Genomic DNA, 72,089 nt, shown 5'->3' with positions numbered 1-72,089 from the left:
GGATGGTTGGGATTAAATCCCCAAGAAAAACCCTAATTCCCCCATTTCCCACTTTCCCTCTCTCTCCTCCCTTTCCCTTCAGCTTAGCCAACGTCTCCCTCCTCCTTCATTGATTCTCTTCTTCAATTCAGCCTAGTGGCGCCGCCGCAGTCTAGCCACCACCACCGCACCAACAGTCTTCCCTCTCACCGGCGACCACCTCCTCACCGAACCTAACCACGGCGTAGCTCCCTTCCTTCCCCTTTCACTCTCCTTCTCACACGGGTTCCCTTCTTCGGCACAATCAGCGCCTTCGTCGCAGCCATTGGCGCCACCGCACCGAACCCCTCACACTGGCGACCCTCCGCTCTCTGCTAAACCCAACCACTCATCTCCCCGATTTGCCGCTCACGCAGCCCACTCTCTCACACAGTTTCCCCACATTGCGGCCCAGATCTGCCACCTACAGCCGTGTGCCTCCGCCCACGTGCATGCCGGACCTTCGTCCCTCAGCCATACCTTCCTTCTTAAGCCACACCAAGCTCTCCTTCCCTCTCACGCTCTCTCTCCCTCTTGGGTCTCCACTGTGCATGGCTAGATTTGCAGCCTTGCGCTAGCCTCCAACCACCGAGTTGCCACCCACGCCGTGACTCCACACTCCGTCGGTAAGCATCTACCGTTTTTCCTCTCCCACAAATCTCCTTTCCCGTAGCCTTAGGAAGTCTTTCGACCCAGTGCTGTCGTGAGCCTCCACCATCAGTGGTCGTACAACCACCCTTGGCCTTCCCCTTCCCACTTCAGTCATCTTTTTCCTTCAAAACAGCCCAACTTGTGAGCTAAGGCCCACGTTTGGCCACTGCCCACATTTACAAGAAGCGATTTTCTCTATGACGTTTGAAGGTATTGATTATGCAGATTTTTAAAAATTATCGTACTTTATAAAGATATGGAAAGCGAGTAGTTCAGAAAATGATTATTATCGGGTTTGAGGTTATAGGGTTGGCTGATTTTAGGAAACGATTCTTATCAAATTTAAGAATTATAGATGGTGCAGATTTAGGAAATAATTTTTTTCGATTCTTAGGATATAGGTTCATCAGGGTGTTGGAAATGGTAGTATATGTGATGGTGTAGAATGTGATCAAGTTAGGCTAAGAATAGGATTGGGTGACTTTAGTGGCAAATGATATTGAGTTTACTACCACTAGGATGAACTCTAGTTAGAACTGGGGTCGTGAGTAGATTAGTATTTGTTGTCGAGTAGAAGTTATAGGTGCTCTTTAATGGTCAGTTGGGTTGGTTTCGAGCCTTTCAAAGTACGTTGCTTAACTTAGATGGGACGCATGTGCTTTGATTAGATAGGTACCTCTTGGATAAAGTTTGGGTGTGAGGACACCTTTGCCTTAGAGTTGATCGGTAGTATATATGTTGGCTTATGTAGAATTTAACGGAATAATTCAAACCTTCTTCGCCGCGAATGCTTGAAGTGCGATCACTCGCAGAATCCACTCTTGAGTGTTATCAACATCAATCTTCCCAAATACTTGGAGCTCCCTACACTCACTCATACTTGTTACACTCTCGAAAGGGTCCTTCCATGAATTCTTTGCACAATGGTCATTATGGCATGAATTTACTTGTTTTTAACGCACGGTCAATTTCTTAAATATTTGAAATTCTTTGCATAAGCCTAGGTCGTCCTTGAATTTCTTTTGGGAAATGACATGAAGGAAAACCACTATTTTTGTAAAATTTTGTTTGAGAGTTGGACTTTTAGGAAAATTTTATTATTTTATTTCTGTCTATTCACTTTTCTACTTATCTTGTTAATTCAACCTCTTTGTCCAAATTGATGAAATCTTTTGGGAGCAGTGTTTTGACAAAAGTTCTGAAACTATTTTAACGAATTGTTGAAATTTTGTATTCTTTATATATTTTCAATGGAAGTACCAACCTTGAACCCAACTACTTCATTGTGATCCTTTTCCCCATACCCATTGCAAACCATTTTGTTCCTTAGTCACCTGGCGAAGCAAACCTTTTATCGACAAATTTTGACTTCATTCGTTGGATCGATTTTCTTTCACCGTTGGGAAACCTCAAAGTAAAACCTGACCTTCACTTCATCACGTTAGAGTTCTAATCTCTTTATTTTGACTACTCAACCTTATGAACTACTTGGGCTTGACTTAGTTTATGAGTTTCTAAGTTCTTAGATCACTTCAAGGAAACAGTTGGAAATGATGCTCTAGGTAGACTCTTTTGGGGTTTGAATCTTCACCGATTGATATGTTGATATTTTTTTCGGCATTTGGAATGCTTAGGTCGATTGGTAGTAGAATGCTATATTCCATCACTTGTGCACTTTCGTGGAGTTTTGGTTTTGACTAAGGATGCAAGCGGTTGACTCGTAATGTTTGTGAGTGTGTATGAATTTCATAGAGTAGGGGTCTTTATCTCCTTTATGCGTGGAAGAAGTTGCTTGGGAAGGTGTTGAAGAGGATTCAATACAATAGTATTAAATTCAATAGATCTTAGCCTTAGGCTTTTTGGTGAGGTGATCTAAGTGCACAGCCAAAGCGTGACACTTAGTGAGATGATGGTTGGCAGTAATTTTGCGATTATTTTCAGGAATTAGTTGTGACTTGAGGTCACATAGGGATTTAAAATTTGAGGCTATAATTTCCTTGGGAGGTTGAACGTTCAATTTGGAAATTTGGACATTGATGTTAACTTGAAAAGAGACTAATAGGTCACCAAAGTGTGGTGTGTTGTACAATAAAAGGTTGGAAGTTGAAACTTAGGCATAAACAGTGGATAGCATAACCTAATTTATGAGGTATTGAAGCATTAGGATTCATGGGAGTAGTAGAACAGTTTCTCGTTGAGTGGAGATGTTCAACTGAATGGCTTGCCATGAGATTTTAGACGTGATGTACGATAGGAAGGGGAGACAAAGATTATTATCATGATGAGCCCTTTGGAAGTAGCTCTAGCTAGCTAAGCAATTTCGAGGATGAATTTTCTTTCAAGGGGGGAGGATTTGAGACTCCAAAAATTAGGGTGTTTTAGTTTATTTATTAGTATTATTATTGTTTATTTTATTCTATTTTATTTTACTTTATTTTTCAGGATTAATCTCCACCGTTAGATTAATCTAAGGATCTTTAGATGGATGGTTGGGATTAAATCCCCAAGAGAAACCCTAATTCCCCAATTTCCCACTTTCCCTCTCTCTCGTCCCTCTCCCTTCAGCTTATTCGACACCTCCCTCATCCTTCACAGATTCTTTTCTTCTCTTAAGCCCAGCAGCGTCGCCTCAATCTAGCCACCACCACTACACCAGCAGTCTTCCCTCTCACCAGTGACCACCTCCTCGCCGAACCTAACCACGACACAGCTCCCTCCTTTCCTCTTTCCCAATCCTTCTCGTACGGGTTCCCTTCTTTAGCACAAGTAGCGCCTTTGTCGCAACCATTGGCACCACCTCGGCGAGCCAAAGCTGCCTCGAGTTGTTTATTTTAGTTTTAGTTTTAGCTTTGTTTATTTGCTAACGGTTTGGTGTTCGTCCATGTAGCGATGCGAGCACTTGTCTAATCGCAGGACTCCATAGATCGACGCACACTCGATCATCCAGTTTTCTGATCCGTGTCGTAGGTAACTCTCCAATGCGACCCTTAAGTTCAAGATGTGAATTTATCACTAACTTTGTTTGCAGGCTGGTTGTGTTAAGAAGGGATTTGGGCCGGATGAAATGTTGGGCTTGATATCGTGGTCATGGTTGGGAATTTGGCCGTGGGCCGGTTGGAGGATGGGATTACGCGTGTAGCTTGGTTTGTGAAATTGTGAATATTGTGACTATTGTGATGTTGTATTTTGTCTGATGTGTGTTATGCCTTGTCATCCAATATTTTAACGCCCGTCTTTGTGGTGAGACTTTTTATAAAATGATTTTAGAAAGGACGACAGGAATTACTGTTCGTTTTAAAACTTTTTGGTTCCATACCCAGGGTGCAAGGCTCTACATTATAAAATAAAATGTGTTTTTAGTATAAAAGAGGTTTACAGTGAAAAACATCAATCTTACAATAAAGTAAAAAGGCCTCTCATGCAATTAAAATCTCATGCCTAGACTTCCGTGCTCTTTTCCATGGGCCGTGTCCATCCTGACTTGTACTGCTCATTCAGTTCCTGTGGGGAGAGGGGCATACATAAAAACCAAAATGAGTCGATGATTCGTAATCATTACTTCATACAGTTAAAATATAATAACATAGGTTTTCATTTATGCATTCATCATTCTATTCCTACTATACGTACATGCATATATGCGTTTGTTTGAAAACATTACTGGATGAGGTTTTTTTTTAAAAGGGCGCTTTCTTTTCGTAAAACGTGTCCCCCGTCAGTGCCTTCATTTCTTAAGAATTTGATGCATTCATGCATTCTTTCTTATCACTTTCATTGACTAGTACACACTGTTACGCCTCGTGTGTTGGGGTTAGAATTATCCTTTGGACCCGGACTCCGCCCATGGCTATGAGTTGGGAATCCCTTTTCAGTCAGGGGGCAGCACTAGATGCACTACCAGTACTACTTATCCAGCATTGCAATCTGACCAGTCCTTTGGTACCCTTTTTATTCATTCATGTGCTGTTACATATTTTCATACATTAAACGTTAAGTCCTTTCAGTCATTTCTTTTCAGTTCATTTTAGCTCTATCTTTCATTTAACAGTTCATTTATAGAAATCGTCATTTAAAAGGATGGGCTTAAACATTGTCTTTCATGGCATCCATAAAATTTCGGTTCATGGCATGCTTAAAACATCATTTCATAGGGACCTTTTAAAACACCATACTTTCTTCGCGTCTTTCAAAGCATCAGTTAAAGCATCAGGCATCAGTCTCAACATTTCTTTTCGTGGAAAATACCTACAATAGATACAGCGTATAGTCTTCCATTCACATGCGTTCAATTAATAATTTTGGATCCGTAAAAAGGGGTTGCCAAGGAGGGCCGTGCATATGTATACCTTTGAACACTTATACTTAGTCTAGAATGAAAACGAAACGATTTTCCATTACGACGCGTTACAAAACAATACGAAAGACTATGAATGTAATACTTACCTGGACTCCATGCTACTTTCATATCATATAAGTCCATTCATGTGTGTGTCAGATAGCAACTTACATGCATACACATAACCTTGATGTCATTCTTTATCTAATGCATAAACAACTAAATTTAGAAGACATAAACTACAATTCACTGGGAACACTCTCCTTCTATCCCGTGCTCTTACGTGCCTTTTACTATGTTAAAACCTTCGGGATCCACTTACGGTCACTACATCTTCCAAACTCAAGGTCTTACCTCGAGTGCCTATCCACTAAAGTGAACCCATTATTCACCTTAGGATTAAGATACTAAGTCCTTCATCTTACTCTTCCTATTGACCACATTCCGACGCATGATTCTGACCAACAGAGTCACGCATCCCAATCCTAGACAATACACCCTCACTACCTTCATGCATCTGAGCTCACACGAAATCATCATTCTCATCCATACATGCCACACGTCTCTAAGCCGACTCTGAGGCTTAAGCATCGTGTGCTTATGCTTAAGACAGATTACCCATTACATATGGTGAATCCGTCTAGCACATGTGTCTCACCAGATTACACATGTACCTTACCCCTTCATCACCTAAGACCAACATATAACATGTTGATCACATGCTCATAAGGACAAGCGCCATACTCCGATACCAATCTTCTCTTAACCTGGCTAGCATGACTCTTCACGCTACCCATCCCTTTTTACAGTTGATCCCAATACTCAACACGATAAGACTTCATTCACTACTATGCCTTACATCATGTCATATAGCTCGAGACTACTCCCAAGATACACTGTGACCATGTCACGTCACCTGACATCCTGCTACGTCATTTCTTTGCCAACTCCTAACACATCGTGAGTACGGTCCCTTACGTACTTCTGTCACATCGTGACATCTCATCACATTCCTGCTGCACCATTCCTACATTAACTCCTCACCCATCATAAGCACGACTGCCAGTAACCATGTCACTTCGTGACATTTCCCAGTCATGCTTTCGTTGCGCACCCTTACGCTTGTTCTGCCACTTCACACATACTCTTAGCCATAAGTCAATCACGGTGATACTTGTAACCTCAGACTACAAGCCACATCACAGCTACTTTGGGACACTGTTCCATAGTTTCCGACACTACTCACCACACTCTACGCCCATCAACCACACAAAACCATCTTTATTTTTGCAACACACCACACGGTGTATTACTGCACCTCATGGAGTACGCTCCACATGTACTCCCTCCATACACGCTAAGACCCATCACCACTACGGCATACCCGCCTTATGGTGCATCACTCCACCACATAGAGTACACTCCATTTGTACTCCCTTCATACATGTTACACCTCACAGAGTACACTCCACGTGTACTCTTCCCATTCCACCTTATGCCAAGAGGATATATTTTACATATAATCTTCTTATCCCACAGTACGCCACAAGAGTACACTTTATGTGTACTCTCTTCCCAATCCACACAACTCCACATCATCACTACTGCACTTACTTCACAACCACACTTCACAGCACAGTCCACAACACAATACATCATACAACATAGATACGCCCAATATTTAACTACATGGCACATCACAATTACTAACAGCATAGTCCACAATCTAACCAACCATCTAACATAAATAACAAGGAATAGAGGGTTATACCATCGTCGGGGTTGACCCGTGCGTTCTTCGCCGACAGTCACGGTTGAGGTTCGGTAAGCATAACGAGGTTCACAGTTGAATTTGCTTACGTCAGAAAGAATGAGCGGGTTGTTACAAATATACTACCTGTCATGCATCTGCATTTTTACCATAATTATTATTTGTATGATTATTTAACTGTGTTGTGTTTTGCCATGTTGTGTGAGCGAAAAACTGGGTTTTCGTGTACTAGTGATATCATGTGGGTGCATGCATATCACAACTCCAAGTTGAGATGGGGCATTATCTCGGTCGAGCTCCTCTGGTCACTCGGGAGTATAATAAACTGAGAGACGTCCATGGGGTTGTCGCTTGGCGACAATGGGCTTGAACAAGATGGTAACGCTCTCGTATCGATTCCATGGCCTCTCTGCTGGCGGGGGCTAAAGGATGCCTAGTCATGTACGTACCGAACACGAAGCTTGACATCGCTCGTTACAAATTCACATGCACAGTCATTACCCATGGTGTGACGAAGGGAGCCAGAGTGTGCGTATGGTCTATAGGGGAGACCATGGTGCATGCATTATAAACGGTTGTGTTTTGGGCTAAAGGGGTTTTTGGTGTGTGTTGTTCTGTTCAAATGTATTATTTTGGAAAAGGGTGGAAGAAATGTTTTTGTGGTCTTTTGTTTGTATGGTTGTCTTACTTTGTTGGTTGTATGAATGCATGCTTTAAACTCTTGGTTGTTGCATGTTGATTACTTACTCAGATTGCGAAATCTCACTATGGTAATCCTACCTATGGTTCCTTTTTATGGGACAATAGATTTTGATGTAGAGGATGGGTATGAGTTAGAGGGACCGACCCCACCAAAGGAGTGAGGACTTAGGGACTTCTTCCTTGAGTTGTTGTTGTGTTGTTGCCTTCTTTCATCTAGTCAGATGACTGTATTAGTTTATGGATTAGTTTTGTTAGAAATTGTGATTTGAAATTCTGGTACCTTTAGCAGTTCAGACTACCCATTTTTACTTCTTTGTTGCGTCTATAACTGTACACTTTTGAGTTGCATGCTTGCACACACTTGCTTTCACGTTACGCTTAGGGTGTGTGATCCATGTGGTCCGCGCCTCGGCATCGCGACTCCCTCCAAATCACACGTGGGGGGTCGAGGGTGCATTAGTTAGGAGGTGCAAAGCACTGTAAAACTACTTTTTGTGAATGTAGACAATGGTTTCTATTATGTCATGGACGTTGATGATGAATCCATATTGTGGAATGTGTTTTGGGTGAATGCCTGTAGTAGAGCTGTATATGAGTCTTTTAGGGATGTTATAACTTTCAACATGACATAGTTGACGAAAGCATACAAAATCTCATTTGCTCCTTTTATGAGAGTTAATCATCATAATCAATAGATTCTGTTTGTGTGATATCCCGTAAAATAAGGATAAGGGTAGTGGTATATGTGACCCCATATTGTTTGGAAATGAAAAGTTCTTGCTCTTTATAATAGCTCTAATAGGGTTCCAATTGTGTGATTGATTAATCCTTTTGGAATATAGGTCATGTGGTTTGGGACTTTCAGTAGGACGTTACGAATGGTATTAGATCCAAGTTAAGGGGGCGATTGTGATACTGTAACACCCCGCTCCCCATGTTTAATAATAAAATCATTTTTAGAAATTCTCGGGAAAGCCGGATGTATACTACCAAACTTGTGTTTTAATAAATAGAGTTGTTTATTATTAAAATACCGAAATAATAAATGAGAGTGCGCATAACTATTTATTAAAATTTCTTAAAGTTCGTGTCATAACAAAATCATAACTTAAAAGTATTGTGACCTGAGTGGTTTAAAAATATAAAAACAAACTAAAATGAGTCAATGACTCAGTAGGAAACCCACAATAATGTAAACATACTTAACATAAGGATTTTCATAAAATATTTCATGTTGAGAACTTAAAATCATGACTGATTATGCTTATGTTTATGCTATGCACGACTGATTTATCTAAATTAACTGATTGATCTGATTTATCTGACTTACCTGACTAGCCAACACACTTAACCCTGTGTACGAGATTGTGCATCGGCCCCATGTTCTGCGGTTGCAAGGGGAGCCACTGATAGTATTCTTGCATACTATGGTGGACTACGCTTGAGTCTGTGACTTGCAAATCTACCTTGATATTGCATTGGTACATTGCATCTGAATGACCATCTGATTAAACTAATTTTATTTTATTTTGCACTTGATCTAAAGAAAGTTTACGTGTCTTATGCAACTAAGATGCATGAAATTCATAATACATACTATAATATGCGGAATGAAACATGATGAATGACGTGCTTGCAAATATTATGACATGCGTGGTACATAAACACTGACTTCCAAAGAACTAGCTTTAATAATAATAATAATAATAATAATAATATATAACTAGCTAATGTATTCTAATCCTAATTTATGATTAAGCTACATACTTTGTAGTGTTGCTTTCTAAAATTTTTGAAACAAAATCGATCTCGGTGCTGGACTTGAAGGTTTATGATTTTTTTTTCGAATAACACACGGAATGAAGATATTTATAAAGAAATTTGGTAGAGGGTGGCGAGTTCGACTAGTTTGAGTTGAACTCGGTTAATACATGTAGTGACACTAATCTGCTGAACACTCAGTTGTGATTATCTAAGAACAGAGTTTGAATTTAAAAACACAATCTAGTAGTTCATTCAATATAGGATTGGTAGTGACTAAGATTGCGTAGAGGACTTCAATTAGTTATGATTTTAAATTGAAATAAACTTCTAACGACTGATATTTAAATTCTAAAAAGACTCTAACTCCTTCAATAAATAACAAAAGGGATTTAACCTATTTATTGAGGCTAAGTAAAGCTTCTAATCGACCTCAATAATTTATTGCTCGTAGGCTTATCCAATATTTTCCATTAATATAATTTAGGCCAAATAAAAATTATCAATATTCCGACTTTAAAATTATTGGGCTGGGTCGTTACAAACTCTCCTCCTTATAAAAATTCTGTCATCAGAATTTGCTAGACCTCAATATAACTTATATACTTATCCGCCACATGCTTTTCATTTCTCTTTACTCCTCAATCATTCAGTCGAACCTAATATTCTAAAAAATTTCGATCATCTCATATTTTGATCTAATGCCTCACTAATCCTTTAGGCGTACACATTAGCTCACTATATGTTAACCATCATAGACTCCAAATTCAATTCAAGCCTAAGAAAATATCAACCTTAACAATTGGATTGATTTAAAAGTCTAATAATAAATTCACCAAACAATCATCTTAACTCTACATACAATAATAATAATAAAATTCTCTACCAAAAATAATAACGTTAATAAATCGTAACCTAAAACTTTCTAAAGTTCGGGTCCTAAATCTTACAACTCATACTTGGCGATAGAATCGTGTTACCTATATAATATAAGATATCTCCTACCAATCATCAGGAAATACCATCCACCATACATAAATCTGTGTAATAACTCTAAAACCTACTAAATTCATTCCTAATTTCCTCAAATAAAATCCCAAAAAATATAAGACTAATTTCTCGTGAACAAGATGCACCATCAATCTTAAAAACAAAAAAACGATTCCTAACCTCACCTTTAAAAACTTTCTTATCTTATATGCTAAAACTCTTTCACATAGTAGGTGTATTTTGACATGCATGTATCTAAAATTTACCATTCTTAATTTTCATTAACACAATAAATATAAAAGTTCAAAATACTTACTACAGAGCAGGACATGACTTGATGAGACCATGGCCTAGATCTTTTTTTTCACTTCCTTTTTCCTTGTAAATTTTGTTTTTTTTTTGTTTTTTTTTTTTTTTGCAGAAACTTTTCTTATCTTTTGTTTTGAAAAGTCTAAAGAATCTTTCGACCTAGGCTTTGATACCAACTATAAGACCCTGCTCTCTAGGTTTAAAAATAAAATCAGTTTAGAAATTCTCGGGGAAGCCATAGTGCTACTCTTGAACTTGACTTAAGAATTCTCTTCTCAAAGTACCACCAGATACAAAGATTCCTTATAATAAATAGAGTTTTTTTGCATTAAAATAATAAAATCATAAATGAGAGTGCATAAAAGTATTTATTAAAATTTCTCAAAGTCAGTTCCTTAACAAAATCATAACTTAAAAATCTTTGTACATGATCTAAGTCAGTATCACGCCTCCCTAAACTAATTCTCGTCCTACAACTCTACCTTAAAAAATATTATGACTTGAGGTGGTTTAAAAACATAAAAACAAACTAAAATAAGTCGATGACTCAATAAGAAACCTATCATAACATAAACATACTTTACATTAGGTTTTTCATAAAATATTTCATGCTGAGAATATAAAATCATGACTGATTATACTGATACTTATGCTATGTATGACTGATTTATCTGAATTAACTGACTAATCTGATTTATCTGACTGGTCAAAACACTTAACCTTGTGTGCGAGTTTGTGTATTGGCCCCACAACTTGTGGACTTTGGTGGTATACTATGATGGACTATGCTTAAGTTTGTAGCTTGCACATCCACCCTGAAACTGCGTTAGTTCTATACGTCTAAATGGTTATTTGATTAAATTGATCTGATTTTATTTTGCACTTGATCTTAATAAAGCTTACAAATCTTATGCAACTAAGATGCATGAGATTTATAATACATACTATAATATGCGGAATGAAGCATGATGAATGAAGTGCTTGCAAATATCATGACATGCGTAGTACAAAAACATTGACTTCCAAAGAACTAGCTTTAATAATAATATATATAACTAGCTAATGTATGCTAATCCTAATTTATAAGCTACTTACCTTGTAGTGTTGTTTCCTAAAATTTTTGACACAAAATCGATCATGGTACTGGACTGGGAGGTTTATAGTTTTTTTCCAAATAACACGCAGAATGGAGATGTTTATAGAGAGATTTGGGAGAGGGTGACAAGTCCAACCAGTTTGAGTTGGACTTGGTTTACATGTAGTGACACTAATCTGTTGAACACTCAATTGTGATCATCTAAGAAGAGAGTTTGAATTTAAAACATGATCTAGTAGTACATTCAATATAAGATTGACGGTGAATAAGACTACGTAGGAGATTTCAAACTTCAATCAGTAATGATTTTAAATTGAAATAAATTTCTAATACCGATCTTTAAAGTCTAAAAGGAGTCTAACTCCATCAATAAATAATAAATGAGATTTAACCCAGTTATTAAGCCTAATTAAAACACCTAATCAACCTCAATAATTTATCACTCGTGGGATTATCCAATATAGCCCATCAAATATACTTTAGGCCCAATAAGAATTATCAATATTCCAACCTTAGAATCATTGGGTTGAGTCGTTACAGATATCATATATGATAAGGATAAGGATAGGTGCATGGTATATACGATCCCTCATTGCTTAGAAAAGAGAAGTTCTTACTCTTTATAATGGTTTTAACAGAGCTCAAATTGTATCAATGACTAGTTCTTTTGGAGTAAAGACTATGTGGTTTAGGCCTTCCATTGTAGCTTTATAGTTTGGGTATAGCTTGATCTTCAGGAAGGATACAAACACGCTCATATGATTCTTTGAGTCGTGGCCTAAGAGCATGAATGGTCACATACCTGAAGCCATAATAACAAACCAAGATAAAATGAATGCGAAAATGCGATTACAAATGTGTTTCTAAAATCTCAGCACTATTTTGCTTGTTGCATATAGTGAGAAAAATTTCAAAAAACATATGGAGCATATAGTCAATATGATGACATCAAAAATGAACTGCACATGTATATTTTCATGACAATTAATATTTTTTGAATTTTGCATTCTCACCTTGTGGCATATCATGGGAAGACTCAAGCACTCAAAAATCTACAACATCATAAACCCGAATCATTCAAACTCATCATCTCAAAATCATAGTGTAAAGATATTCCATGAAAATAATGAAGAATATGTATATTAGTTTCATGAAATAAATCAGAAAAAGTTACAAAATATGCAAGGCTAAATCTCACAACATATCCACCACATTTTTAGTGCAATATTAGAAGGTATCCTACCTGATAGTATTAAAAATATTAAGGTGGATATCAAGGTGTCCACCCATTGCTCTCTTTGAAGTTACTTGCTTTCTTTGACGACTCCGGCTCTAAAGAAACTCCAATACTCACGATCTTAAAAGTAAGGTTTTGACTTTTACCTCCATTATATAGGGCGGGATCGTTAGGTATTCTTCTGACTACTAATGTGCCTGAATAGGAGCCCTTTAGTCTTAGCCGTCCATTTGCAAGATGAAGATAGATAGACTGACGGGACAAGGCATGCACATTCTTGAGACTTGTCTTTTGTCCAATCTGTAGTTCCTCCTCAAATATGAGTCTCCCACAGGTCATTGGACCATATCTCTAGGTTCAGACGATATGGCCTGCAGAGTCTTAGTTTTCCTTTTGCAGAGTACTTTCTCCAAATGTGACTTTTCAAGTGGAGTATGGGCCTCTGTGTACGACACTGATACCTTCTGAGCATTTTCATGTTATCGCATAAAGCTCATACATTGCATGGGTGTTGTCTTTGACCGTTGCTCACCTTAGGCTCATACCTCTCCCTTCGCCCAAGCTACCAGCCTCTTCAACTCCTCGTTCTCTCCTTATGCACTAGTCTTTCTTGCCTTTGTAAGGTTAGCATATTTTCTCGCTTGACCAGTCCCGGGTGACAAATCCTATGTTTCACCCTATGTTGAGGTGTATCAGCCTGACCTTCCACATTTTGTTGCCTGCCCAGTTGGACTAGTTGCACTTTGTAGACCTTGCCTCCTTATTTTTTACCATTTATGAGGGGACATAATCTTTGCCTTCCACTGGCCAAGGAAATGCTTTCTGTCTTCTTACGATGGCACAGTCCTCATAGTTGAGTTGATTAATATTCATGTATGTTTGATTATAAAAATACGCAATGATTTTTCCTATCTCCTGTTATTGCAAAATGTGATCTTTAAGATTTATTGAAGTGCTACTTCATATTTGTGGACTAAAAATCTATGTTTTGTCATCAGTTGATACCATAATGAAGTAGTTTAACCAATTGCATCAAGCCTAGTTTGAAACTGCGTGCATTAGTTGGCATTAGATCAGCTTGGTTCGTTCTTGGGTATATATTTATATATACATAATTTGTAAAATAAAAATATATATTTATATATAAAAATATATAAAAATATTTATGTTAATATATATTTATATATTTATATATACATATATAAATATATATTTATGTTTATATATATTTGAAGTGCAGTGATTTAGTATTAAATTTGAAAAATATAACTTTAAAGAATATTGACAATTGGAATTTAAAAACTATAGAAATATTAAATAATATTGTTTCTTGCATATATTAAAAGTAAAATACAAAATATGATAGAATTTCATAAATAACACTTAGATGATAGCGTTGTTTGCGAAATTTGTACTCCATATCTCCTCAGTCATGGTATCAACCTTGTCGTTAATGATACCTACATGATAGGCTATTTCGGCGACAGACGCCTTTATAGCCCCGAGCGATCGATATGCCCAGTCAGCTGTGAGATCACTGCATCAACCCAAGCAGACCGCGTATCTCCCACAGATGTACTCACCGACTGCTGACTACTACTCCCCACACCTGGCTCAGGCCGCGTTGGAGGAACTAGATCCTCTACAGGGGGTGGCTGATGTCCCTTCACCTGTCCAATGCTACGTCGATGTGTGGTCATGTCGAGGGGGTTCATTTAATCTTTTACCTGTTCCTCCGGCTGGGTTGGCACTCTCCGAGCAAGTAATATCCGACTGATCAAGACACCGAATGGGAGATTGTCTGTGGAGACGGTGCTCACCTCGTAACGATCCACTCAAAGATGTGCAGTGGCAAATCAATGGGATCTCCACGTGCCACTCATATAAAAAATTGTGCCTAAAGCCGACTACATGTGGTTTTATGTGCCACAAGATCCGCGTTTGTTACAATAATATGGTGCAACATGAGGAAGAAAGGTAGCTGATGGTTTTGGTTGAAGGCATTCTTCCTCTCAATCTGCATGCAGTCTTTCCCATTGAGGATGTAGAAATCCTCATCTCGGTCATCGTCCCAAGCCTCGAGGCCAGTATTCTTAGCCTCTGACCGGTCTGCATCTCTGGCTGATGCTAGCTCAAATGGGCCAGTAGATGATGCAGAAGTGGCTACACCCTCAGTGTCATGTGCAGATGTAGATGTGCGAACCATGCCTAGAGAGTCAACCGTAGTTGATGTCTCAACTCCTCTATGAATCCTGAAGTGCTCTGCGATGAAATCGGATGAAATCTCAATGGAAACACTGCGTACAATCATGGTGTGAGAGGATGCGTCCTGAGGCATGTCACACATCCCCATATAGAACTCTTGAACCATTGAGGGGTATACCTTCCCCTCAATGTGCAGATGTTTCCCCAGCCTCTACTGATGAAGACATCTTTGAGATTTGTCTGCTCCTAATAAAGTTTGTCGAACTCATTGATAAGGACCTCTCACTCCACCATAACAGTACGAGCCCCGATACAAGCAGTGTCCTGAGTGGCTCCTTCCCTCCTCCATTTCTTGGTATGCAAAGGCTGAGCCAAATCTTGAAAATTGAAAATGAAAAAAAAATTATTTACATTGATGCATTTTTCGTGTTAATTTTAAGTTGCTTTACATTAACTTTCGAACATAGTAAAAGAAATGGTCGAACGTTCAGATATTACGTTCGAACGTGTATCCTTTACTTTCACACATAAAACACATACCTGCGAATGTATAATAAACACATTCGAACGTAAGAAGTAAATAAATTTAAATGACGTATGTTCGGACGTTTATGTTATATGTTCAAACGTAAGAGTTTTACGTGCGAACGTAAAGGATACACGTCCGAACATTAAAGCATAAATAAATTTAAAAAGTAGTATGTTCGGACATTATAATTAAACATTTAGAAGTAATTGTTATGAAAAGTATAGTCTGAATGTAAAAAAAATATACGTTCGAACGTATAAGACATAATGGCTATGTAATTGAAACGTCGTATGTTTGAACGTCTTGGTGAAACGTTCAAACGTTATGACACAGAATGGCTGAGTCGACTTAGCCATTATTGAAATCTCGAAAATCAAGTTACAAGATTCTAATGCCGAAATGCCATCATAGAAATAAAGTATACACTTCAAGAAATTTTTCTACGGTGACTATTTGGCGAATGGCAACCTGTGGTGGTCGAAAAATAGAATTAAAAATCTGGCTACCACTTGGCCCGTTTTAAACAAAACTGAATCTAAATCTCAAATAAAATACATGTTAGAGGTTAAAAGATGGATGCCTACCTTTTAATGATGGTTGTGGCGGGATTTGATGGTGGCGGCGACGGCGACGGCGACGGAGGAGTGGCGCCGTGCAAACAGAAATGAGTACAAAATGGTCAAAATGACATTTCGCTGTTCGGTTTTGGGCTTATATACACGAAACGTTTGAATGTAATTCTTAGTACGTTCGAACGTTTGTCGATTAATTTTTCAAAATATCGACTATAATATATGTTATATATACTATAATGTATACTATAACATATAACATACTATATATAATATAATATTATAATATATATAGTATATTATAGTAGCACCACCCACGTTGAACACTTATTGTATATCATATATTATTGTTACAAGTCGGCTAACTGGCCAATTAAAAAGTTGGTGGGATCCTTACCTTTCAAATGTCGCATCTCCTTCTCAATATTACTCACCCTGGCATCCACCTCTCATAATCCTGAAAATAAACATTTTTCTCTAACATATTCACAAGAGATTGGAGATGATGCCCAAATATACACCTTGAGTGTCGAAGAATTTAAAAGTAAAATATCTCGAACAAGATTATATGAAAGAAGAAAATAGGCACAAAAGATTAATATTTTTCTTAACTTTTCAAAAATAAAAAGAGATTATATTGAAGAGAAATATTATGAGTATCTAGAAAAAAAAAATATATATATAACTATTACATTAATAAATACTAACTATTGAATAAAGTGCTAGTAACTTTCGAACATACATTTTTTACGTTCGAGCGTTAATAATATATTCCTGCTTGATTTCACCATATCTGTGATGATCTCTCCACGTTCGAATATTTCAAGTTAACGTTCAAACGTGAATGGAGATATATGAAAGGAAATCGATTTACATTCGAACGTACAATTATAATACGTTCGAACACGAGAAGAAAAATGCAAGAAATGTCCTGCTCGATTTCAGCACCTTTATATGATCTGAAACGTTTGGATGTTAAAATTTTACTTTTGAACGTTAGTCGATGAAATTTATAAACGTTCGAATGTTAAATTTCCTAACGTTCAAACATGAAAATAAAAGTGTGGAAAATTTTCCGCCAGAGTTCGGGCTCTGTTATAACTCAATACATTCGAACGTGAATAACCAACGTCCGAACGTTATCTGCAGAAAATTTACCTGAATTTTTTAACATTCAAATATCATCGAAAATTTGGGCGGGATATGTTAACGTTCGAACATACAATTTCAACGTTTGAACATTACATCTAAAGATTTAGATTTTGAATGAATACATGCACGAGAGGCAGCAGACTCATTTCTATTGCTTCTCCCGTGCGCGCACATATGCCTAGAGGGAGAGAGAGACGGTGAGAGTAAGAACGTTGTGGGTTAGAGAGAGAGAGAGGGTTAGAGTGAGAGTGGGTTGAGTGAGAGTGAGTTGAGTAAGAGAAGGTCGTCGATTAGAGAGAGAGACTTAGAGTGAGAGAGTGTTAGAGTTAGAGAGAGTTGAGTGAGAGATGGTTAATTAATATTTTGAAACTCTATTTCCATTGATTTTGGTAAGGAAAAATTATTTTTCTTTTGTATATTTTTACAATTTTATGATATATTTTTTTTTATATATATATGCTTCTAATAAGTTAGTGTTGTATTTTTTTGAAGGATTGGTTATTTTGGCAAGTTGGAAGCTTTTGATTTGTAATAAGTTAGTGTTGTTGTGATTTTATGCTAACTCTTGAAATATTGTGATTATTGTTTGTGAATTTTGTAAATAGTTTGTGAGTTTATGGTGGTCATTGATGAATTAATATATGTAGAAATATTATTGTAGGAATATTGTGAATATGTTGTGATATGGATTTGAAATATTGTGATTATTATTTTTTGAATTTGTAAGTGCTAGGTATATTTCTAAAGTTTAACAATATGTTTATACATGTTCTTGTGATTTTATACTTACTCTTGAAATATTGTGAATATTATTTGGGAATAGTTTGTGAATTTATGGTGTTCATTGATGAATTAATATGTGTAGAAATATTGTTGTGGAATATTGTGAATATGTTGTTATATGAATTTGAATTATTGTGATTATTGTTTTTTGAATTTATGAATGCTAGGTATATTTCTAAAGTTTAACAATATGTTTATACATGTTCTTGTGATTCTATGCTTACTCTTGAAATATTGTGAATATTGTTTGTGAATAGATTGTTAGTTTATATTGTTCATTGATGAATTAATATGTGTAAAAATATTGTTGTGAGAATATTGTGAATATGTTGTGATATGTATTTGAAATGTTGTGATTATTGTTTGTGAATTTTTATTGAATATGTTTATATGGTTAGAAATATATTGTGTGTAGTTTGTGAATTTATGTAAATTTTTAATATAATATTTTTTGGTTTTTTTGAATTTTTTCTTTAACAAGAAAATTATAACTTAAGGAACTTAATTTAAGTAAAGATTAAAAACATTTAATATGAAAATTAATATTTAATATTTAATAAATAAATATAATATATTTATACTAATTTAGTTAGAATATGATTATTATTCAAAGTACAAGTATAGTATAAAACTTAATTTAAAAAAAAAGATAAAAAAAAGTATATAACTTAACTATATATAAAGTATAATATACATATAATAACTATAATTAATAATTACTTATTAAAAATTCTTACCATTGTGGGGTTTCAAACCATTATATTATTAATTATAATATATAAATAAAGAAAGTAAAATACTCTTCAAGAAAAATGTCTTGAACCTACCAAATAAGTAGAGAGTTGAAATAAATAAATATACTTATTTAAAATAAACTACAGAGTAAATAAATAAGGATCAAATAAATGCTTATACAGAAATTATATACTTATTGTCTATATAAATATAAAATCACTCACTCAATTAAGTATAACAATTAAAATTATAATTTAGAAATGATAATAATTAAAATTATATAATAACCTTTAATTATGTACATAATAACAATTAAAATTACCTAGATATCAATTAACAATGTTCTAAGATATATAATAACAATTAAAATTATAATTTAGGAATAATAAAAGTAAATGGTTGACTAAATTTTAGTCTAATTGCTTAACTGTCATAGTCTTTCCGACCTTGAGAGATGTCAAGGCCGGAGAGTCTATGACAGTTAAATAATTAGACTAAAATTTAACTGTCATTTCTTTAAGATCATTCTCGCTCGTTATCTACTCATGATAGGAAACTTGTGAACATATTCTTCCATCTCTCTAGTTTAACAATATAATATACAAGATGTCAATATTGTTTGTAATATTTTTTTTATAGATATGGTGTGACATTGGATAAATAACCTTAAACCCGTTTGAGAATTAGTGTACATGTATATGTCCAGTAATTCCTAAATTGTCTAGTGTGGACAGTTTGGGATTATATTATTTGTATTGCACATTTTTGTTACTCCCACTCTCCACATTCAATATGAAGTTTCGGTGTCTTCCTCTACTGTTCTTTGGGTATACTGTTCGTAGGGTTACAATCCCTCTATTTGAACATGTATACTTGGAGAACTATGGGGAGGTGATGCCGAAATTTCTACTAACGTGGAAAGTAATAGAGTGACGAGATTTGTGCAATATAGATAATATAATCTCGAATAGGATATGATCAACTACTTTATGAAAAGAGCAATGAGAACTGGAGCACGACATGCAAGTGAATTTTCATGTACGTGTTATTAATAGATAGATGTTTTTAGAAATAGACAAAAGTTGAATGTGCCTGAGCGATAGACTTGGAAAGGATTATATACCCTATGCGCGTGGAGTAAGAACTTTCATTGATTTAACATGGGCCTCTGATAATAGTCGTGGTTATATTAAGTGTCCATGTCGAGAGTGTAAAAATTTATGTGCGATAGGGTTGGATGAAGTTGAAAGTCATATATTTGTAAACGGTATGGATATGGGGTATACCTAATGAGTACTACATGGTGAGTAGTATGAACAGTCATCATATGTATTGGTTGATCACCCAAATTATTTGCGGCATATGGATGATGTATATGAGCAGGAGGAGATGGAGGAGATGAAGTTGAAAGTCAAATTATTTGGGTGACATTGGAGCTGTGATGTCTATGGATGAGGTTGACGACAATGCCTTAAGTGGCCAAGGACTGATTGTGAGAATTTCGCTTCAATGTGGGAAGATGCAAAGCGTGAACTTTATCCATGTTGTACGAAAAATTCCAAAATATAGTTTATTGTATAGTTGCTTAACACTAAGTCTTTGTGTGGGATGTCGACGAAAGCAATAAGCATGATATTGACTTATTTAACGAGGTGCTCTCCGAAGGGCCTGCATTGTCGAAGAACTTTTATGAAGCGAAACAGTTGAGAAAAAGATTAGGATTTGAGTACAAGTCCATACATACATCCAAGAATGATTGTGTTTTGTTCTAGAAGGAGAACGGGGAGAAACAAGCATATCCTGTATAAGGAGAGTCAAGGTGGAAGGCTAAGAAAAACATGTTGGTTAAGGTGTTGTGGTATTTTTCTTTGAGACCTAGGTTTCAAAGACTATATATGTGTAAGAAAACAGCTCACGTTATGATGTGACATGAGGAGAAAAAAGTTAAGGATGACGCATATATGAGGCATCCAACTGACTCACTTGCATTGCAATATTTCGATAATCAACACCCAGAGTTTGGGATAGAAGCTCAGAACGTGCGCTTGAGACTTACAACCGATGGATTCAACCATTTTGGGAATATAAGTACAAGTTATAGCACTTGGCCCGTAGTGTTGATTATGTACAATCTTCTACCATGGAGGTGCATGAAGGTGCCCAACTTTTTGTTAGCTTTACTTATCCTCGGCCTGAGATCACCTGGGATCAACATTGACATATTCATGCAGTCGTTGATTAAAGAGCTGAAAGAGTTATGGGAAACAGGCATCAGAACTTATGATGTATCCACGTCGACATCTTTTCATATGCAAGTTGCAGTAATGTGGAGGATAAGTGACTTTTCGGCATATGGGAATCTTTCTGGCTGGAGTACGAAAAGGAAGTTAGTGTGTCCGATGTGTAATAAAGAAACTACTAGTGAGTGGTTAAAATATTCTTAGAAGTTATGTTTCATGGGTCATCGACGCTATCTATCAGCAAATCATTCATGGAGAAGAGAATGTGCTAAGTTTGATGAGAGAGTAGAAGACAAAATTGCACCAAATGAGTTGTCCAGGGAAGAGATAGTGGAACAATTGGTACATGTTAGAGCAAACAATTTTGGCAAAGGTCAGGGAAAGAATAAGAGAAAACGAGGCGCAATAGAATTGAATTCGACAAAGCGTAGTATTTTTTTTTTACTTGCAGTATTGATCATCTAGCATGTTGCAACATAGTTTGGATGAAATGCACATAGAGAAGAATATCTGTGATAATATACTGAGTACATTGATGAGTATTAACAAAAAGACAAAGGACACAATCAAGACAAGGAAAGATCTTGAGAGAATGAGAATGAAACATTATCTACATTTGCGGGAGAAAGGCAATATGGTGGTCATGCCGCATGCATGTTTTACCATGACGAGGGAAGGGAGGATGGACTTCTGCAAATGGTTGCAAGGTGTGAAGTTGCCAGATTGTTATGCTTCAAATATTAGGAGATGCATGAGCCCTGATGACTAGAAAATCAATGGATTGAAAAGTCATGACTGTCACATATTTTTGCAGAAGTTATTATCTATGGGAATTCGTGGGAAGTTGACATCTAATGTACGTGTCGCCATATCCGAACTCTGTATGTTTTTTAAGGATTTGTGCGCTCGAGTGGTAAATGGAGATGTGTTGCTGAAATTAGAAGAAGACATTGCTACTATACTACGTAAATTCGAGCAGATCATTCCACCATCATTTTTTGATGTCATGATCCATTTAGCAATACATTTACCGCGAGGGGTACTATTGGGTGAACTGGTGCAGTTCCGTTGGATGTATTCAGTTGAAAGATATTTGGGTTGACTGAAGCACACTGTAGGGAATAAAGCCAGTGCTGAGGGTTCAATAGCAGAGGCCTATATACATGATGAATGGTTAACATTTTGCTCTCTATATCTTCATGGTGTTGAGACACGATTTAATCGTCAAGAGCGAAATGATGATCTTGCTACTCCGCCTCCTCGTGAGCTATTAGTGTTTTTCCAAAATTTACGACCCTTAGGTGCACAAACGAGTTATGATTTAATTGATGGAGAGTTGGGTAAAGTTCAGTGGTATGTGCTAAATATTTGCTGGAAGATTGATGACTATCTCAGGTATGTCGTTGCATGCTTTGAATAATTCTAGTTTTCTTCAAATTTAACTATAACTGTTGTGCTCAAAATATACTTCTTTTACACTTATATATAATAGTGAGTACATGAACAAACTTAGGACGAAAGACGTAGAGAATATAGAGGCAAGACACGAGGAAGAATTTCCAAAATGGTTTGAAGAACGTGTATGAACTAAAATTACATATATGTTACATTTTGAAACTTTTAACTCTGGATAACTTTTAATAAATATATACTATTTCAATTATTAGATTTTGGAACAACGTGCTCGTGATCTAGGATCAATTTCTCCTGAATTGTATGCATTGGCTCGTGGTCCCTTAAATAGAGCACTTCAATACTCTGCATGCATGGTTCGAGGTTATAGATTCCATAGTCTAGACCGTGAACGTAATAGAAAAATTCAAAACTCTGGTGTGTTGGTCGAGGGGAGTCATGGAACAGATGATATTGACTATTATGGTGTCATACATGATATTATTAGATTGAAATATTTGGGTGGGTTTGTAACATATGTCTTTAAATGTGATTAGTGGGATCTAGGCGATGGTCGGGTTTTGATACATAGGGATAATCACTTTACGAGTGTCAATACTGCATCTAAATGGTACGAAGATGATCCATTCGTATTGGCTTGTCAAGCTATCCAAGTCTATTACTTGATTGATCCAATGAAAAATGTTGATGAAGATAGTGGAGAGATAATTTGGCGAGTTGTATAAAAATTTGTTCCTCAAAATATATATGAAGCAAGAGCGAGTGCAAATTACTAGAATAGTGGAGATGAAGATGACACTCCGATTATAGAGGCATACCAGGAATATGGAGAGGGTATTAACTTGTTTGTTGACCTCGGTGCACTTGAGTTGCTCCCCTTGTGTAGAGATGATGTCCCACCCATCCATATCGACCCGTCCGTATTAAATGATCATTCAGTTCAAGTAAGTGAGGAGGAGGAAGAAGAAGAAGAGTCAGAAGATGAAAACGAATCATAATCCCGGTAGGAGGTCGATAAGGAGGAAGAAGAAGAGGTTGATGATGATGATGAAAATGTTATTGAGGGTGATTTGAAACAAGCATAGAAAATACATCCGAAGATGAAGAATAAAAGTACTAAATATTTTATTCATATAGGTGACTATAAAATATTATACTTTTCATAATTTTTTCAAATTAATTTTCTTTGATATAATTAATCATTTTCAAGGATGCCGCCAGAACAACAACGAAGAAATGTGCCTCTGCCAAGTCCAAGTCCCAACCCATTGAGGACTCCCCACTCTAGGAATTCGCTCCTGAAGATCAAGTTAACACACAAGAGAACAACAGCCAGTCGACACCTACCAATAAGGAAAACTCAAGATCACCATTCCTAATAATTCTACTGGAAGAGTTGACGATAGTGCAGCAGCGCTTTCCTCCTATATTGGCACATTAGTTTGAGCTTATGCTCCATTTTATGTGCGCTCATGGCGAGATGTTTCGAATGAGATTAAGGAGCACATTTGAAGTCATGTGCTGGTGAGTTTACTTTGAGAGTACATTTTTTTCACCTAGATTAGTATATCATATTTTTTTACCTGATTCACTTATTAAGATGAATTTGGCCTCGACTTTGGCCGTAGCGAGAATTTGAGAACTGTGAATGAGTTGATGGCTACACTATTTAGACGTCACAATGGACGATGTCATGACCATTTCAAGAAGTTTTAAGATGATCGAAGAGGCTGCGCAATCCCCTTTCTAGCAGATGAAGTTAGAAGATTGGATAAAGTGTTGTGATCTTTTTGCATATCCAGATTATCAGGTATTTTACATTTATATCTTTTAATTATTTATATTCATTTTCGTTCTATATATTATATGTATATATATTACAATTAACATTCTTAATTAATTTTGTAGCACTTGAGTTCTACAAATGCACATAATAGATCCGCTTTGAGTGTCCACCATCATGCTAGTTCAAGGTCATTCCATCGTCTTGTTGAAAAAATGGTAATTAAAAAATTATAGAATTCATTTATTTTTCTGATATTCTTTTATTTAAGTACTAACATTATCTTTTTAAAATTGCTAATGTCGCTTTGTTAGAAACATGATGATCCTGAAAACTTTTTCCTCATTCATGTTTATGTTGCTGCTCACACTAATGAGCGTAGTGAGTGGATAGATCCAGTCGCTGCAGATAATTATGTAAGTAGTGTTAATTTTGTTAAACAAATTATACAACATGTGAACAATTTATTTTTTATTTCTATTTCTTTTAATACATTACTTATTAACGATTATTACCTTTCAAATTACAGGAAAAAACGATGGAGATGCAGTTAGCTTCTTGGGAATCCTCTCCTAGTGACATAGACATATCCACGTAAGTGCTTGGGCCGTAGTCTAGTATGTCAAGAGGTTTGGGATGATCTTTCAAGCATAGATGTTGATCCTGCTCAACCTCATCGACTTCACAAATTAATAATCTTACCAAAGTTTTAGAAGCTGCACGTCGTGAGAATGAGTATATGAGGAAGAGACAACACGAGTTAGAGTATCTCTTAGAATGACAATCTCATTTAGAGACGCATTTGTAAGACCAACAGAGAGACTATGAAGAAATAATACGCAGTGAAGTCTAAGAGCAAGTGCAGCGGGAGATGATGGTGCAAATGGAGGGTGTTATATCGTTGCAACAGAATTGCGATGGGCCAGGAAAAAAGAAGAAATAAATTTTATTAGGGTATATCTAATTTTGAAATTTTATAAGACATTGTTAATTGTTAATTGATGGTATGTAATATGATATAATTATTATGTTTTTAAATTTTATAAAATTAGTATTTCTGATCTGTATGTTTGAATGTAAATTAAAAAAGTTTGAACATTAATTCACATTCAAACCAACGTTCGAATGTGAAAATACAAAATTATATAGTAACATTCGAATGTACGTAGGCCTCAACGTTCAATCCTACTCACCCTCAAACGAACAAAACATTCGAATGATTAAACGATTAATGTTCGAACAAACCTTTGAACGTACCACTTGCATTCGAACGCTCCTTTGTTTACATTCGTAATAACATCCGAACGTTAAACCTGTTATGTTTGAACATTAGTCCGTTAACATTCAAACGTTTATTGTAATTAACGTTTGGATGCATAAACGTCCGAACTATAATCAACGAATGCCAATCGGTCGGGTTGCCATTCGAACTTTCAATTGGACGTTCGAACGTTACTTTCTGTGATAAATCTTAACCGTCACAAAAAAGGAACGTTTGAACGTTCAACCAAATGGAACACCTCCAACCGTTACTAAAGATATTTTTAGTGATGATTGAACAGTAAACCATCACCAATTTTTTTCTATAACGCACATTAGGTGACGGTCATGGTGACGGTTTTAAACCATCACTAAATATCTTTAGTGACGTTTAGAGTAATTTTTTGTGATGGTTTCCTCTGTCACAAAAAACAAATTGTGTTGTAGTGGCATGAGATAGTACACGCGTAGTAGATGAAAGCTCTGACTGATGGTATAAACGCTCTAGAGGTGGCACCACAACTTCAGTATCATCAAAATCCACTTTACAGAGGAGAGGGTTGGGAGAATTGTGTTGAAGATAACCGTGGTGAAGAACAAGTACTTGATGAACTTGGGATTATCTACCATGATCTATTATGACTACTTGGCGGTAGATAATCTTGAGAATGAGCATTCTTCCATAGATTGGAGCTCCAGAATAATCAATGATACCTATACGAATGAGAATCATGACCTAGTGGAGGAGGTGACCGATTGAAGAAATAGAAAATTGTTGAAAAAAATGGTGGTTAAAATTTCAAGTGTGAGGATGAAACAAATTTTTATGAAATTAATTATAGGAAAGCTTGGACAATAAATCCATGTTCTTTACCCTGTTCAATATTCGTCTTCTGTGCACTTTTTTTTTTAGAAATAGTAGCTCATGTAATTTCTTACTTTGGATTAGGTCCTTTTGTCCAATACCATATAATGACTAACAGATTGCTAATGTGGCCTATTATACGTGGATATTTCCGGCAAGTAACAACGGCTCAAGGCAATGGTGGCAATGGTTGAATGGTGTTACGCTTGTGGTGGTTGGGAAGCTTGTAGAGTGGAACGCATGGTGGGGCTTGTTGGATGTTCCTATGGCAAAGGGAAGGGCTGTTTCTTGGTGAGTCAAGGTCATAATGCAGACTTACAGTGGCTTGAGGATGAGTGCTACGGTGGTGGTGTCTTACGATTTGGTTGTAGACGTGGAGGAGGATGTAGCAACTATATTCTTGTGAATTTGATGCCAGTTTAATGTGATTCTCTCCTGTGGGAGTGTTGTGATGCTGGAGTGAGAGAGGTTGTTTCCATGAGAAGCTTGCTGGTCGTTGCCAACTGAAGAGCTGTCATGCTTGCAAATTGGGTGTTAAGTAAGTAGTTAGACTACACGGCATACCCAGGACTGTAGTAACGAATTGAGATCCAAGATTTACTTTCCATTTATGGAAAAGCCTACAAGCGCCAATGGGTACAAAGCTAAGGTTTAGTATAGTAGAGTGTATCACTAGCAGACGGATGAGTAGTTGGAGCAAACCATCCAAATGCTAGAAGATATGTTAAGGGCCTGTGTTAGACTTTAAGGGCATTTTGGAGAACCATATACCACTCATCAAGTTTGCCTATAATAAAGCTACCTGGAGACTATCCAAATTGCCCATTACAAAGCTTTATATAGGAGAAAGTGTAGATCGTCTCCAAGTTGGGATGAAGTTGGAGAAGGTATGGTCAATGGACCAAAACTAATCCAAGATATGAAGGATCAAATCAAAATCATATGGGACATATTGGTGACGGCTCAAAGTTGGCATAAAAGCAATGCTGATATGAGAAGAAGAGACTTAACCTTCGAAGAGGGCGATTGAGTGCATAACAAGGTGTCACCCATGAAGGCCGTGAAGAGAGGTTTGGAAAGAAGGAAAATTTGAGCTCTAGATCTATTGGGTCTTACCAAGTAGTGGAAAGAATAGGTCCAATGGCATATAGGGTTATGTGACCCGCGGAGTACCAAGAGAGGTACTTGTGTTTCATGTCTCCTTATTAAGGAAGAGTTTTGGGGACTAGAAACCCCAAATAGTTATTCAAATGAGATTTAGTTACGATCGAATCTTACGTATGAAGAAAGGTAGCAGTACAAATAGTAGACTAGAAGGAACATAAGCTACGAGCCAAATTTGTAACCTTAGTAAAAGTACAATGGGGGAGCCTTGAAAACAATGAGTTTTAATGGGAAAGCGAGAAGGTCATGAGGTTCCCTATATATATTCAAGCTATAGTAACTGAGTTTTCAGGAACTTGACAAGGGCATTTATGACATTAAAGGAGGAGGTAGATGACTATAAAGAACCCTAAAGTGTATCATGGAAGAAAGACATGAGACAAAAATGCGGTGGGAACAACAACGACGAGAAGAGGAAGCACATAACAAATTATTGGACAACAACGATGGCGTTGGGAGACCATGCGGAGTAAGACGTTCGGTTTGAGACCATGAGTTCCAGAAAGAGGGGGAAGGTGCAGTCTCATCGGGATCCGACATCCTTGGATCTATCATAGAGGCTAGTGCACGAGAGACCAATAGTGAGGGATGCTACAAAAGTAGGTGACATAGAATACAAAGGGAGGAAACCCTTGATCTAGTGACGGGAGAAGAGGATTTGGGGGTGGATGAAAGATTGAGTGTGCCCCTACTGCCAACTGGCGAATCATCCACATAAATGGGAAGGACTACTATTGTCCTGCCTCAGGTACACTTGTGACCAACCACTCATTTTTCTCTCGATTGGTCACAAGTCTAGCTTTTGTGTTTTAAATCTCGAATTTGTGTTTTAAATTTAGGGGATGATTTTTAAAGCGAGCCGAGTATTTTAAAATCCTCTAAATATTTTAAATGTCAAAAATTATTTTAAATGAGGTATTTTTAGCGTTATTGAACTAAGCTTATTTTTTAAAGTAAGCCTCTTTATATTTTGGAGTCCCGAAAATAATATAATTTTAGAAAAAATATTTTATTTAAATGATTTTATTTCTTTAGAAATATTATAAAATATTCACAATTTCATTATATGTTAAAAACTCTATTTATTTCGATGCTTTTATTTCTCTTAGAAATATCTAATAAACTCATCATTTTATTTTATGATAAAAATTCTTATTTTCAGATCAATTATAAAAGATGGTTTAAAACTCAGTGTATTTCCCTTGCAATTATTTCGATTTTATATTTCTATATGTCTTTTATTTTAGTTGGATTTACCCCTACCGTTGGGTCTAGGTTAGGGACCCCAAGACGTAGGACTAGGACTAAATCCCCAAAAGGCCCTCATTTCCCTAGTTTCCTCTCTTCTCATTCTCACCTCCCTCAAGGCACCGCCCCCCCCCCCCTCTTTGTAGAAACTCCTAAGCACGCCTTCACCGCAACCCATCCACGCCGCCATCGACTGCATCGTCTCCTCCGTCACGCATCGCCAGCCAACCAACCCCTCCTCCCTCGGCTTCCCCCTCACCCCTCGTAGCTCTCCCTCCCTTTTAATCTCTCTCACCCTTCACAATGCTAAGTTGTTCGCCGCCATGAATGGCAGCAATGAAGCCGCACCACAGGCAAGCAACCAAACCTCACCACCACGACCACCCCTATCCTCTCTCACGGACCAGCAACCACCGTCATGCGCCCCAGCCCCCACGTCTCTCTTTCTCTCTCTCTTTTTCCCCATCTCTCTCTCTCTCTCAACCCACGGCCTCAACCCCTACTCTTCCTGCGCTGCCACCTCCGCTACCAAGCCTTACCGCAACCACCCATTCCTCTCATCCATCTCAATTTCACTCTCACTCTCCCTCTTAGATCTCTCCTTCCTCGCATGCACTCTCTCTTTCCCTATTCTATTCTTTGTTATTGCTGACCGCTGCCATACCTCTACCTTCCATTCACCCTACCATGAGCAACCTAGCCCTCTATAACTGACAAACCTCTCCTGTTGTGAGCCCAGCCGCCTCCCTCTCTCTCTCTGATTCTCTCATCTCACGATCAACCACCAATTGATAGACATGGGATTGCCCAGCACCACCATCCTTCACCAACGTCAGCCCCATCACCACTGAGCTCACTAGTTTTGTGAAGCTTAGTTGGTGTTGTGAGTGGTGCACTGTTGTTGGTAATTGTGAATTGTGAATTGTGGATTGTGAATGGAGTAGCTGTGATTTGGCTGTGGAGTGTGAAGTGATGGGGATCTTTGTACAGTTTGTGTTATGGTTGTACATAGCATGAAGTGTGAAGTGACGAGGTTGTTATAGTTGTGACATAGTGGTGATATGGCAGTATGTTATGAAGTGACAGGATTAAATGTGAAGTTATGTTGTGTCAAGGATGGGGTGATTATATAGTTGTGAAGAGGTCGGATGCCATGTGAAGTGATGGGATCACTGTGCAATTTGGTAAGTGGTTGTGAACTGTGTGAAGTGATGGGATGTGGTGTAGTGTGATATGGTTGTATTCGTGTGACGTGCTATGTTGGTTGGGTTTGAGTTGGATGTTAGTGACAATGTGTATAAAGCATGTTTAGACAAGCGGACGTTTTAGTAAGCTGTATGTTGATCTTAGGTGATAAAGAGGGTAAGGTACATGTGTAAATTGGTTAGATGCATGTGCTGCAAAGATTTACCATATGTAATGAATAGTTTGTCTTAAATATCAGTATACGATGTTAAGCCTCAGAGTTGGCTTAAAGTTGTGTATTATGCTTGGTTTGGATTATGATGAAGTGTTAGTTAGATTATGCATAAATGGAGGAAGAGATGTATGTATCGACAAGGATTGAGTCATATAAATTGGTCGATTCAAGCTATACATCAGAATGGGTGGTTTGGTAGGAAGAGTGTGATGATGGTAATAGTGTGTGTTAACCTGTATGTCTAAGTGAAGGAAGTCCAAGTCAATAGTAGTTTATGCATTTTCTGAGTTTTAGTTGCTTATGCACTTGAAAAGGAAATGATGTTATAGTTATGTATGCATGTAGGTTGCCATTTGGCACGCATATGAATGGACTGCATGAAATGAACGTAGCATGGAATCCAGGTAAGTATTATGTTCATACTTTTTTAGAGTTTTTTAATGATATGAAAATGAAAATATTTTATGAAAAATGTTCTTTTTATACAATGAAAGATAAGGAAATGATGTTTTATGAAAGTATGCTAAGTATTAATGTTTAAAGGTATATGTATGTAATGACCTTCTTTGACAACCCATATTTATACACCCAAAATAATAGTTGTATGCGTGTGAATGAATGTTATATGTAGTAGCTATTGTCTTTATTTTCTATAAAATGAATTGTTGAGGTTTATGCTTGATGCTAAGAAATGATGTTTAAATGATGATATGAAGTGTATTTAAATGATGCTATGAAATGAAGTTTAAACGATGCTATGAAATGATGTTTAAAGGATGATATGAGATGATGTTTACTGATAATATTTGTGCTCATGCTTTTATTTATGAAATGAAATGGACTGATGAATAAAAGAAATGAAAAGGAAGTGACTGAAAGGAATAAATGAAAATGTTTTAATGTATGAAAATACGTAACGACCCTGACTGAATGAATGAATGATGGTACCAATGGACTGTACAGATTGCAATGCTGGGTAAGTAGTACTGGTAGTGCACCCAATGCTATCTCCTGACTCAAAGGGATTCCCAACCTATAGCCACAGGAGGAGTTCGGGTCCAAAATACCACTAACCCCAACACACGAGGCATAACAGTGTATACTGATCAGAGGAAAAATGAAAAGAGTAATTGAATATATGAATGGTTTACTTTCTTTATGAATGAATGTACAAGGTGTGATAAATGTTTTATGAGAAATGAAAACCTTTTGAAGGAAAAAATCCACCTTTTAATATTTTCAACGGAAGTGAATGCTTTATGTAAAGTATGTACATGAATGTTAAATGCATGAATGAAACCTATGTCAGTATATTTTTACAGTATGAAGTAATGCTTACCGACTATTATACTCATTTTATTTTTATGTATATCCCTCCCCCTCCTGAGAACAAAATGAGGACAAGGCGTCATGATAAACATGGCCTAAGGAAAGAGTGACAGAAGCCTAGGCATGTTTTTATGTAATGTATCAAAATAAATTTTTGTAAAAGGACATTTTAATTTAATTTAATGTTCCGCTGTAAAATCTCTTTTAATTTATAGAACAAGTTTTAATTTTAAACATAAAATCTTTTATATCTTGGGAAGGAAAGGAAAAAGATTTAAAAAGTTCAGTAATTTCCATCTTATTTTTTAAAACCATTTATTCAAATCTCACCACAAGGACTGGCGTTACAACATCCCTTGAAATTCTATAGCGAGGGATAATCCTCACCAGATTTAGAGAACCATATTTCTGCTAAAGATGGAGGATGTGAGGATTGTGCAAAAATGAGGGAATGAATCCCCTCACATGGGCAGAATGTTGGGATCAAGGAGGCAGCCAGGTGGGCAACGTGTAGCTGGGTGGAAGTAAGGCGATCAATACGTTGTAGAGAGCCTGGCAGATATGAGGCATCATAGTGCATCGAAGGAAGGTTCACTCTACACTAGGGAAGCAAAGGATGTGTTGATCATATGAAATGCTATTAACATGTGAGGACAGGCCTGATGCAAAGCTAGGAGCATTCTGAGATAACACAGAGGAGCTTAAATGGTAGCAAGTGTCGTACCCAAGGCCCATGTTCCATTAAAGACGTCACAATAGGAGTATCCTTGAGAACAAGGAATATGGACCTACAGACCATATCGCTTGGTCTCATAAGTATGACCTAACGTCATGTGGGAGATTTCTCATAAGGAGAGGGATTGCGGGTTTGGTCACAAGGTTTGCTATAGAGACGTCTACACCTTGTCCTATTAGTCACTCGGTCTCTACCATTCTTCAAGTCCGTAGGACAAATGGATGACCAAGATCAAAAGTCTCTCATTCGAGCAAGATAAAGGTTAGAGGAGAAGTCAAGATCCATCAGGACTGTAATTGGCAGTTCTGCTGTATAAAAGATATTGAACAATAGTCAACATACAACTTTTGAGATCTTAAATTATTTTGTCATTTTTTTTCTCTTCTATTCATACTTCAAGGAGCAGAAGACTCAATGTCTTCATCAACCGAGGAATCGGTACCAGCACAGCCTCAGTATTAGAAATACTATTTAGGCAAGTTCACTCCTACTACTATACTATAAATGTGGCGTAAATATTTATGAGTTTATTCAGGGTTTGTATATTCTACTTCTCACCTCTTTCTCTCATGAAAGTGGATACTTTTCTCACTATATTTATTGATCAACTTTAATGGAGTGATGTGCTTTCAATGTGATTTGTACTCATGGGATCGGGACTAGGGTTCCCCGTACCATTACTGAGCAGTACGTTACCATGAGTTTCATACGAGTAGAGGGATTCCCCATGATGATCGGGATGGAGCATTTTCGTAGGGCTCACATGATATCATGGGCTGAGAGAGTCCCCATGTTGACTGGGTAGAGAGATTCTCCATGTCAAATGGGTGGAGTGACTCCCCGTACTTGGTGTTCTTATGAGGTTATCTAGATATATATATATGTTTTGCTTAAAGAGAAATCCCTCGTCATACTTAGGAATATATATATATATATATATATGTTTTGCTTAGAGGGTGATTTATCACAATGCTGATGAATATATGTGTTTTGCTTAGAGTGTGATTCCTTACTAAGCTTATAAATACGTGTGTTTTGCTCAAGGGTTAATTACTCACCAGGCTTAAAATATGCGTGTTGTTAGCTTTATTTGCATGAACTTGTGAATGCATATTCGTTGCAATTGTCTTTCATAATTAGTATTGTTATGGGTTTTAACTTACTGAGTTTTCATTGAAATCTCACTATAGCAGTTTCACTACGGTTTTGTCCCTTTGAGTCACAGACTTGGATGAAAATGTTGCTAAGGAGAGTAACTTTGAGGAAGAAAGACCAGCCCAACCTAAGAAATAGCTACAGAGACCTGTCTTCGTTTAGTTTTAGACTTTTGTAATTAAATACGTTTATTGTAATCAGGCGACAAACTATTTATGGTTCAGTACATTTTGATGTAAGTGATGAACTTAACATGGTTTGTAATTATATATAGGACGAAACAATTGTGACATATTATTATTAAAGAATGAGTACTTGTAAACTTCTCTTGTACTACTAGAATAGTCTCCGACTATTTCCCTTTACTATTTTCACTGTGATTTATGTTACACACGTGTGCTTTGTATATGGGTACACAACCCTTATTCAAACAAAAGTGATACAACTGATTGGTTAGCATCCCAGGCACTGCAATTCCTTGTCGGAGAACTACTGAGGGTTGGCAGCGCACAACGGATGTAGGAGAAGTTAAAGCACATTATTTAGCCAGTAACTCTTCAATTCAAGGAAGCATTTCTTTATAGACTACTTTTGTGTTTTAAGTTGCTAAACATTTGGTTGGGACAAACTATAGGGAATATATAAGGTTCTAAATGGCAACAACATACCGTATCCATATCTGAGTAGAGGATTGAGCAAAACAAAGAAAAGAACATTAGGAAGAGACCTTTTTACACAAATAGAAAAATGAGATTGTGTTTCCAAACCAAAACTTTGTATGCTACCTTCGAAAATAGGAAAATTGTGTCCCTTGAGAAGTGATTCAAGCAAGCCTATAATTTATTATGCCTGTTAGGGACGTTTTTCATGCTTCCGACAATGCCTTCCCGGAACCTGCCATAAAAGATTAGGTAGGGTTGAGTCCCTAACGTATCGTTGATGATTAAGTTAGTGCAATTCATAGAGAGGTAAGTCTTCTCCCCCAAAAGCAATCTCTTTGCTGCTTACAGGACAAGGCTCCTCGCCCAAATCTCATATGCTCTTCTTAGATCTCACTGCCTCTCATCAGTCTGGATTCGTAGTCTCTTATTTTGTACTAAAATGATCTCCTTTTGCACTAAATCTTTTCATTTCTTCAAATTCAAGAAAATAAATAAAAATATATAGAAATAAAATAAAATCAATAGTATTGAATAGAAAATGATATTTTTCATAAATAAAAGAGTGATAAAAATCACATAAAAATAATACTTATCACCATCCTTGGAGTTAAAGGAAAGGCAAAGACGAAAAATACTCCAATGGTCTAAGGAATTAGTAGCAAGAGACACCAAGTGTAGCTAGTCCAACATCTGGGTGAGCAGGTATCTCGTGAGAGTTTGACTGACATGCCCTAGATCGAGGTCGAGATGAGGAACCTGACCACATCAGACGAGCTAGAAAAGTCATCTCCAGTGAGAATGAGGACTAGGAGTTGAAGGGATTGATGGACTCGGCTAAGTTACAAGCTACTTGCCCAAGGCTAGAAAGGATCACTTGCCAAAGAGGAGCTACAATCAAAGACTGACACAACTAGACATGGGAACTTTCCAAGATAACACGAAAGAGTTCGGAGAAGTGTCAGCAACGTGCGCGGATGCCCACACTCAATTTGAGAGGTCACATCCGGAGTCACGTGAAGGCATGACAAGTCATGACGTCAAGACCCAGAAGTATGGCCCGATGCCACATGGAGAACCCTCATTCAAAGAAGAATTGAGGAGTCAGTAAACTGTAGGGTGTGCAAGGCATGCCTTAGTCACTTGTCTCTATCATCCTACAGTATGATAGGATCAGTATGATAGGACAAGGATGAGATACTCCTATTCAAGCATATTTGGAGTTAGTGATATGTTAGGAAAGACATGAAATTCCCATTCTATTTAAAGGACCTCCTGGATGTGGGACTAAATCTCACTTTTGAAACCTCATTCACTAAAGAGCTCGAAAAGGCAATTGCTTGGAAAGCTAGGAGTAGAGAGGTAGTGAAAGAACTTTTGAAGTAAGAAGGTAGGCTGGCTTCTAAGACAATGTTGGGTAATGTGGAGTGAATGTTGTGTGTGAGATGCATTGCATTACTTTATAATCTTTTCCCCCATTTTCTACAAGCATAAATAAATATTTCAAGCACTATGTTTCTAACTATATTTACTAGTTGATTTTTTATGCTTTCAATGTTTTTGATGCATTTAACTATTTTCTACAACTGATGATGAGACTTTGTGTGGGAACCCTTGTAACACCCCTTTCCCTAGAGTTAGGAATGTCACGTACATATGTAAATAAAGTTAGGCAAGAGAGGCTTGCATAATTAAATAAAATATTATGTATCCATAAAAGAGTTTTAAAAATAAACCACGTCTAAAATATAATCATAGACATGGTTATATAATCCCATAAAAGAGTTATATCTCCCACTCAAGGTTGGGTCTTTGTTCCATCTGTGCCAGGGGTAACCATCCCCTATTTGGGGTGCCATGCCTATGCATTTAATTCAGTTGTTCCTACTAGTGCCTTGGGTTGTGTTTGACTGGGGCAGGTGGTGAGGTGTAGCCTTTCCCAGGGTACCTTGTCAGGGACAGGATCTTTCGTCGGGTTGCCCTATTTGTGATCTTGTATTGCATCATTTAATGCAACTAAGCTCTTGTTGTTGTCCCGGTCAATGACGTACTTGCCACACTGACCTTTGGAGTGGTCATTTAATGTGGCGAGGCTTCTCACAGATTATCTGGGCAAGGTCATGTCCGTTTGTACACTGTCATGCTTTACCAAGCCGATCTGAATCTCTGATGCATCTGTCTAGTCGGGGAAAAATTGTTGTCGTAGAGCCTTCTGAGCCTTCCTTTCGTTTGGGAAGGCCCGGGGGGCCCTTTCTCACGCATCAGTCTTCTTAATTCCTAATTGCGGGCTTTTAGCTTTTAATTCAAAGGCTTATAGAAGTGTGGGCTCAGCACGCCTGGGCGAGAGCCCTTTTGCCCCTCCAATGCCACTTCGTGAGAGAATGAAAAAAAGAATGAAAATAAGAGAGCTAGGGGACACATCATAAGTGTGATGCCCCCACATTCCGCTTGGAATCGGATATAGATCTGAAGCATTGAGACATGCAACACAAGATTACCTGCCCCATTTATGACAGATAAAAATGCAATATTTCTAGCATGCATCCAGCAATATGCAATATTCACAACGAATAATTTTTTGCTTTAAGTAACACTATGCATCGAACTAATAATATCTCAAATACTTAAAACACGATTACAGTATGGGTCTCAAAAGACTGTAATCTCAAAAGCATGGGAGACTAAGCTCCATAATTACATCACTAAAAATATAACTATTAGGCTAGTTCGTTGAGTAACTCGCGTAACTTGATTAACGATGCCATAATACTGTCCAAAAATTTAACTAAGGAGGCCATAAGCTCCGCGTCGTGTTGGTGTCGCCTAATCAATCTCCTCCAATCGGCCAGGCTTTGTTCCCTTTCCTCGACTTGACACATCTCCTACCATTCGAGAGACATGGTAGTTGGAACTACTACGGTAAGATTTAAATACAAATTTCAGCAAGTTAACAGAGAACTTTTACACAGGTTAATGATGCATGCATGCCAATAAAGACATGAATGCATAATCAAAGTCATAAGATAACATAAAATAACTTGACGTGTAACATAACATGAATTGACATGACTTGAACTGAATTTGAAACTTGACATGACATGAGCTTAATCTGAATAACATGAACTTGAATTGAAACGTGAAATGAACTTGACACTTGAAATATGACTGAATGTGAACTTGAAACATGACTAAATGTGAATTTGAAACATAGCATGAATGTGAACATAAAATATATTAACTTGGAATTTTATTCAATAAGCTTGATAAATAAAAGTGAACATATTGGTGCTACACAGGTATTTACACCAGCTGTGAGTGCGTTAACATACGTGCCAGTTCATAGGTATCTGCATCTTCTGTGGACACACGTATTGTACATGCCAGCTCACAGGTATCTGCACTACCTGTTGACATACGTACAGTACGTATCCCCGTGTCAGGTATCTGCACCTACACGAGTATATATAACCTGAAGTTGAAATTTGGGTGGCATCATCGGCGTTAGTGCCTGCTATGCTCTGGTGACTAGATAATTAGGTCTCATTCGCAACTCGTTGATCTTTACCTTTTCAATCCAGAAAATTTCACACTTGTTTAGACACTCCAATGTGAACAAATGAGTTCCACTAAAATATTACCTCATCCTAGCACTTAGTGTCCTGATAGATGTAAACAGACTTCACATAACTTGAAAGTCTGTTCCTGAGATACACAAATTGTACTCGAAACGAAACGAGACATGAAATGAAATGATAGAAGCCCTGACATAACGTAACATGACATGAATGTGAGACGAAAGACATGACATACTATGAGACAGAAAATATTTTGTAGCATGACATAATATGTAAAAGACAATATTTCATAACATAGCATAACATATAACATAAAATATTTCGTAACATGACATAATATGTAACTAACAATATTACGTGACATGAAATACATGTAACAGATAGCATTACATAATATGATATACTTGTAACAAATAGCAATACATGCAAGAATAAAATGTATAACAATTAAGTATTTCGTGATAGAGTATTATGTGTAACAGATAATCATGAAGTGACATGGCATAGTATGGCATACATGAAACATACATACATAAAACTGTAGTTCACTTACTCATCACACATACACAGTAATCTAATTGCAAGTTAAGAGCTAAATTACAGTGATTGCCTTGTTTTATGAGGTAAAGCATGAAACACGAGAAACTGTAAGTATGAATTCTAAAAGTTGGAAACTTTATCACTAACAATTAGAAACATAAAAAAAATGCTAACTTAGAATAACATTACCATTTTACCATCTACATGTGAAAAAATGACTATTTTATCTCTAACTTAAGGATTACACATCCTAACTCCAAAATCACTAAAAATTACATTTCTCGTGTAAATTGCGTCATAAACTCAAATATCAACTTAGAAAAAATTAATACCAAACAAAACTATGCAAAACATCATAGGGCCGAAACTTCCAAATGTCATTTCTCTTTGATTTTTGTTGTAATTTTATCCAACTTCAAACATATGGTCAAACCAAAATATTGCAACAAAGATCCTCCTATCTTAAGTTTAAAACATGCTTAAAACATCCAACAAAATATACTATACATATTCACAAAATGTTTTAATAAAAAAATCCAAACTTTTTGACTAAAATACAACTCTTGAATCTCAAGATTTGACCTAGAACTCCAAAAAATCCTAAACTTTCTTCTAACATGTTCATAACACAATCCTAAGATCTAACATGCTTTGAATCAACACATAAAAGTCACAAAAAATCACAAAATCTCACTTGAAGTACTCAGCTCCAACACTTAGCAAAAAACAGAATTATTTTATTAACTTGTTTTGATCAAACACTTGATCCGAGACATACCGTGATGAGATCTTTAAACCAAAACATCATATGGTTTCAAAATGTGTCATGAAGTAGATTCAAGTATTAAACTTAAAATCACATGGCTAAAAATGAACCAAAATATGGATCTAGCCAAAAAAAATCAAACTTTTGACCCAATTGAGTATTCTCTTGGATAAAAATTCATATTTTTGAAACTAAAAAAATAGGCCACAAAATATCCAAACTTTCTTAAAACAGAAACTATTTTTCCTCTTCCAGTTTCTAACCGTTTAGATTTAAAAAAAAAAATTCATCAAAATTTTTAATCATGCAACTAATCTCCAACAGAAAGTCATATAAAAATGTTGAAAATAATCCATAAAAATTTTGGACTAAGATTTGTCCATTAAGTCAAAAACTCCAAAATACAACACATTATCCAGATTATTGCCCAAATTGACATTTCCATGGTTAAAACAACTTTTGACTAACCAATGACCATGAAATCAATCAAACAAGGTACCCACAAAAACTAGACACAAAAAAGAACAACTTTTATGAAGGAATCATTATGAGAAAATACTTACAAGGGTTCCAAAAATGGCACGCCAAAAGGCTTAGACAATTACCCTAGAGAGCTTCTAAGTGTTCTCTTCAAGAATGAAAATGAAAAGGGGTGAAGTGAGTGAAATGATGACTTGCACGCCTAATAAACTTCTGCATAGAGAAGTATGGACGAGAAGTATGGGCTTGAGTGACACTTTGATTGATGGTGATTAGGTCATAAAAAGGTGCAAATAGTGAGGGGGAGTGGACTATTGCTGCTATCGTGTAGAAGGGAGGTGGTAAGGTGGATTTTCCTCTCACATCAATCGACTATTTGGGGCTTACAAGGGCAAAGGTTGGTTTACCATGGGTGAGGGAAAACTTCCTCAAAAAGCTTTTCCAATGTGGCCAAAATTTGTTGGCCTTAATAGGCCTTAAATAAGTGGGCTTCATTTGGGCTTTAAAGAGGGTTTGGTTAGAGTTTGAGATGCTATCAAGTCCAAATCTAATTTTTCTTGACGCAATTAAATTTCCAAAGTTTAAAGGGTTGGATAAGGATGTCATAACATGACTTTGAGGAATTAATAGCACGCGAAAGTGAGTTAATCAAGTGATTAAGCACAATGCTAGGAATCAGATCAAATAGGGTTTGGAGGCCAACTATAGGGTTTGGGGAAACCGTTTAGGGTTTCGGTCTCAACCAAACTTTTGGAGTTTCAATTGGATTCCAAACGTTTAGGGCTTCACTAGGATTGAAACCTTCTTTGGCTTGTCACAATTTGGATGGTTGGATGGAATAAGGTTTTGCTTTGGTGGCATGATCTCACATCTTGATTTCATTCACAATCCATCTCATGGTTCATCTTGGTGCCAAATGTCCAATACTATTCACCAAGTATGGCTAAGATCTTGTTAAGTGTCCAAATAAAACTTCTTTAACCTAATTTGGACATTCCACACTGTGATTTTGAAAACACTGTACTAGGTGTTACTATTGAGGTTACTACTCACTCTGGAAAAGTGAAAAATCCTAAACATACACACTAAACTAATTGTGCAATTCATTTATTAAAATTCAACCCCGAAGTTCTCGAAATAAATAAAACGCGTTTTCGAACAAGTTTTTCGTCCGAAAACTGAAAAATTGGATTATTACTCCATAAAATCTTAAATAATCAACTGACTTTAATGGCGTAGATCATATCACATTCTGATACTTCTAACTATCTCAAATAAATAAAATCGTGCTTCTGGCACCATAGTGGGTGGTAATACTGACTATATTAACAGACTAAAACTTAAGCGATTGGTCGATTCGTGAAAACTTATGAGATTTTCATGAGGTTCCTAAAGGCTATAGAAATTCTAACATTGAATTTGTAGCGGGTTGTTACAATAAGAAACAAGTTGCATGAAACGACCGTATTGATCTAGTTATTGAGCTGTTTGGTATTGGAGAAAAACGAAAGCGTGAAGAACAAATGCGTGGATTTTTTTCCTCGTCTTCACATGGGAAGATTTTTCAAATTCTTGCGGTGTAAGTTACACATCAATAAAATAGAACTTGGCTCTTATATAAATAAACAAGATTCGTTTTCACTGATATAATAATAGCGGAGATAGTAAGGAGATGCTTTGAAAGTGAAATGAGATTAAAAATTATAAGATTTTTTTGAATAATATTAAGATTGTTTGAGTTAAAATGTTTGAATTGGTTTTGTAAATGTATGTGGGTCCCATAATATGTTTGGACGTAAATATGGGGATGAAAATGTGGTGGGGTCCACTAATAATTGAAAAGTGTATTTAATGTAAATATCTTTCCATAGATAATGTTATATAATTATGTTTTATTTTAAATTAATCTAAATTTATAAGCTAAATTAAAATATAAATTAATTCAATAAAATAGAGCATGCTATATACCTACAACTATGCGCACCACCAAAGACATTTTGGTTTGCTATTGCACCCCAGAAAATAATCTCTTTCCTCAATACATATAATTCTCGTACAGACTTTGCACCACCATCATCCGAAAGTTTACTTTCTAGGTTATGTAGTGGAAGAAAAAAATAGAAGGTAAAAGAGAGAAATGAATAAAAAATTTATGCATTTGCGAACAGTGTCTACTAAATATAACGGTGGTACTGTAGCAAACTGGATATTAATATGAAATACATAATCTATTAGAGGGATATTTTGAGTTCTTTCCCTTAAATTTTACAAAAAATTAGATTTTACAAAAATCATTGAGAGTGCTCTAAGGGCAGAGATTCGCACGACTTGAAGCCAGGTTAAAGTCGACGATTCCCACCACAAAGGGATGAAATGGTGCAGATGCATCGAGATGGGAGCATGTGTGGGTTGCTGAAATCTAGGGAATTGAAATTTGGAATGGGGGTGTTGGGTTTTGCGCAAACACCGTGAAGAAGGAAGTGTTGGTTATTGTGGTTTTGGCCGGCATTGTGCTTCATTGAAATCTTAGGAAGATCGGAAGAAGGGAGGACAAAGGGAATGACAGGGAGAAAAAAATTTCTCAAAGGGAGGAGGGAGGTTGTGGAATGGAGATGGATGCTGAGCTATATTAAAAGAGAGAAAAATCTAATTGTAAGCGCTTTTGCGTACTAATACGCGCACCCATTCAATATGATTGGTCAGAAAATATATTTTATTGAAAATAGTGCTAATTTGAATTTAGAATATGAAGGCAACAATATTAATATGCAGATTGGTACGTAAATTTGCTTGTATATAGCAAAACTCTTAAAAGAGAGGAAGAGACTGATGTCGGGATAAGGGGTTGGCTCAAAAGATGGGGACAAGTTCACTATAGTCAGTGAAGGGTCTTCTCGTTAAACATAGCGTGCACAAGTTGACAAATGTGGGATGAGATGATTTTTTGTCTCACATATCATTTGGATAGTAGATCTCATCTGACTGTACCAAATACTTTCACCTCATCTGTGGTTCAACTCATTGCCCACTTAAAATTCTTTCAATTTTTATTAAAAAATAACAAATCAATATTATAAAATACTATAAGTAAATCCGATCATATTTAGGGCTCGTTTATTTTTGGAGATGAGATGGGATGAGATGAGTTGAGATTAAAGTTAAAAAGTTGAATAAAATATTGTTAGAATATATCTTTTAATATTATTTTTGTTTTGGAATTTGAAAAAGTTGAATTGTTTATTTTATTTTGTATTGAAAGTTAGAAAAGTTATAATAATTAGGTAAGATGAGATGAGATATTTTTTGAAAATAAACGAGACTTTAGTCTAACGGAGGATTCTTGACAATAATGATGGGGAAATGGGAGGCTTTCGAAAACGAGGTGGGCTGGTCCGAGCAAATTCACGAGGCCCAACAAAACCACCATAACCCGCGTGGCAAATAAGTGGAGCGGGTCTTGCAAGTTGCAAAGCCTGCGAGTGCGCTCCCGCTCGCTCCTTCCCTCTCTGCCACAATCTTCACACCACCATGCCTGCAAACCCTTCGCTCCTTATCCTCCATCCCGCCTTAATCTCTATCTCAAGCCCTTCTTTCTCTCCCTCCCTCATTTCTCATCTCCATCTCTTACCTTCAATAGCATTCGAAGATTTCATATCCCCAAACCGCCATTCCCGATAAACCGTAGAAACCTATCGTCTTTTTCGTCCGCCGCGACAACGCAGTCTACTGACGACAATGGCGGTGGCAGAGGTAGACCCGGAGCGCTTTCTGCGCCTCCAACTACGGATGACGTGCGGAGGATCGACGTCAATCCTCCCAGGGGAACCAGGGACTTCCCCCCGAGGAAATGCGCCTCCGCAATTGGCTCTTTCGCAACTTTCGAGAGGTTGGGGTTTCGAAACATGTGTGACTCTGTACATATGTATGTTTATATTTAATTGGCTGTGGAATTTTTGTGAACGTAATCTAGGTTTCGCTATTGTTTGGGTTCGAGGAAGTTGATTTTCCGGTGCTAGAGTCAGAGGCGTTGTTCATTAGAAAAGCCGGGGAGGAGATTAGGGATCAGGTTAGTCCCTGCTATACGTTGTTGTTGTTTAATTCTTTGAAACATGCTTCATTTTCTACCAGTTATCTTACATACCTACTGGAAATTGGGCAACAACTTTTTTGCCTATTTGATCACTTAGCAATGCTCGGACGGGAATAATTAGCTTTGGGAGTGAAACACCCCGCTCCCCCAGACTTAAGAAAGAAATCATTTTTTGAAAATTGAGGGAAATGAGTGGGCTACTCCTGACCTTGACTAATAAAAATATTTCTTCTTTTATTCTTAAGGGAGCAACATGTACTAAGATTTTTTATAATAAATAAAATCGTTCAAAATACTGAAATCATAAAAAAGAATATGCGGAAGCATTTATTAAAATTTTTCGAACATTGTACTTTCAAAATCATAACTTAAAAGCTCTGCATTGAATTGAAAATATAAAATAAAACTGAATTGAATTGAAAATTCAATAAAAAAACCCATCATAACGTGAACATAATAAACATATGACTTTTCATAATACATTTTGTGGTTAAAAGAATTAAAAATCATGACTTATCATACATATGCTTATGATATCCATGATTTGTCTTGACTTATCTAAATTATCTGATTGATCTAAATTATTTGATTTGCCAACACACTTAATCCTGGTGTGAGGTTGTGCACCGGTCTCACATCTTACGGCCATAAGGGGAACCATGTTTTAGTCTATACTGTGCTTGGAAGTAAGCCAATATTCTCGGCGTAACCCATGCTAGTCCCACTCTAGCGAAGAAATCATTCCATAGGGTCATGACTATCTCATAGTGTACTAGTAGATTGTCAATTGTCTCCCCGCACTTTTTGCACTTACAACACCAATCCAACACAATGATCTGTTATTTCCTTAGATTGTAATTGGAGAGAATCTTTCCTAAGGAAGCAATCCATTCAAAGAAGGCTACTTCTAGAGGTGCCTTCATCACCTAAATACTCTTTCAAGGGAAAGACCTAGTATTTTGTATAGTGAGGGACCGAAAGAATGAACAAATGGTACATTTCCATTTCTTAGAAGGGCACCAAAGTACATTTGCATCTCCCACTCTCGCTTTTGTATGGTAAAAAAGGCTGTAGAACTCCGTGAAGGTGTTAACTTTTCAATCTTGTGCAGGTATAACAAAATTCACCTTTCATTGAGCTGTAAAACTCTGTGAAGGTGTTAACTTCCCAATCTTGTGTAGGTATAAAAAAATTAACCTTTCATTGAGGAGAGCGACAATTGTCGGCGTGAACCTTGTACTTTGCATTGCTCGCCTGAATTTCTTATTTGACTTGGTCGTGTACTCCCTGAAGGTGCTCTGCCATCTCCTTGGCCTTGATGTTTAGGCGACCAGTCTGTGGGACAGGGACCAAATCAAGGATGCCCGGTGGATTTTGACCATACAAAACTTCAAATGGACTCAATCAGGTAGTCCGGTTCTTGGATTGGTTATAAGTAAACTCCGCCTGTGATAAGGCAAGGTCCCACTGTTTTGGCTTAGTACTAGCCAAACTTCTCAAGAGGTTGCCCAAACTTCGATTTACCACCTTGGTTTGCCTGTCTGTTTTGGGGTGATAGACACTACTAAAGTTTAGCTTCGTTCCGAGCTTTTCCGACAAACTCTTCTAGAAATTACTCATAAACTTCGTATCTTGGTCTGAGGTGATAGATTGAGGAACACCATGCAGGCGAGCAATCTTCTTGAAATAAAGGTGGGCGATCCGAGCGGCGTCCATGGTCTTTCTGCATGCTACAAAATGGGTTATCTTAGAAAATTAGTCGACCTCGACAGAGATTGATTCCATGGCGCGTTGGGTCTTGGGCAAACCTAAGACAAAATCCATTCTGACGTCAAGTTACGAACCATCAGGTACATGTAATGGAGTGTAAAGGCCATCGTTGGTGAAGGTTTCCTTCACTCTTTGGCACACAAAACATCTCGCCAAGTATCGTGCCACATCATTGCTCAACTTAGGCTAGTAGTAATCTGCGGCGATTAAAGCCAATGTCTTTTCTCGCCCAAAGTACCCCTCGCCATGCAATTTCCGTATATTGTGCTCTCTTAAGGAACAGTCTGGGATACACAACTGTAGACGACGGAATAAAAATCTGTCGTGCAAGAGAAAATCACTTCTCCTTCCCTCAATTATTTCCTTAAAAATCTTTCCCAAGGACGGATCTTCGGCATACAAATCCTTAAAAGTGTCAAAGCCCTCCACTCTAGTACTAATGGTGGTGAGGAGTGCCACTTGCCAGCTTAACGCGTCTGCAACCTGGTTCAAGCTTCCCGATTGGTGCCTCAATGAAAATGTGAATTCCTGCAAGTATGCGACCCACTTAGCAAAACACCACCAATGCCAACTCCTGATGTATCACAATTGACTTCGAACAGCTTATAAAAATCTGGAAGTGCTAAGACTGGTGCCTTTGTCATCTTCAGCTTGACCAGTTGAAAACTGGTTTTTGCCTCCTCAGACCACTGGAATCATGCCCTTTGAGGCACTCTGTGATAGGGCAATCAAAGTGTTGAAGTTTCTGATGAACCAACAGTAGAAGGATGCCAATCCATGGAAACTCCTGACATTGTGCAAGGTCTTAGGTTTGGGCCATTCAAAGATTGCATCTATCTTTGATTGATCTGCATGAACACCATCAGTAGACACAACAAAACCAAGGAAAGTTACAGAAGTAGTGAATAAAGAACACTACTTCTGATTGATGAGCAGACGCTCCATTCTCAACATATCAAAAACAGCTCAGAAGTGATCAAAGTGTGATGGCCACGTCGGACTATAAATGAGGATATCGTTGAAGTAACTACAATGAATTTCCCCATAAAGGGACGTAAAACCTGATGCATAAACCTCATGAATGTACTGGGCGCATTGGACAACCCAAAAGGCATGACCATTCATTCATACAACCCATGTTGCGTGTTAAACGCTGTTTTCCACTCACCTCCAGACCTTATCCTGATTTGGTGGTATCCGCTTTTGAGGTCAATTTTTTAGAAGAGTTTAGAACCAGACAGTTGATCTAACATATCATCTAGGCTTGGAATGAGAAACCTATACTTCACTATGATTTTGTTGATTGCTTTGTTGTCAACACACATACGCTAAGAACCATCTTTCTTTGGTACCAGCAGGGCAGGGACTGCACATGGACTCATGCTCTCACGGATGTAGCCTGTCTCTAATAACTCCACCACCTGACGTTGCAACTCTTCATATTCCTTAGGACTGAGGCGATATGCAGGTCGATTTGGGAAATTCAACCCCAGGACAAGGTCAATCTGATGCTGAATAACCCTCATAGGCGTCAACCTAGGAGGAAGATCTTTTGGCATCAGGTCAGATAACACTGCTAGCAGCTGTTGCACCTCTGCTGGTAAATTTGGACTCACTTGTTGCACTATTCCCACAAGGCAATAGGGCGTAAATCACATCTTCACGCTCAATTTCGTCTAGAAACCTGGACATGGAATGTAGGTTAGTACTAATGGCTTCTGGGGTGGTAGTGGTTCCTTCCTGACAAGGTGCCAACACAATCTTCTTAATTTGATACTAAAGGAATACGTATTCTTCTGCTTGTCGTGAATAACACTGGATCATATTGCCAAGGTCTGCCTAACAATACATGACAAGCATACATAGATACGACATCACACCAAGCATTATCAAAATATTTTCTGCCGATCAAGAAAGACACTAGGCATCACCTATCTACTGTTACCTCACTGTCTTTATTCAGCCATGAAAATTGGTACGACTTGGGATGACGATCTGTCTCCAACTGTAATTTCTAGATAGCCTCTTTTGACACCACGTTCTCACAACTGCCACTGTCAATAATCATCTTGCAGACTTTATTGGCAACTGTGCAGGTCGTGTGGAAAATATTAGTTCTCAACCAATCATCCCCTGAATCACCCTTGGGAGTCAATAGACTCTTGCGAATGACTAGGGTCTCATGGCCATCACCATGCAACACATGTCCATCCTCATCATCATCATAAACACTCTCCAATCTCCCTAGTATCTTTTACCATGTCTTTCTCAATCAGGAGATTTTTGCCTTTCTGATTACCCGGCTTCCTGCATTTAGTCGCTTTATGCCCCTGTTCACCACATCTGAAATATCTAATATTAGAGTTAGAACTCTAACCCTGTGGTGGTTGCTGGGCGGGACGAGGTTCTTGAGGGTGAACTGCTCGGCTACTTTGATCACTCCTGATCACTGTCTCTTGTTCTGCTGCTTCTCCACGACGAGTGCACGTTGGTATGCTTTAGAAACTGTCCACAGCGTGTGAAGGTTGAAGACATCCTGCAGGGACTATCGTAATCCGCCCAAATACCGCGCCACTATCTTCTCTTCTATCTCAGATAGATCATTCCAGCCTATCAATGGATAGAACTCTTCCGTGTAATCATCAATCGATCTTGTGCCCTGCCTCAACGAGTGAAGTTGCTGAAACAAAGTTTGAGTGTAGCCAAAAGGAAGTGCCCTTCATCTTCTTCCAATAAGTAATTTTGGTCTTGCTCTGCCTGTCTCGTGATCGCCTCAATTGCTCCCACCACGCAGATGCTCTGCCCTTGAGTTTGATTACGACCAGGTTCACTTTAACATGACTTGGGACTTCCTATTAATAAAAATTCCGCTCCACTCAATTCAACCAATCAACGAACCATTCAGCTTGTAATGTACCGAAAAACTAGGGCATATCCACTCTGAAACTGAGGTCCCCATGATGCTCCTCTCGACTACGGTGCTCCCAGAATAGAGTACAGTTGTGATACGGCTGTTGAATCTGGATTCAGCTTTTCCTTTTCCTGTTAGTTTTGCATTGGCCTACCTGCTCGAAGTAGTCCAGTGCTTTTTAACATCGCATCTGTCATCTGAACCTCATCGGCCTCAGATTCGGACTTAGATCCCCTTGCATCACTTATCCGCATTATAGATCATACCAAAATTTGATTCTGGACTCTTCTCCCACCTCTAGGTGATTTATATCTTGACAAAGTACCCCATCCTCTTATGTGCTTCCAAAGCCATAGCCTGTGTGGTTGATGTACCTCATTTGAACACCATCCACTTCAAGCCCCACCAATTTTGCATATATGATTGCCTTTTATAAAGCCCCACTTTCAAGTTGGTATTGCCATAACCATTTCCCCATTATTAGAGATGAACAAGTCTCAAACACAACTCTCTTGGAATTGGAGTGCATATTGTGGCCCAATTCACTAGGTGGAATTTGAACTCATCCTCCATCCCACCCAATAGAAAATCACGTTGAAGCTTCTTTATGTGGTTGGCCACCTTAGTGGGGAGCGGAAATAAGCACGATAAATATGTGTGTAAGTTGGACAATGTGCTCTTGATTAAACCAACCCTACCACCTTTGGACAAGAACAACCACTTCCAACTGGCCAATCTACGCTCCATTCTTTCGATCACCTCACCCCAAATAGCCTTTGACTTTAGGACAGGTTTGGTGATGGGATGAGACACAAAATTCTCATCTTATCTCATTTCATCACTACTCCTTTTTCAAATCCCCATACAAAATATAATAAACAATTCAACTTTTTCAAATTTTAATTTAACTTTTTCAAATCCCAACACAATAATAATATTAAAACATAATATTTTAAACTTTTAAACAAAACAAAAATTTTTTATCTCACCCCCCAAACCTACCCTAAAGAGACACCCAACAAAAGGCCAAGCTATTCAAAGGGAAGAAAGATGCCTTACACCCCAGGATGCTAGCCAAGCTTTCCATACTAGGAACATTTCCTACCAGAATTAGTTTGGACTTTGCTAGGTCCCACTTTCAAGCTTGGAGCAGCTTCAAAACACAATAAAAATGCCCTCAAAGTTCGACCATATTCATCTTTAGCGCCACAGAAAATAAGGGTATTATCTGCAAATAGGAGGTGGGAAATATCCAATGTGCCAGTGTTTGTGTCTACTACTGAAAATCTAGTAAGGAAGCCACCATCTATGCCTGAAATCATTTTGCTGAGAGCTTCGATAAGTATAACAAAAAGTAATGGAGAGAAGGGGTCACCTTGTCTCAAGCCTGGGAACTGTTGAAGAAGCCTATGGGTGTATCGTACTATTCATCAATATAGAGAAGTGGATTGTAGAAATACAACAGCTGATAGAGAAGTGGATCGTAGAATCTTATAAAAAAAAAAAATGAAAGTGGATCGTAGAAATACAATAGCTGATCCAAGAACACCATCTCTCAAGCAAGTAAAATAGAAAGTCCTAGTTGACTCAATTAGAAGCCTTGGCCATATATAGCTTGCAAAGTAGCCTTGACTCTTCTGACTTAAACCTTCTATCCAATCATTTATTTGCAATAAGCGCCAAGTCAAGTATCTATCAACATCTTACAAATGCATTTTGGGGCTTCGATATGATCGTCTCCATTACATGCTCTTGCCAAACTTTTGATAAAATTTAACACATACCATTCACAAGGCTAATGGGATGATACTCTTTTACATCTACAGCTTGCTATTTTTTTAGGGATAAGTGCAATGAAGGTTGCATTGAAGATTTTTTTGAACCTACCATTTTCATGAAACTTGAAAGACCCCCATGACAACATCCTTAACCACTTCCTTATAGGTTTGGAAAAAGGCCGTGTTGAATCCATTGGGACCTAGGGCTTTGTCCCTAGCCATGCTTTTTACCACTTTTCAAATTTCCATCTCTTCAAAAGGCTTCTCAAGCCACCTTGCTTCCTGTTGATATATGGTCTCAAACACTAGACCATCTGTCTTTGGTCTCCATGTGAATTGCTCATACAATACATGTTTGTAGTATTAACAATTTGTTCTGTTATCTCAAATGGATTCAATGAAGCTGCACAGTCCACCACTATAGTGTTAATGGAATTATTCCTCCTTCAGCCAGAAGGCCTTCTATTTTTGCCTCTAAGAAATCTCTTCCATTAGGCTCACCCTTTTAAGACCTACAGTCACCTGAATTTTATCAGCTTTATGGGCTTTTGATAGAATTCTTATCTCCTCCACACCCAAGCCTTGTACTCCAAAAATGAATTCTCTAACATTTCACATTGCTATAGATTAATTCATTTCAAAATTTCAAGTCTCAATTACTTTAATATGCAAGCCATGATATAACTTGGGGTTCCTTGATATAGGTAAGAAGATCGCTATTACTTGATTTTGTCAACAAAGCCTTTAGATTTTAGTCGCATGTTCACGAACTTAGGCCTTGTTTGGTTACACAGATGAGATGAGAAATCTGTGAATAGTACTGAGATAGTTTGTGAATAGTAGTGAAATGGTTTGAATTAAAATGTCTTATAGGGTTTTGGGAAAGGAGAGAAAAAATTGAATAAAAATATTATAAAGTTAAAATATTATTAGAATATAATTTTTTGACATTATTTTTGTTTTGAGATTTGAAAAAGTTGAATTATTTTGTTTGTTTTGTTTGGACAATGTTTAATGATTAGGTAATGATTGGATGATGAAGTTGAAAATTTGAAATTGAAATGTGTGTTTGGATGTTGAGATGATATGAGATGGGATGAGATGGGTTAAGACTATTTGTGAAACCAAACGGGGCCTTAAGTATCTTCAATCTCCCTTGAATGCCCCCACAGTCTAGAATAATGGGAAAGTGATCCGAACATAGCTTGAAGAGACATTTTTGGATTAGGCTTGGCTAGTGTGCATCTATCTATTCTTGACCATTGTGAAATGTCTCAATTGTAGACCACGTGGAAGAGCCGTCTGGAAGAGGTACACAATCCCATGCCTTAGTATACAAAGAATGTAATCTTTTTGTCCATGCGAACTAATGCTATATAGTTGATCCTTCAAAGCTTTTTTAGAACACAAACATATGTTAGCCAATCAAGATTATCTCCTCTAGAATAGTTAAAGACTAATCAACTCTCAAAGTTTGTAAATCAAGCGAGCTATTTTTTTATAGGTGTATATCAAGCGAACTTTCCCTCACTTTTGTGTGCTTGTTTCTACTGTTGTGATTCTTTTTAAGCATTTGATTCTCGATTTTCTGGAAAGATTCACTATTGAGATCTTTTAAACTAAAACTCTTTCATTGTGCAGCTATACTGTTTTGAAGATCGGGGAAATCGTCGAGTTGCATTGAGGCCAGAGCTCACTCCTTCATTGGCGAGGCTGGTGATACAGAAAGGGTACTGATCCTGACTTGGCAGATGCATTTTACATGAAAGCAATGCATAATCTTTATCATCTTTATTTGATGTCTGGCAATTTTGTTATATATATTATTTACTTATGGTTTTTGTATCCAGGTACAGATGCCAGAATTTGATCATCTTTTTTCTTGTCCAGAAAATCTCTCTCTCTACCGTTGAAATGGTTTGCTATAGGACAGTGTTGGCGTTATGAGAGAATGACAAGAGGAAGGCGTCGTGAGCACTATCAGTGGAATATGGATATTATTGGTGTACCTGACGTTACGGTAGGAGCAGCTGACTTGACATACTCTATGAACTTCCATGCTGGCTCCTTGTTTTCCCCTCCACCGACTTAACTAATGTTGGCCTCTATGTGCCCTGGATATATAGTTTTGAAAGTTTTTAACCATATTAATACAACTTAAATTCGCAACTTCTTGGAAATCAAAAGTTATGGATTATACCAAAAGCTGAGTCAGAACAGAATAGACTTTCATGTAAGGGTGGGCCGGACATCGTAATTCCCAAGGCTCGAGTGAACAATTTAAATCGGATTGCCACTTCATCCAACAGCTTAAAACAATCAAATTATCCAAATTCCTTCCCCTAAAAGTTTTCCATCCAATTACAAACTATAAGCCTATAATCCAATGTAGTCTTCCATGAACCAGCTTCATATCCTCAAGAAGGTAGAATGTATATTATATAGATCATAATTCGTCACCATTGTATGAAGTTCCGTGAGAAACTCGTTCATGACTAAAAGTATGTGTATACTTGGGCTAAACCTATTGTTCTTATCAATAAAATTTTCGTTTAGTCATGGATGGTTAGTACTTTGCTACTATATGTGAGTTTGAGACAAGTAGGTGAAGGCTGTCATTCAAATTCTTCTTTTTTCTTTTTGTGATATTGTTTGAGTACCTTTGTCTTCCATTCACTCCATATTTTGCTTAGATGTTTTAAAGCCTCCTTGAAAACTTCAATCAGGTAATTGATATTGATGTTATTATCCAAATCTATCATCTAAACCCTTATATCCAAATGCAGTCCATATTCATTTCTTTGTCAAGCTTGATATCATGTTGTTTTGATACAGGCTGAAGCAGAACTTATTTCATCTATTGTCACTTTTTTCAAGCGAATTGGAATTACAGCATCAGACGTTGGATTCAAAGTTTCTAGCCGAAAGGTGCAAACAATTCTTTCTGTGCATGGGCAATCAGACGTCGTTAACAATAACATAATATTTTTGGAAGTTATCTTTTCTTTTGCAAGGTTATTGTATTACTTAATTCTTCTCAAGACATTTATGAATCCACTTTTGTTCTAACACGAAACTATGAACTATTGTTAATTGCAGGGGATTATTGTCAAATCTTTGTTATAATGACTTATCAAAAAACTAAAACTAAAAATATTTGTATTGAATACTTCTCAAGACATTTGGAATTAGTTTTCAAGCTTCAGTTGCAATGAACTATAGTTACTTTCTTGACTATTTTTTTTCTTCTCTTGATCAGTAATTGCTTGACTATTTCTTATTGTGAAGAGACACAGTTATAAGTGTCTTAACAACTCATGCACCTACATAGAAGGCTAGGTATTATTTTACTTCTTACTGTGGATTCTCTTTGGGTAAATAATAATTGAATGGGATAATGTCATTGTTTTATGGCAATAAGAGTTACATTGTTGACTTGAGCCTTCAAAATTAAACACCTTATTGTAACTGGTCCACCTTTATATGCAAGTCTATGCTGTTCTCAACTTCTTACACAGTTTTGGTATATAAGTCAGCCGCATCTAAAGTGAGCCTTGAGTGAAATTGATTTTACAAATTTTCCTCCCACTTTTTTTGAACTACTGCATCTGGTTTGAACAATTTCGGCTTTAATTTTTTTTTTTTTTTTTTTTTTAAATTCCTTTGGGGTTGGCGGATGACTGAATATGTTAATTATTATCTGAGCTTTTCCCCTTTATTACAGGTTTTACAAGAAGTATTGAGGTGCTACTCTATACCTGAAAATTTATTCACCAAGGTTTGCATAATTATAGACAAGGTGAGCTATGCAAGGTTGTAAGCTTTAGTATGTGATTGCTCGTTTGAAAATTAGAGCGTGATGCTATTCTGTCATGTTTTAGTGCACTCATGATGTTATAAATATTCAGCTATCAATAAAAAAAGAAAAGTATTCAGCTATCAACAATAAAATTATTTGGATTACGTTAAATTGTAACACCCCTTCCCGTGAGTTGGGAATATTATGAATGTACACAACTTTACAACAGTAAAGAGATTCAACATCAGAAAAACTTTGGTCATCTTATTGAATCATACAATAGCTTAAAATGAAAATGTCTTGTATAACTTAATGTAATGACATGATGGCGTAAAACGTAAACTAGTCCTATGTGGCAACAACACTTATTTGTAAGATCTAAGACTGTTAAAGTACATCTTTTTCTGGCCATCCTGCTTGGTGTCCACATCATCATCACCTGGGATATTAAAACATAAATACAAATAACAAGTGAATCAAATACTCAGTAAACCACACATCATAACGTAAACAAGACTTAACCTTGGAAATCTTGATGCATAATTATACTTATATATATAGCATGTGGATCATTCAACATAACTTAACCTAGGCGTTACTTTTGCAAAGTCATTCTATGCACCTAATATATTCCGTGCATGCTAGCATTTGGGTAAAAAAGTGCTAGCATGCTAAAATTTGACTTCTAGAGCCATTTGGAGTTGTTAACAGCATCCCTTTTAAAGCTTTAGAGAGATTTTTGACAGCTTTCAAGGAATTATGCATGCCACATTTCGGTATGCCATATGGTTTTCAGAAACTTATATTTTCTGGTCTCTTTATGCCATGTGATCATACAACAGTAACTGATTCAAATATAACATGTCAATTATGCAAGAAATCATGGTTTGGGGAATGTTTGTTCAATGCTCATGCCCAATATGCTGAAACTTCTACCTTTTAGGAAATCTGGCTTTTGAGTTATGAAACTACACTTAAAAACATGGTACATGCTGTGTGTGGGTGGTATGCATGTGGTTTTGTTGGCTGTTGATGCTGCTGTCAGGCTTCTGACAACATGTATTTTGTGTCTCCTGCCTATGGTGTCACAGTAGCATGTATAGTGATCTCCTGTGCATGCTTTTGATTCAGGCCATATCTCATAGAAGAGAGTTTAGACTTCTCCAACTACTTGGGGTTGCAATTACATGACTCACTATGTATTAGGAATTTGGCAGTATCATGACATGAACCATGCAAGAAAGTTCATGAGATTGAGAGCACACTCACCTAGGGTGGTCGACAACTCTTGGGGCAGCAATTAAGCACCCTAAATTCAGTCCCTTGATGCAGTAAAACATTGACAGCAGTGTCCCATGAGAGGCATAATCTCATGCAGTAAACCCTCGACCTGGACAGCTGAAGTGTTGGGGGGGGGGGGGGGGGGATTCAGTGCATGTATTTGAAGAGAATAACACAAATAACAAGAAGGGTTTCTGTAGTTTATTCCTTGGTTGCAGCAGCATTTTAGGAGACTCCTTACAATTCCTTAGCATTTGAACTCAAGAGTTTGGCTTGGAAAGTTGGGCGGTACAAAGGAGGATTAATGGCAGCAGGCTCTATGCACTTTAACCAGAAAACTCAGGTGAATATTGCAGGCATGGGTGCACTGAGTTCTTGGCTGCTGAATTCTCCTGGCTTCCCTTTGGAGTGTAGATGGGTTAAGAAGAGAAGTAGGGATATCTAGGAATTCCTTAGGAGGGGCAACACATGCGGGGGTTTCCTTGGTTTGTTAATAGGCTTAGGAGGTTGCTAGGGTGTTGGTATAAATGGGCAGCAGTTAGGGTTTCACTTGGGTAGTAAATAATTTTAGGGTTTCTGGACATAAGGGGTGAGATGTGAGCATAGGGGCTGCTGGTATAATCCTGGTAGTCTTCTTGGGCACAGGTGGTAGCCTTGATTTTAGGAGGAAAATCTGGAAATTTAAATGTTAGTTAAGACTCGAGGGGCAGCAGCTTTGGATTGGGAGCAGAATGTGGGGTTTTCAGCATGCTTCTAGGAAGGTTCCTCTTTGATTTTGTTTGAAAACTTTCCTAAAACATGTATGGGAAGTAGGCAGCTTCATGGTAGACAACTTTTGGGGTTTTTCCCCCAGACTAACACAACTGTGACAGCTTGTCAAACTCTGGCCAACTTCTGTCGTAATAGAAAGATCTTCCGTATTTTATTCCTGTGCTTTATTTAGGGAAGATCTTTCTATTATGACAGAAGTTTACTGAGTTGGCCAGCTTCTGTCATAATAGAAAGATCTTCCCTAAGTTTAGTCAAACTTGGTAAACTTGCCGGCCCTTGCCTCTTGAAAAGCTTGGGGAAGAAGCGGTCTAAGAATGCTTGCTTGAAGCGGTCCCAGGTGATGGGTACTCCACCCCCAAGTTTTTGCTGTAAGAGCTCCCGGTGCAGAATACCACCATGGATCAGCCATATCTACTAACATATTGGTGGCATACTCCACCTTCTAGTCATTGTTATAATATAGAGCTCTGAAAATCTTCTCTATCCTCATCCAATTTTCAGCATCTAAAGCTTCCAACTTGCCATCGAAAGCCGGAGGGTGTTGCCATGAAACTCATCTAGGGTACACCCGAGGGGAGCCTTAGGTACCATGCCATGGCTATCAGCAAAAGTCTGGATAATTCATGTGGCAGCAGTAGCAAGAATTTTGGGGTCACCGTGCTGTGATTTTGTGCACTCCTCATGACACCGCACATGAAATGGGTGTTTTCTTTGAGTTTGTCTTACCAGAGTTCTAGCGTGTTTATGGCTCATTTTTCTGATTTGTGGTGAGGGTCCCAAGAGTCTGGGTTTTGTGGGAAGGCATTATACTATGAGAGGCTGTCGTAGCTTCTGCAGTAGTCAGTTAAAAATATAGGAACATAGGAGCCTAATGCCACTAATCCTCCTCTATACCACCCCACTTTCCAAGTCAAACTCTTGAGTTCAATTGCTAAGAGATTCGAAGGAGTCTCCTAAAACTCTGCTACAACCGGAACAAACTAGAGAAACCCTTTCTATTACTTGTGTTATTCTCTTCAAATGCATGCATTGAATTCCTCTCTACTTCAACTGTCCAGGTCGAGGATAGAAGAGTTCAGTCTTTGGTGATTCACCCTATGTTACAACAACTTTAAAGTAGGAAATTCCCAGAAACATATGCACTCCTTTGGTGAATTTCAAGCTATGTGATTTTATGCCTCTTATGGACCTGTTAGGGACCTCGGTCTAGTCCCTAAACATTGGGTTGTCCTCGCCTTGGTTCTCCTTGTGATGACTGATTGCTTTAGCCCCCTTGCTTGGACTTTGAACAATAATGACAATGTATGATGGTAATGATGAGTTCCTAAGTTGATGAAGGTATGGTGTTTAGTGGCGAAATGGTAATGATGATGAGTTCGGGTGATATATTCAGGTGATCTAAGTGATGAATATGGGTGTTTGGATGATGATTAGGGTTGGTATGGTGAAGTGTAGTAGCTAGGGTTTTGTGTAGTGGCTAAGGATGATTTCAAGATTGGGTAGAGATGGACTAGGGTTGGAATCTAGGATAGGATGCTAGAGTTTGGGAATGATGTGGAAGAATGAGGCTAGGGTTTGGTGGCTAGGGTTGGAAGGTGTTTGAATGAGTCTAGGGTTGCTTCTTGACTTTAGGGATTGATTAAAGATAAGATGAGGAAGATAGGATTTGGATAAGGTAACTTGATGAAGATGAATGTGTTTAAATGAGTCTAGGGTTGTTCCTAGAGTTTAGGGATTTGGAGATGGAATTTGAATATGGTAAGATAGGATTGAGATATGGCAAGATGATGTTAGTCTTTGATTGACTTGAGTGATTCTAGGAATGGAGTGATTCTAGGGAAGTTTCGAGAATTAAGGGATTGACTAAGATAAGATAAGGGAGATGGGATTTGAATATGGCAAGAGGTTGGAAGTCTTTGGTTGACTAGATGGATTGGAAGAATGGAGAGATTTTTGGGATTGAGTGATTCTAGGGGAGTTCCTAGAATTAAGGGATTGACTAAGGTAATGGATGTATTTCGAATTTGGAGGATTTGGAAGATGGAAGATGAGCTCCCAACTTGTAGGAGATGATTTAGGGATTGGTAGGATTTTGGAAAGATAGAGATGATTGAGGGAAGATTCCTAAGTGGGCGGGCTGCTATTCTCTAAAACTATACTCTCTGTATCAAGCCGTAACCCGTGTGTGAACAGTGAGTTTAGAGAAACCCTAACCCTACTTCCCGCCGCCACCCCCACTCACCATCGATCGGAGAGGGACGCCGCAGTCACAGACGAGGCCGACGTGCCTCGGCCTCCTCGCTGAGGGTTGTCGGCGTCGGTTCCTCGCCGGCGAACTCTTTATGTGTGTTTCTTTGACGGCGTCGGCCACCGAGCACTTTGATTCCGTCAAAGATTTGATCAACTGACCCGGACAACTCAGTTGTGGGTCTCCGACGTCGGTCCTTCTCCGGCGACTGGGATTTTGCTGCTACTCTTCCGTTACCTCCTTCGGCAAATTGTGATTTGAGCCTTTCCACTAGCCACCGATACTGACTGCTTTGACGGACTTCGGCGACCATCTTGTGGGCCTTCGACGTAGGTCATCCTTCGGCGACTGGTAGTTTTCTCCGATAACTCAGGGATTTTTGGCAAAAAATCCGTTAACTCAAGGCCTCCTTCAGATCTTTTTTTTTTTTTTTTTTTTTTTTTTTTTACATTAAGAGGATGAAGCGGGAATAATAGGAAGCGGTGGGAATAGATTTGCAGTGGGTTTGACAATGACGACGAAGCATGATGCGTTTTTGTCCCCATTGGAAGGAGAGTGGTGGTTGAATCAAAAACTTTCGTTTTTACGAAAGAGGGAGGTAATATTTTTCGTATTTCTGAACGTAGCAAAAGGATAGCTAAGTTCATGTATCTAGGGGGGACGACAGCTTCGCGGGTGGCTAAAGGGATTGAGGATTGTTTAGAACTTAACTGCCAAGAAGGCTTCTTCAGAGAGTTAAGTATGGGTAATGGAGTTTTTAGCATTCAACATCATGTTAATGCGAGGGGCAGTTTTTTGCAGCTCTTTGAATTCCGAAATGGAAGGAGGAAAGGTTTGTTGGTGATTCCGGAGGGCGCAAATGGCATTGGATAGAAAGGCTTTCTGCAATTCATTCTAAGTGTCACTGAATCCAAAGCCACTACTAGAAGTGGGGGGTTTGTTGATGGAAAAACAGTGGGAAGGCCTTCCTCAATCAAAGGTGCTTCGTACGCAGCGGTGTTGAGGTCACTAGTGGGTAGTCAGGCCGAGATCAGCTCAACAGTAGAAAGAAAGGACAATGCACTTGTAGGAGACAAAAGATCTCAGTTGACATTGGGTGAGTTGGAGGGAGTCTTGTGGGATGTCAAATCCCAATTGAAGGGAGTTATGGATTATGTAAGAGATCTAATGATTAAAGTGGATAAGGGACTGGACCTAGTTGTGGGTACAAGTGTGCTACCAAGTGTGCCGGAAAGTGTGCAAGCAAAGGGTGTGTCGACGATAGGGTCGTTGGACGCTGGCATCTTTGTTCATGCTAATGTCACTATGCCTTTTGAGGGAGCTGTAGGGTCTCAGGCACCAGTTGCAGATGAAGTTGGTCCTTTTGTCCAAGGTTCATTTGTAGTTAAAGATGGGGGTCCCTCCAAGGTCTCAAGTATTTTGGAAGATACAGTCAAGCCTCTTTTTGAAGATGCAAACGGGGCAACAGAAGGTAGTGCTTCCCCTCTTGAGGAAGCAGCACGGCAAGGATCGTCAAGGGGTGGAGCTAATACACACAATGTTGATGGAGGGGAGAAATTTGCATTGGTAACAGACGGAGGGGACAACAACCATATAGATGTTGAGCAACCATTGGGCGGGAAGGATTTGTCATTGGTGCCTCATGTGGGGGAAGGTTCAGAATTGGCGTTGGTGCCCTATGTGGGGGAAGGTTTAGAGTCGGGAGCGCAGTCGAGTACTGTGGCTGGGGATAATGTTGTTCCCCTAGTTTCTCTTCCTCCAATCAACGATATAGCGGGTTCAACATCCGATTGGATTCTGAATAAAGATAATGGGTTTCTACAAACCTTGGGACTTTCATATGGAGAATAGGGAGAATATGAAGACCAATTTAAAACACTACTCACTGCAATCAAGGCGAGCCACGCGCTTGAAACCAAATCTAAGTTTAAGAAAAGCAGAGAGTTGAAGAATCTTTCCTGGGCAATCAACTACGATACTAAGGGAGGTAGCTCAAGTCGAGGGAAGGGTAAAGGGAGGGCTTTGTGATGTTCGGGTTGAGGATTAATTTTAAGGAATCTAGGGGATGGGGTCGGGGAGGTGTAATGATAGTTTTCCAATTCAGGTTTGGTGTATTTTGGGTAGGTTTTCATTGGCTTTTGGGTCATTATGGGCTTTCTTGTATGGGCTAGGTGTTTTTCTTGTATATGTCTAGTGTACTTGGTTACTCCTATTGATATATATACATAATATTATTACTTATAAAAAAAAAAGATTCCTAAGTGGTAAGAATCGATGAAGGAAAGATACGGTTTCGGTTTTGGTAAGTGAAGGTCTTAGTTGACTAGAGTAATTCTAGGGAATGAGTGATTTGTGGGATTGATTGAGTGATTTGATGGATGGAGAGATTTAAGGGATAAGAGATGGAATAGAATTTCTTAGGATCAAGGGATTGGGTAGTTTGAGTGATTGAGTGATTTTAGGGATGAGTCAACTTTCCTAAGATTAAGGAAGTTGCCAAGTGGGACTCTTGAGGGATGGTTAGGGTTTATGGAGATGATGGAGACTAGGTATGGTAAGTGACTAATATGGAAAGATGGTGGCAAGGGAATTTCGGCTAGGTCAATGGATTGGATGAAGGGTGGCTAGGGCTAGGATTTCTAGAGTTTAGGAAATCCTTATGGAAGGCTAGGATTACCAAATAAGGCAAGATTTGTATATGGCAAGATAGAGGCTAAGTGGATTTTGGTTAGGGCTAATGACTATGATGGATGAAGGGTAAATATAGGATATAGACAACTAGGGCAAACACTATAGTGGTTGAATTACAGTGTATGGATGGATTGAATGGGGCAATGGAAATATATGTATGAACACGCATGAACAAGATAGATGAACAATATAGGTGAACAAAATGGATGAACAATATGGATGAACAATATGAATGAACAAGATGGAAGAGTATGATCGAAGGATGAATGGACTCAAGAAAGGACTATGAAGACTCTTTGGTTTATATGAATATTTTGATATGCAAGAAAATATATGAACATCAAGGAAAATGGATGAACACGTATGGACATTCAAGAGCACAATGATGAACACAAAGTTGAAAGGAAACAATATAGATTGAACCACATCTATTCACGTATTGCAAGGTGATGATCCTCTAATAGGGATTCACGAATGTCACCCAAGTAGCCCAAGTGCAAAAGTACCGAAGTGTTCACAAGAACAAGTCAAACCGTTTAACATAGGGAAAAATGTCAAATGATCAAAGATTCTAAACTAAGGTGCTAAGGGTCCTATTTATATAGAATACAAGGTTGGTCCATTGATAAATAAAATAAATAAATAAGTGATAGTGGTGTGGGGCCCATGGGGGCCCATGGCATTGGCCCTTGGTGGCTTAAGCTGGCCCATTGCATGTCAGCGGCTGTGTCAAGGGGCTGTCAGGGCTGAACCATGGCATGGTCAAGTGGGAAAATTTGAGCCATGTTCTGATTGACCCATGCCATTCTTGCAATCTTCCTAGGGTATCCACTAGACCCCTAAGGGAGTCCTCCAAAGCTAGGCTTGACTCCCAAAGTGGTCCGCTCTCGACTATCCATGCATGCCTAGGACCTTGTCCTAGGGTGGTTTTTTATGGGGTCTTGACATTCCCCCTTCCTTCAAGAATATCCTTGCCCCCAAGGATTGAATTTGACAAACTCAAGCCCACAGTCTTTACTTGCCTCCTCCAAGACAAAACAATTTTCCCCACCTATACACAATGACTTGGACATAATGGCCTCACAAGGCTTGATTTCCTTGATTGGCAAAGTGGTCCAACTTCTTATCTTCTCCCTTGTAGGTTGCCTCAACTTGCTCTCATTGGTTAGCAACTCACATGGATCCCCCTTACTACTCTTGGGAAAATCCACTCTATGCCTCATTGGTCCCCGATCATAAGCCCGGTTTCCTCCTCTCCTCATAGTGGTTTTTCTTGTATCTTCTCTTATGGTGGCTTGCCCCTTTCTCTTGATGGTGCCGTCTTCCATCAAAGTAAGTACTTTGGCCATTAGGCCTTTCATTATTTTTTCTTTCAAGCCTCTCTATTCTTTCATTTGTCTCTCTCCGCATGGCTTTGAAGGTTCTTCTATTCTCTTCACTACTACGCCAAGTGGCTTTCATGGCCACCCTTAACTCGGCCAAGGTAGTGGGGACCTTCTTAAGGTTGTGGTCAAGCCTTGTTGTACGCCCTTCTAATGTCATAAGGCGTTCGACTTCTAGATTGCCCCCGTGCATGGTGATGGATCAAGCTTCAAAAATCTAACCTTGAGTTGCTCTCCTTGTTGGGTGGTCAACCCCTTCTTGCAACAAGCTTGAGGTCTAACCTTGAGTCTTCCACCAACTCGTGTGGTTGACCCATACAATCAATCTTACTCTGTTCTCCTCCTCAATCCCCAAACTTTAATTTCTCAACACAATAAATAATAATGAGATTTTCGAGGGACTCCTCCAACCAATTCACAAGTGAGAGTTATTGCGTTGTTTACCTCGGGGAGAAGTGAGAACTTCTCTAATTCACGAAGCAAGATAGTTCCCTATGGAAACTCAATGAAATCTCTTGACGAAAGCACCAATTAATGTTAGGGCTTCTCAAGAGTACCAAGCAATGAAATCCAAGCAAGATTTCCTCTCAATGAAAGCACCATTAATTTTAGGGAACATTAATGGTTCCAAGCAAGATGGGTTTCACCAAAACCTCTCAATGAAAGCACATTAATGTTAGGGACCTCGGTCTAATCTCTAAACATTGGGTTGTCCTCGCCTTGGTTCTCCTTGTGATGATCGATTGCCTTAGCCCTCTTGCTTGGATTTTGAACAATAATGGCAATTTATGATGGTAATAATGAGTTCCTAGGTTGATGAAGGTATGGTGTTTAGTGGCAAAATGGTAATGATGATGAGTTCGGGTGATCTAAGTGATGAATATGGGTGTTTGATGCTAAGTGGAATGGCTTGAAGGTTGCCCTTGACGTTGGGGCCTTTTAGATGATGATTAGGGTTGGTATGATGAAGTGTAGCTAGGGTTTTGTGTAATGACTAGGGATGATTTTGAGATTGATAAGAGATGAACTAGGGTTGGAGTCTAGGATGGGATGTTATGGTTTGGGAATGATGTGGAAGAATGAGGCTAGGGTTTGGTGGCTAGGGTTAGAAGGTGTTTGAATGAGTCTAGGGTTGTTCCTTGACTTCAGAGATTGATTAAAGATAAGATGAGGAAGATAGGATTTGGATAAGGTAAGTGGATGAAGATGGATGGTGTTTGAATGAGTCTAGGGTTGTTCCTAGAGTTTAGGGATTTGGAGATGGAATTTGAATATGGTAAGATAGGATTGATTGAGTGATTAGATGGATGGAGAGATTTAAGGGATAAGAGATGGAATGGAATTTCTTAGGATCATTGGATTGGGTGATTTGAGTGATTGAGTGATTTTAGAGATGAGTCAACTTTCCTAAGATTAAGGAAGTTGCCAAGTGGGACTCTTGAGGGATGGCTAGGGTTTATGGAAGACAAGTGTTTTGGCTAGGGTTTATGGAGATGATGGAGGCTAGGTATGGTAAGTGACTAATATGGAAAGATGGTGGTAAGGGAATTTCGGCTAGGTCAATGGATTGGATGAATGGTGGATAGGGTTAGGATTCCTAGAGTTTTGGAAATCCTTAAGGCTAGGGTTACCAAATAAGGCAAGATGGAGGCTAAGTGGATTTCGGCTTTGGCTAATGGCTATGATGGATGAAGGGTAAATATGAGATATGGACAACTAGGGCAAACACTATAGTGGTTGAATTATAGTGTATGGATTGATTGAATGTGGCAATGGAAATATATGGATGAACACATGAACAAGATGGATGAACAATATGGATGAACAAGATGGAAAAGTATGATCAAAGGATGAATGGACTCAACAAAGGAATATGAAGACTCTTTTGGTTTATATGGATATTTTGATATGCAAGAAAAGATATGAACATAAAAAAAAAAATAGATGAACACGTATGGACATTCAAGAACACAATGATGAACACAAAGATAACAAACCAATTTTGATTCACGAATTTCACAAAGTTGAAAGGAAACAAGATAGATTGAACCACACCTATTCACGTATTGCAAGGTGATGATCCTCTACTAGGGATTCACGAATGTCACCCAAGTAGCCCAAGTGCAAAAGCACCAAAGTGTTCACAAGAACAAGTCAAACTGTTCCACATAGGGAAAAATGTCAAATGATCAAAGATTCTAAACTAAGGTGCTAAGGGTCCTATTTATGAGAATACAAGGTAGAAACCCTAATTGGTCCCTTGATAAATAAATAAATAAATAAGTGATAGTGGTGTGGGGCCCATGGTGGCACACGACATTGGCCCTTGGTGGCCTAAGCTGGCCTATGGCATGTCAGCGGTTGTGTCAAGGGGCTGTCAGGGCTGAACCATGGCATGGTCAAGTGGGAAAATTTGAGCCATGTTCTTATTGACCCGTGCCATTCTTGCAATCTTTCTAGGGTATCCACTAGACCCCTAGGGGAGTCCTCCAAAACTAGGCTTGACCCCCAAAGTGGTCCGCTCTTGACTACCCATGCATGTCTAGGACCTTGTCCTAGGGTGGTTTTTGATGGGGTCTTGACAGGACCACTGCTGTGTATGTTTTACTGCAAGGACTGAATTTAGGATGCTTAATTGCAGCTGTAAGAGTGGCCAACCACCCTAGTGAGTGTGCTCTCAATCTCATGAACTGTCTTGCATGGTTAATGTCATAGTACTACCAAATTCCTAATTTGTAGTGAGTCGCGTAATTACAACCCCCAATGGAGTCCTAGAAGTCTAAACTCTCTTCTATGAGATATGGCCCGAGTCAAAAGTGTTTACAGGACATCACTATACATGCTACTGTGATACCATAAGCAGCGCAAACACATGCTGTCAGAAAGCTGACAGACTCACAGCAGGATCAAACAGCCAGCAAAACCATGATTTATCATGTTTGACATGTCTCTTCTTGATTTTAAGATGCTTATTTGTACAAATTTTAATTGTTTTCTTCTGTGTGGCGGGGTTACATATTTATCTGGATACAGATAGAGAAGATTCCAATGGATGAGATAAAGAAAGAGTTGAAATCTGCTGGCGTATCAGAAAAGGCTATTGAGGAACTATTGCAAGTTCTTTCCATCAAGTCATTGACAAAATTGGAAGGTTAGGTTGAATTTTCTGTTATTCTATTCAGAAGTTTTTTTTGTTCAAAAACTCAAATGAATAATTTTTTGTAATGATTATATTCTCCACCTTACCAGTGGCCTTGGAAATAGAAAACCAATTGAAGTCGTCCATTGGTTTCTTTACATGTACAAGTTCTCTCAACAGAAATGATATAATTGATTTTGATTATGTTTTGTATATTTGTGTTTGTAGAAATACTTGGAAGTGCTGGGGAAGCTGTTGCTGATCTAAAGCTGCTATTCTCCCTGGCTGAAAAGTTTGGTTATTCTGAATGGATTGAATTTGATGCATCTATTGTACGTGGGCTTGCTTACTACACTGGAATTGTGTTCGAGGTGAGATGTTTTCTATTATAATTGTTTTCTTCTTTTACGTTGGTCTGAATAGGAATATCACCTTAGGGTAAGTTGATAGTTAAAATAGGTTCCATCCACTAATTAGGTGACACCTTGCTGGAAGATACATTGTTTTGATAATCTCTGACAAAAAGAGCACGTATCACCTTCAGTAGCTAATTAGTGACCTAGAAATTGCACTGATGTTTCTATAACAACGCTGCCTTAGGGGCCGTAGTCCGGGACATATGGGCTAAAAGTTGTGGACAACATCTCGTTGACCAAATGCTTAGTTCTTATTTTTCTTGGTGCTGAAACAAGTGAAGGGGAAAAATAGAAAAAATGAGTGAATATGTAGAGTTTTGATCTTGTAGCATAATTATTGTGTACCTAGACCTTGCACTAAAATATCTCAATGCCTTCATTTGCTTTTGCATGAAGTGAGTGGCTGATTAAGGATTCATGATGAAATTTTGAATGCCCAGGTGGCAAAGAGATGAGCCTCTAAGATACAGATTGATGTATGCTGCTAGCCTGCATGCAAGGGAGAAAACAAAACACCACACCGAACAAAGTCTAATTTATAGATCTACCCCTCCCTCTATCTTAAATGTTGAATGGTGTTTCCTTACATGGAATGGGCATGGATGCATGGTTTTATTTGTCACTGAGATTAGACTTGTCTTTGGGTTGTGACTGTGCTGATATTCTTTCACCAAAAGTCGAGACGGACACAAAACTGTTGTATAACTCGATCAAAATGGTTACATTTTTGTTTTCCCTGCATCCTAATGAGTTTTTAATCTTTTCCCTGTAGGGTTTTGATAGAGAAGGAAAGTTGCGAGCCATTTGTGGTGGTGGGCGATATGACCGGTTACTCTCAACTTTTGGTGGCGATGACCTTCCTGCATGTGGATTTGGATTTGGTGATGCTGTTATAATAGAAGTAGGTTCATCCTTTCATTAATTTACCCTACAGTAGAGTACTGATTAATGAATTGAGCATGGGCTGCCATTAAATTACACAAGAGCAAGTCTTTTGCTCCTCTTTCCCATCAAATGGTCCCCCAACCAGCCTTTGGACATTTCTTTCTTCTTCTTTCGTTTTACCTATCAAAAACATATTACACAAGAAAACTCTTGTGCTGGCAGAATATGTTGCACTTACCAAAAAGATGCACCCCAATGTCTGTACCACTGTTATCTAATCAACTGTAGCTGTGGTTTTAACCTTGGCTTACTACTTAACATGATATTTGTCATATTATTAATTCATATATTCACTGACAGGAGAATGTGGACTGCAGAATGTCAGCCACATCCCACATATTTTTGTACAGCAGACAGTACTTCAATCAAGTGACCACTATAGTTATTTTTATTTGTTCATGTATTTTATTGTTACTTTTTTTTTTTTTTTTTTTTTTTTTGGTACTTTGGTCACAAGTGTCCAGGGGCTCAACGAAAAGGAATCTCCTAAAGCAACTTGAGCTCGTAGGTAATAGTGTCGGATTGAGCTTAGGTCCTATGCTTATAACTTCGTCCACCTGTCTCCTTATAATTAAGTAGTTTAAAAAACAGCTTGTTAGTTAAACACATAATGGCAGCCTTATAAACTACAGCAACCAATGAGCTTTGTTGTTTATTTACATCTATTCGTGTATATCTAGTCTTTGCTTCTTTTGGTTGACAAATTATATGGCTTTTTTGGGGGATTGGGATATTACAGTTGCTCAAGGACAAGGGACTTCTACCAGAAGTTAACCTCGAAGTAGAGAATATTGTGTCCGCTTTGGATGTTGATCTCCAAGGGGCAGCTGCTAGAGTTGCTAGCATACTCAGGGAGAAAGGCCAAAGTGTTGATTTGGTCTTGGAAAGCAAACCGCTTAAATGGTACTCATTATTCTTTTTAAGGTTTTCATAACAATTGCTGCTCTTTTCTGAGATGTTCTGTTTATCTTTTTTTTTTTTTTTTTTTTTTTTTTTGTATTCAGGGTTTTCAAACGAGCAGCACGGATAAATGCACAGAGGCTAATATTGGTTGGAAGTTCGGAATGGCAAAGGGGTATGGTTAGCGTCAAAATTCTTTCGTCTGGTGAACAGTATGAAGTCAAACTAGATGAACTAGAATGACGAGATTTGACGATTTTGCGATTTATGTATTCTTTTTTATTTTATTCGTGATAGTTAGGTTTAACCTTTGTTTTTATTTTTCGAAAATTTAGTATTTCTCTATGTATCTGTGGTAGAAAAATGAAATGAAATTAACTCATTTTTGTGCATGGAGTGAATGATAAAAATGGTGTTCTATAACACCATTCAACTGATAAATACTATCATGATCATGTATATCTGAGATTACGATAAAATTGCTAGGACCTTACTCGTTAAAATATTTAAAGTGTCTCTATCATCACTGTTACCAAAACTACTATATATAATGGGTTAGTAATGATGTGATTTTTTTTAATACAAAATCAATTACGCTGGACTAATATTTGTTAGTCTCTTATCTCATCAACGTGACTTGTCGCATCTCTCATCATCTGCATCCTCTCTATCCGGACCAAACCCAGATCAAGCCCTGCCGTTGGCCTAGAGTGCTTTGCCCCTCTTCTTCCCTTTCCGCTTTCCATATCGCCCGTTTTGCTTATTTTTTCAATTTTCGTTCTCATGCTTGGAAATTACCCGATCTACTGTCTTACGGTGCCCAAAGTTCAACAAGCACTGTGCCATTGCGCAAACATTGGCAGCCGATCCATCAGAAACAAGGAGAAGTGCTGCCAAAAAATCAACGCCTGAGATCAAGGCACCATTGCGCCGAGTTGCAAAAGGCTTAGTGGAGTTAGATCTCCATGTTCCCCACGTGCCGGAACCGGCACCGGCCCTAACGAGCTCCTTGGGCCACCAGTGAGACTGACCATCCATAGCTCCCTATTCGTCTTTGATTTTGTTTCTCCCAACCAAGGATCATCATGCTAAGGAAGAGGAGATTTTTCATCAACCAACTGAAAACAACAAGATGCAATGTATCTCCAACCGCCACAGCTCCTGACTGGAAACGCGGTCTACCAGTTGGAGTACACAAAAACTGCTATGGCAGCTGCCTTTTAATTGGGGTGGGTAGAAAACAACTCTTTGATAGTCATCCACCCCTTTCTTATGTCTTGTAATCTTTGTTTAATACACACACACACACACAAAGCGTGCTTAGAGAAAAAAGGAAAATTATTTATGAAAGAGTGCACTTCTTTTTACTGTAATCAATACCGTGGTTATAATTATTTTCTTGGGCGCCAATGCCGTGGTTCTATATTATGTATACTTTGTTACTTGTTATACAAGGTCCATAAAAGCTACCTAAACTATCTTGTATACTGCATATAACGGCAATAAATTCAAAACTATCTGTCTTAGGCAAAATAAAAATAAAAGAAAAAGAAGAGAGAGAGAAATCAAAACCATATTGGTGATTGGCCAGCACTATATTTAGCTCCTTTTGGGACTAATTGGAGGCAAATGTCCCCACATACACCTATCCTATTGTGATGAAGCCCCAACTTGCTGTAGATAGATGAAGAAATGATATTTTTCTGAATGGAAAATGCTATCTGTACTTACAATTTTCGGCACATAACCATATGTGCTGACGTGCCAGCTATTAAAATGGTGAATATTTTGAAATTCGAATTAACAAAGAAAAAATTGATAAAATGGGGTTGTCATTCAATACGTATATTGTATGTAAAATTGTGAGTACTTATAACACTATTCTAGGTTATAGATTGCACAATACAACACAAACATTTCCATTGTAAGTTCCAAGCTGACGTGGAGCTTGTTATAAGATCACAAGTTCAAAACCACCCATTAGAGTTGGTTCAAGTGATAAGGACCTTAGGTTTTTTGGATATGCCCCTTGTGAGTCTTAAGATTCCAACCTTGAATGCAAATGCTTTCTAAGGGCTGAAAAATTAAGATAAATATTGTGTTTTCAACCTTGTAATTCATTCTCATTTACCGTGAGTTTATATATACGTGTATACGGCATTAGTAGGGTAAGATTACAATGAGGAACAGATGATCTTAATCTAATATGCTTTGTATAGATAACTTCACCTGCATCTTCATCGTCTAGGAAACATCTTCATTTGGGAAAACATCTTGTAAAAACTTCATCTTCTTCTACTTGATAACTCACACTTGCCATGATCCTTATCTTTATCTTTGTCCCTATGATCTGGAAGTTGCAAAGCAACACTCTCTTGGTTAACACCCCTCATGCAAACAGGGTGAACACAACATAAGCTTTGTCCTTTAAGGAATGTAAAACGTATAGCAGTGGGGTCCTTCGTAAAACTGCCAGAAACTTGGTCAACTGAGGGGGTAACCTTCAAGTAAACGTCATTGTTTGTGACCTTTTCACGTATACAATGCATATCAACTTCTATATGCTTTGTTGGTGCATGAAACACATGGTTGGATGTGAGAGCAAGTGCGCTGACATTATCACACTAGACTATGGGACGAGAGATGAGATCAGAAACTTAAAAGTCTTTCAAAATCATGCGTAGCCAATTATAATGTTCATCTTCTATCATGGCTAAGGCCCTATACGCAACCTTTATGCTTCTACGCGAGACAACAACTTATTTTTTTGTAGACCATAAGATGAGACGTGGACCTAAAAATATACCATATCCTGTGGTAGGCCTCCGATCATCGGGGTTGCCAACCCAATCGGAGTCACTATAGGCTTGAAGATGTAGAGACCTACATATTTAGCGTATCCTATGGTTAAAAGTGTTGAGAAGTCCCACATGACTTAGAGACAAACTCATCCTGGGTTTTATAAGGAGTTATCTCACTCCTCCTATTAAGTCTTTTATGGGGAGAAATGAGTGTTTCTATATGTTATCTAAGCAGGTTAACTTATGACCGATGATGGGTTCCTACGACCTACCCACGATGATGGTATCGGAAATACTGGCCCAAACGTGAGGGGTGTGTTGAGAAGTCCCACACGGCTTAAGGACAAACTCATCCTGGACTTTATAAGGAATTACCTCACTCTTCCTATTAGGCCTTTTATGGGGAGAAATGGGTGTTTCTATATGGATGTGAAATCACCACTCGTTCTAAAAGTTTAAGCTGATGGGAAGATGTAGATTTTATTATTTATTTTATATCTTAACACCCACCTCACGTGTGGGCCAAACTCCCCCTCAATGGGTGGCCCAACACATGGAATATTTAATTAAATGGGATAGAGTGTAGAGTTAAAGTTTGAACTTAGAACATCTGCTCTTATATCATGTAGAAATTCATGGGCCTAACTCATCTTATAAAACTGGTTCAACAAGAGAGGATTGTTTATTCCTTATAAACATGCCAAAGACCTTGTTCATAGGCAATGTGAGATTATTCCTCAACACTCTCTCTCACGTGCAGGCTAATATTTTTTTTTGGCCCTTGTTATGGGGTAAGTAGTGTGAGTCTCCATTCGTCCTGTGGCAAGCTCTGATATCATGAACAAATTTACCATTTGTTCCAAAAGTTTAAACTGATAGAAAGATGTAGATTTTATTATTTATTTTATATCTTAACAAAATGTGTCTTTTCAGTATTGAAGATCTCGCTTGGTAGAGGTCCAATGGGTTGTTGTGGGAGGATGAAGATGTTGGCAAAGCTGATTAATCGAATAAGCCTTCTGGCATTGTAAGAGTGCCAACATCAACATCTGGGAGGGGATCACTAGCTTGAGAGGAAAGGTTGCCATCAGATACACAGGGAGCATCAAATGGTTTAGCACCCACTATTCATGCACGATGAACCATGTCTAAGATGTATCTACTTACGCAAAAGGATGTTAACCCATGGGCCATGGGCATTATAGGTTGTTTGCATTCCAAGAAAAAACCCAAGAGGTCCAAGAATTTTTTATGCAAGTTTAGCCTATAATTTGTCTGAGTAAGAGTATAACACTCCAATGAGTCCCTGCGTGGTGCCATTTACTACGTCATTCAACATAGACAACAAAAATATATGGACAGCCACTTGATGAAATGTAAAGAGAGAGTAGAAGTGTCTACTTGTGATCCAACAGGGCCCATATCAAGTAAACTGTACGAAAGCCCAGTAAACCAGACTAGAGGTGCCTACTTATGGCCATGTACGTAACTCCTTATGGAGCCCACAAACATACTCAAGATTAATAGGATCACTGAATCCTCTAGGATGCTCCATATACATTTCCTCATCTAATATGCATGAAGGCATTGGAGATGTCAAGAACCACTCACACAGCTATAAGTTTATTAATAGGACTAAAGGTCTTTGAAGAATTTGCATCACTGACCTTATAAAATCCCTTGGCTA

General features: G+C 38.0%; 1 protein-coding gene across 1 annotated transcript; it reads left to right on the top strand.

Moving 5' to 3' along the window:
• The first annotated feature begins 41,853 nt into the window (after window positions 1–41,853).
• Window positions 41,854–68,106, top strand: LOC121265849 (histidine--tRNA ligase, chloroplastic/mitochondrial-like). Its single transcript, XM_041169519.1, is given in 13 exon segments — window positions 41,854–41,948; window positions 42,848–43,320; window positions 43,323–43,366; window positions 43,451–43,546; window positions 51,671–51,759; window positions 51,920–52,049; window positions 52,865–52,957; window positions 53,754–53,828; window positions 65,235–65,352; window positions 65,569–65,711; window positions 66,529–66,657; window positions 67,441–67,604; window positions 67,706–68,106. Coding segments are annotated over 13 exon segments (1,788 nt in total). The 3' UTR covers window positions 67,845–68,106.
• Window positions 68,107–72,089: the final 3,983 nt, after the last annotated feature.

Source organism: Juglans microcarpa x Juglans regia, chromosome 5D, assembly GCF_004785595.1.
Source record: "Juglans microcarpa x Juglans regia isolate MS1-56 chromosome 5D, Jm3101_v1.0, whole genome shotgun sequence".
Classification (NCBI taxonomy): domain Eukaryota; kingdom Viridiplantae; phylum Streptophyta; class Magnoliopsida; order Fagales; family Juglandaceae; genus Juglans; species Juglans microcarpa x Juglans regia.
The sequence above is the reverse complement of the archived record's forward strand: the minus strand, read 5'-3'. Positions and strand labels throughout refer to the sequence as shown.